The sequence below is a fragment of the Pristis pectinata genome, chromosome 14, assembly GCF_009764475.1.
Source record: "Pristis pectinata isolate sPriPec2 chromosome 14, sPriPec2.1.pri, whole genome shotgun sequence".
Classification (NCBI taxonomy): domain Eukaryota; kingdom Metazoa; phylum Chordata; class Chondrichthyes; order Rhinopristiformes; family Pristidae; genus Pristis; species Pristis pectinata.
In genome coordinates, this window is record NC_067418.1 from 1,131,792 (window position 1) to 1,203,880 (window position 72,089).

Consider the following 72,089-nt stretch of genomic DNA (forward strand, 5'->3'; position numbering starts at 1 on the left):
CTGTTAGATACGTACATGGAGCTGAGTAAAATAGAGGGCTATGGGTAAGCCTAGTAATTTCTAGGGTAGGGACATGTTCAGCACAGCTTTGTGGGCCGAAGGGCCTGAATTGTGCTGTAATTGTTCTATGTTCTATGTTCTATGAATTGGCTGAAGGTACTGCCTTTGGCTCTCTTTGAAGTAAGAGTTACACCACACACCAGTACAGGGTTAACTCCAGCAGAAGTATTGTTTGGAAAACCGCTGCGCACACCATGGGCTGCAGATAAAAACATAGATGCGTGTCTTGACCTTCATGCCCTTAATGAGAGGATGATTACTTATGTACAAAAATTAACTGATGTTCTTAAGATTCTACATTCACAGGTTCGCAACGCTCAGAGAAAGGAAGAGGACAACACCGAGGAATCGAGGATCCAGCCTGGAGATTACATCCTGATAAGAAATTGGGAGCGTAAAAAGTTGGCATCAAGGCCCCTTTCAAGTGCTACTCACTACGCCCACGGCGGTAAAGGTTGAAGGGCAACCTCGGTGGATACATCATTCCGAATGCAAAAAGATTGGTCGAGGGAAAGGACAACATGTTGGGGGGAAAATGGACACTTCGTGCATCCCTAAATATTCTAGGACTTGGTTTTGACATCCTCGTAGTAGTTAGGGCCATCTCTGATAACTCCTTTCTATCTCTCTGTCACACATATGCCTCACAGGTGGGGTTGGGAGCCTGTTGGGTCTGTGCCAAAATCCCGCAACACAGCCATACTATGTTCCCAATGTCAGTAGTTCCTCTTAACGACAGTGAAGAACTCTCCATTCGAATATTCTCGAATGCAACTCGACAGCATGACCCAATACTTTGTGGCTTGGAAACAAGTATGTTAAATAATATTAGTGACTGTGGTTGTAAGTGCTTTGATGGCTGGTATGTCAGGCTTCCATTAACCAAAACAAGGCCTGGCCCATTGCTGTATCTGCAGGTGCCTACAGATGACGAAGTGATAAAGGCCACATGTTATTGTAATTTCGAGGGAGATAGGGATGCAGTTTTCCTGGGGAACAGTACAAATACCACTATGAAGGTTGGAGAACCAGGTTCTCATTTTCTACGACCGTCCCCTCCCGCACCAGTAAATGGTACCCAGTGGATATGTGAAGATCGGGCTTATATGTGGCTCCCTGGAGAAACTGGTGATAGGTGGAGTACACAGGGTTTAGAAAAGGCATATAAAAAGTGGACTGGCTGTTGTTATATGGGATATATAATACCCCATTTGAGAGCTATGACCCAGCTGCAGAATCACTCCCATTGGACCAGACAGCTAAGGGGAATAACTGAAGCTGAGCGATTTTGGATGTTCACTTTCCCTTTTTATGGGACAGCCAGGAACTCAAGGGAACTAATAAATCTAGCTGCAGCCCTTGAGAAATTGGCCAACAATACTGCCAAAATCCTATCACAAACTCAGACCCAAGTAACTGAAATATCAACTGAGATGATGGCAATCCGGCAAACAGGCCTGCAGAATCGTGTGGCCCTTGACTTTATTCTAGCAGAAGAAGGAGGAACATGTGCTATCATAGGTAGCGAATGTTGTACTTATATCCCTGACGAGTCTGTCAATATTACGTCCCTCTCTGAGCACATTGTTAGAGAACTTAACAACATTAGACAAGCAGGGCAGGACCTGCAGTGGGTTCACTAAAGGGTCTAAATGGCAATGGCCATTTGGAGGCCTGTTTAGTAGCAATATGGGATGCGATATTGCATTATGGCTTAATAGTAGTACTTATTATTATTGTAATCATTATAGTACGCTATCTCTTTCCGTTATTAGCACAGTATTGTACTCGGTCACTTGCTTCATAGAATTGTTTATCATGGAATGATAAAGAGGAGGGAATGTGAAAAAGCTGGGAACGCAAGGGTTAACGGCTGGCAGTGTAAAGGTTAATAGTATGCTTTTTAGTATGGTTCTCACTGTGAAAGGATTTTCAGGGTAAAGATGACTTCATTATGGTGTGATTTAGTTACGTCTGGTTTAAATAGCAGGTGCAAGTGGGAAGAGGTAGTTTTTTTACCTATATCTTGTTATGTTCGAAACTTCATGTTACAATTGCCTGTGTAAGAGTAGTTTCTCACCTAGTGTTCCCACGAAAAAGGGTATAAAAATACGCTGTAGCCGAGCCTTCTTTGAGTGGGTCTCGGTAAAGAGTTAGAGTTACATGGTTACTCTGTCTCTGTATTTCCCCACTCCCGCTAATGAAAGCTAATAAAGCATTTATTGTAAGTTCTTTGGTTCTGCTGTTGTCTGATTCTGTCCAGAAGCATGGGTCGACTTTGACAACTTCGCATACACCATGTAACACACGATTACTCTGTTTTGCCTGGCCTGCTCATGGATACACGATCACTACAAGGTTGTCAGAGGTCAATTAGAGGCCTATTGCTTTACACAAATTCTGACGTCACCGTGATCAATTGGTTTCAGGACGCTGAGGTCAATAAAGGGAAAGTTTTACTGAAGCTACCAGGCACTTCCACTTATAAATATATTTTAATTCAGACACATGCACACAAGTTTTGGATGCACAGACATGAAGAAAACTCTGTTCGGAGGGGGGGATGCAGTTGGAAGATGCTGAGAGAGCACCAACAGCATGCAGCAAAAAGGAGGTTGGGTGGACTATGGACATGCCTGCTCTGGTTTGGGATGTTGAATTCACTTTGAATATTTTGACTTGAACGACAGATGTAATATCTGCTGAAGGACTGAAATCCATTTCTGTACCAGCTCTGGTACAGCACCATTTCATCTCAAATTTATTTCAATGAACAGTGAATAAAAACCTTACACCTTGTTTCTTCTTCCTTGCACGGAGAGCTGTGACAGGGTTTCCACAAAAGATGCTTCCCGTACCTGGGAACAAAACCAAGATATCACTTAACTGATGAGCTGGCAATTCTTGCATTGAAGCCTAACCCATGTCTGCTCTTTCACAGAATATATGTGATATTCTTTCTTCCAGTCTTACTTTGGGCCAGATCAGCATCCAAAGGGGCTGCAGAGGGTTGCAGACTCAGCCAGCTCCATCATGGGCACAGCCCTCCCCACCATCGAGGACATCTTCAAGAGGCGGTGCCTCAAAAGGCCGCATCCATCACTAAGGACCCTCACCACCCGGGACATGCCCTCTTCTTGTTACTACCATCGAGGAGGAGGTACAGGAGCCTGAACACCCACACTCAACGATTCAGGAACAGCTTCTTCCCATCCACCATCAGATTTCTGAACGGTCCATGAACCCATGAACACTACCTCGTTATTCCTCCTTTGCACTATTTATTTATTTTTGTAACTTATAGGAACTTTTATTTGTCTTTCTGTCTTGCACTGTACTGCTGCCGCAAAACAACACATTTCACCACATATATCAGTGATAATAAACCTGATTCTGATTCTCCCTCATCTCTGTGACTGTATATGTGGCATTTAGAGTCATAGAGCAATACAGCACAGACACAGGCCCTTCGGCCCAACCAGTCTATGCTGACCACGGTGCCCACCCAGCTAGTCCCAATTCCCTGCGTTCGGCCCATATCCCTCCAAGCCCCGCCCCTCCATGTACCTATCCAAGTGCTTCTTAAATGACACTGTTGTACCTGCCTCACCCACTTCCTCTGGCAGCTCGTTCTATACACTCACCACCCTCTGTGTGAAAAAGTTGTCCTTCAGGTCCCTTTTAAATCTTTCCCCTCTCACCCTGATCCCATGCCCCTAGTTTTGGACTCCCCTACCCTGGGGAAAAGACTGTTACCATTAACCTTATTTCTGCCTCTCATAATTTTAAACACATATAACATATTTCCAGAGCTTGTCCTGAACTTGAATATTTTTTTCAACTTTACTGCCAAGTCCCAACTATCCTTCACATGAAGCATCTCCGAACCTCCACTTACGCGATGCTCCCATCACTGTTTCTGGGCTTTAACCAGCAGCCACTACCCTATGATCCCCTGAGTTACCTTCACTCCCCCTACCCACTTGCTCTGAAGACCCCACCCCATTCTCCCAGTTCCACAGGGTCCCTATGTCTGTTCCTACTATGCCAGTGTTTCTGGGAAGGTGCTTTTATTCCCTCAAATGAGGATTCCCCTCCAATGTAACAGACCTCCAGGTGACGCCGCCACAAAACACATGTTAACCTCTTTTACTCTTCCATTACCCTGAAGGGCTCATTTTCTCTGGGACATTCTAGATTGCTCTTCCTTCATCAGAGTTGCCTCAGCCTTGTCATGTGAACTGACCATTCATGTGAGGCAACACCTGAACTTTTACCTTCTTCCTTCCAATTGCCCAGAGCCCCAACACTCCTTCCAGCTGATTTGGTGAATTCTGTGCACTTCTTTTAGTTTCAAACACAACATTCACTCCTGAAAATGCAAGCTTCTCCACAGGGACACCAAATACAGGCTAGCATGATGCTTTGTGGAACATATCTGTACAGTCCACTAACACAAACCACTTCCAATCTGACCTGTCTGTGGCCTCCCACATGGTTCCAATGAAGCTCAACGTGAGCTTCAAGAACCGCACCTCATCTTCCATCTAGGCATGTCTTCCCAACTTTGAAACTTAGCTTAACCCTTTCAGATGAAAGGTTTCTAATCAACAATTAACTCTGTCCCTCACTCCACAGATGCCCGACCTGCTGAGTTTTCTCACATTTTCTGATTTTAATTCAGAAAAATTAACATAATGGGGTTGAAAAAAAATCAGCCATGATTGAATGGAGGAGCACTTGATGGGCCGAATGACCTCCTTCTGCTCCCATATCTCATGGTCTTACACTACCTCTCCTCCTTCCACTTACACCTCAACCCATCTGTATTTCTATTCCCATTACCACCCTCCTTCACCTCGCACGAATGCTTTATCATCTAATCTTCCCTGCTATTCATCCATTGACAGACCCTTCCCTCCCCACCCTGCACTTTAATCACCTCTAGTTTCCCCACACTGTGAAACGTTAGCTTCTCTTTCTGTAAATGCTGCCAGACTTGCTGTTTGTTTCCAACATTTTGTTTTTATTTCCGATTTCCTGCATCTGCAGTATTTTGCTCAATGCATTGATAAAGCACAAGTGCCAGGTAGCGGATTAGTTATTTCTGGCTAGCATTGGCAATGGGCTGAATGGACCCTAAGGGTGCCATTAACTTTTAATACTAAATCCTTTAAGAGCCTGATGGGTAAACGAGAGATGAAAATCTGCAGATGTTGGAAATCTGAGATAAACATTACAAGTCATCCGTCTGCGATATTGGCTCAGTTTTTCTCTCTCCAGTCATACAGCCTGACTTCTGGCAATGTCCGACAGCCCTGCTGTTACCAACACATAATAGAGACAAAGAACTATCACCAGAGACACAAGAGGCTTCAGATGCTGGAATCTGGTGCGAAAAAACAAACTGCTGGAGGAACTCAGTGGGTCAGGCAGCATCTGTGGAGGCAGAGGCAGATCAATGTTTTGCATCAGGATTGACTAAGAAACATAATTGCCCCTCAGCTGCCCTATTTGACCAGGGGTCACCCATCACAGATATTCCCTTTGCTCCTTCCACCCTCCTGCCACTTTCTCTACAACTTAGAATTGGATTTTCTCTCTTTCCCAGTTCTGATGAGGGGTCTCAGACCTGAACTGTAAACTCTGCTTCACTCTCCACCCATGTTGCCTGACTTGCTGAGCATTTCCAACATTTTCTGTTGTTATTTAAAAGGTGAGAGACTGTTTCTCTTGGTTAGGAACTCTGGACAGTCTCAGAATGATGGTTTAGCCAATAAGTATTGAGATGAGTTCCTTCACAGAGGGTTTAAGACTTTAGAGTTGCCTACCTTTAACCTTAAGCTGGAGATAGGGAAACAGTAGCTACTGGGATCAGGTAGGGGAGGAGTTCACGTATAAAAAGAACCTCAGGTGAGAAAACAGGCTTTTCCTGCTTCTATTAAGGATGGACTGGACAGGCTGGGGCTGCTTTCCCTGGAGCAAAGCAGGTTGAGGAATGACCTTATAGAGGTTTATAAACTCATGAGGGACACAGATAAGGTGGATGGTCACAGTCTTTTCCCCAGGGTAGGGGAGTCTAAAATTAGAGGGCACAGACTTAAGGAGAGAGGGGAAAGATTTAAAATGGACCCGAAGGGAAACATTTAAACACAGAGAGTGGTGGGTATAGGAAACAAGCTGTCAGATGAAGCTGTAGAGGTGGGTACAATTACAATGCTTAGAAGACATTTAGACAGATACATGGAGCAACGGCTTGGAGGGGGTTTTGGGCCAAATACAGACAAATGGGAGTACCCTGGCCTTTGTTGGGACGGTGAAAGACATCTTGGGCAGAATGGACAAATTGGGCCAAAGGGCCTGTTTCTGTGTTGTATAAATCTATGGCTATTTTATTAAGACCATTAGAAATCGGAGAGGTAGGCCTCTCAATGAAATCATGGCCGATCTTTCACCTCAGTTCCAATTTCTTGCACGAATTCGATATCCCTTGATTCTCTTAATACTGTACTAAAAATCTATGTATCTCTGTCTTGAATACGGCCCAGTCTGACCTCTCTGCCTTTAGCCTCTTTCACCGTCCCAACAAAGGCCAAGGTAAGCTCGAGCAACAACGTCTCACCTCCTATCCAAGCAAGCTTTTGCCTTCAGCACTCAAGAGTGAATTGAACAGTATCCAGCTGTTCCAGTTTATGTCAGGACGCGTCAGTTCTGGTGCACGAGGAGGCACGGTGGGGATGCTCAGCAGTGTCAGAGAGTCATAGAGGGTTACAGCATGGAAAAAGGCCCTTTGGCCACTGTCTGCATGGACTACCACCCACCCACTTACACCAACCCTTCATTAATCCCATTTTATTCTCCCCACATTCCTATCAACTCCTTCAGATTCTACCCCTCACCTACACATCAGCGGCCAAATGACCTACCGATCTAAACGTCTTTGTGATGTGGGAGCAAACCGGAGCACCCAAGGGAAACCTGTGTGGTCACAGGGAGAATGTGCAAACTTCACACAGACAGCATCTGAGGTCAGGGTCGACCCAGGTGTCTGGCACTGTGAGGCAGGGGCTCTACCAGCTGCACCACCAGGTCTGTAGGGTGAGAGGTATGGGGATGGGCAAGGTTGGCATTCTGGGTGGATGAACCCTCATGATGAGGGGTCATTGGCTCCGTTTCTCTCTCTGTGGATGTTGCCTGTGTTTCCAGCATTATCTGTTTTCGTTCCAGATTTCCAGCATCTTAGTTTTTGACTTTACAAAGTCTGGCTAGTTCCTCCGACAACTGCTGCCTGACCTTCTCTCTCTCTCCGAAGGAGAATTGAGTGGTGCACAAATGCTGACTGGAACCATTTGTATTGTTTTAATATTTCATGTAATTCTGTTTATACAATTCACTTTTAGAACATAGAACAGTACAGCACAGGAACAGGCCCTTCGGCCCACTATGTTGTGATGAACTAATTAAACTAGTAATTAAATGCCCAACTAAACTAATCCCTTCTGCCTGCATATAGTCCATATCCTTCCATTCTCTGTACATTCATCTAAGAACCTCTTAAACGCCTCTATTGTATCTGCTTCCAACACCACCCCAGGCAGCACATTCCAGGCACCCACTGGTCTCTGTGTAAAAAAACTTGCCCTGCACATCTCCTTTGAACTTACCCCCTCTCACCTTAAATGCACGTCCTCTAGTATTAGACATTTCAACCCTGGGATAAAGATACTGACTGTCTACTCTATCTATGCCTCTCATAACCTTATATATTTCTATCAGGTCTCCCCTCAGCCTCCACCACTCCAGAGAAAACATTCCAAGTTTGTCCAACCTCTCCTTATAGCTCATGCCCTCTAATCCAGGCAGCATCCTGGTAAATTTATTCTGCAAACTCTCCAAAGCCTCCTATAATGAGGCGATCAGAATTGAATGGAAAGTGACCTAACTAGAGTTTTATAAAGCTGCAACATAACTTCCCAACTCTTGAACTCAATGCCTTGACTAATAAAGGCAAGCATGTCATATGCCTTTTTTACCACCCTATCAACCTATGCAGCCACTTTTGAAAGCTGCCGTTCAATATTACAAAACGCAAAACCTCACTGCATAGGAAGTGTGCATTGGCAGTACTTCCGAAGTGGTCAGCTACAGAATAAACTGCAACTCAGTACCGTGTGTTAGGTCGCTGGCACCATCTTGAAGCCTGTTGTCATGAGCTCCAGCCCTGTAGATCCCAACAGATAACCCTGTGGAGACCCTCCCAGCACTGTGGGGTCTCGGGCAGGTTGATGGCCTCGGAGATGAAGAATTTTGGTGCTGACGAGAAGCAAGCCTGCTTGAACCAACAACATCACCTGTATGCACCCAAAACAGAAGTTTTCTTTTCAATTTTGCAAAGTGATCAAATTAGGGGTTAGTTCTCTATAGTATTCCTAATAAATATATTAAATAAGACATGCTATATTTAGCAGGGTCAAGTTAAAGCATGAGATTTGGCTCATTTTGGTTAAAGTATTTTACTGATCCAGTTTCACCTCTGCACAGAGATATCAGCAGCACAAGTAAATTTTTAACAAGATACTAGAAATCATTATGACTTTCCTGTTAATGAGCACATTTCATGGCTACTTGTGGTGTTTTTAACGATCACTTGGGAGTTATTCCACAGACCTAGATTTTCAAGATCCTCAGCAGAGATGCCATCCTTAATGGCTTCCTTCACAATTAGCCAATCCTTACTGACGGTACGGTTAGACTGAGTGCAGCTCTCACTCACAGGAACGTCATCCAAATATTTCAAGTGTGGAATTAGCTTCTTGACTGCCTCCCTGTAGTTACCATTTGAATCCTGAAGTCATAGAAAAGATGACAATTACAAACATTTCCAGCGTGATTAATGAACGTTAGCAACACCCCATTAAATGTTGACATCGAACAGAATTCTCCCTCCCAACCACATTGTGGTAATGGATTCACCACAATCACTGCAACGGCACAGCACCACTTTCTCAGGGGCAATAAATGCTATCCCTGCCAGGAACTCCCTCATCCCATTAATGAATAAAAAGCAACCTGCGCCTGTGCATGGGATGTCAACGCTTCCATGAAACCGATATTCCTTTCTTTGCTAGATTATCATGAATACAAAATGATGTCTTTTTCATGACTCTCTCGCAATGACATGAAACAACTGCTTGTATTTAACATGGTAAAACGTCTCAAGAGATTAAATCCACAGAAATTCACACAGCACCCGTTGCTGTCCTCAATTTGTTGGGCTACTTTGGTGATGAATGTTGCAGAGAGAAAAAGCAAGTTACAGTGACCAGTGCATATAGAGGGTAAATGGCATGTGTATGAACACATCCATTAAATGTGTTTAATGTAAGTGACACAGAATTGCTAAATGTTTGTGAATTTACATTTAATACAACTGTGGAAAGCTCACATCCAACACATGGTTTTGCATCCAATATTTAATAAGATGAGATAAAAATCACAGACCCATTAGTTGGGATTGGTTCCAGAAATGAACCTGAACTGTGATGTGTAGAAGCTCTCCCACTAATTTTGCTGCTGAAGTGGAGACACTCACTCCCTGGGTCCTCCGGAGACATGATGCCCTTGTGTGGGCCCAGATGATCAACAACACGTGTGGTCTGCAATGATCTGGAGCAGCTGCTGCTGTAGGCAGACTTCCCTGTCAGTACCCCAATCAAGGACTCGCGTAGCGGGTTTCCATGAGGGACTGTACCTAAAGATCAATCCAATGGCATAAAACATAGAGCTGGATAAGGGATTGGTTGATAAGCAGGAAGCAGCAGCTACTGCTTTGGGGAGCGAAGTCCAGCTGGAGAAACTGTAACTCTCTACTCAGTGAAGTCATCTCCTTCTGGTCTGCAAGTGTCCTCACTGGAATCCCTGTTCTAAAGATGAAACCAATTCAGTCAAAGGTCTGGTCTTGACTGGCTTAATGGCCAGTAATCAGAATAAGTCTTCTGTCGGCATCCGATGGATTCGATCTTTCAAAATGGTTCAAGAAAATAAAACTGCTAAATCACACTGGCACATGTTCTCACGTGACCTTCCTTCTGTGAAACCTTTTTAGCAGCATCCATTAAATGATGCACAGTATTGTTTCACTCCCAAAGAACTGCCATGAATTGCACTTACCTATTTCAAGCAATGTAAAGTGCTCAACTAAAGAGGACCTATTACCCAATACATTAAGGCAGCTGTCATTAATACACTGCAGATTGCTTCAGTATTTATACACTATAATATCCCTGATCTGAAGACAATACCTTCAGCATTCACAGAACATTAAGATGACTGTGTCACGGAAAGTTGTGATCAGCGGAGAAGTGCTTCTCAGTGTTTGAGGGACGGCATTGTGGGGTTCTGCTCACTTTCATTCAGCAGCTGAGATCCTTGGGCTGAAAGGCGTTGCAGATGCTCATACAGCTAATTTAGAACTTTAGAAACCTCAGGACCACCATTCTCAATAATATCCTGGTTAAAGCTTCAGTGGTGTTCCACTGGGGGAAGTCAAATTATATGTGTTCTTCAGGAGGAGGAGAAGAAGGAGAAAGATACCTAGGTCAGAATCCTGATTCCATTTTAAAATCATGCAATCATTTATAAAATCAACGAGCTGAGTGGCCTTTATAAATCTTATTACTTCCATTAAAACCATCCAACGGTCTCTTGGCCGGCACCCCAGACACCACTGTTCATAAGCACCACAGAAGATAGAAAATTACAGCACAGTACAGGCCCTTCGGCCCACAATGTTGTGCCAACATTTTATCCTGCTCTAAGATCTATCTAACCTTTCCCTCCTACACAGCCCTCCATTTCTCTATCATTCATGTGTCTATCTAAGAGTATCTTAAATGTCCCTAATGTATCTGTCCCCACAACCTCTGCTGGCAGTGCATTCCACACACCCACCACACTCGGTGTAAAAAACTTACCCCTGACATCCTCATTATACCTTCCTCCAATCACCTTAAAATTATGTTCCCTCATGTTAGCCATTGTTGCCCTGGGAAAAAGTCTCTGATTGTCCACTCGATCTATGCCTCTTATCATCTTGTACACCTCTATCAAGTCACCTCTCATCCTCCTTCTCTCTAGCTCACTCACATGAAGATAGGACATGTTCTCCAATCCAGGCAGCATGCTGGTAAATCTCTTCTGTACCCTCCCTAAATCTTCCACATCCTTCCTATAATGAGGTGACCAGAACTGAACACAATACTTCAAGTGTGGTCTGACCAGAGTTCTACAGAGCTGCAACATCACCTCGCGGCTCTTGAACCCAATACTCTGATTAATGAAGGCCAACACTGCATACGCATTCTCAACAACCCTATCGACCTGCGCGACAACCTTGAGGGATCTATGGACATGGACCCCAAGATCCCTCTGTTCCTCCACATTGCTAAGAGTCCTGCAATTAACCTTGTATTCTGCCTTCAAATTCGATCTCTCGAAGTGTATCACTTCACACTTTTCCGGGTTGAACTCCATCTGCCGCTTCTCAGCCAAGCCCTGCACTCTATCAATGTCCTGTTGTAACCTACAGCTCAGCTAAAACTCTACTGTCCTTATCCTACAGTGCACAGTCTTGTCACTTTCTCTGATTCTGCTCAGCAATCTACACAAACTCCTGGTCACAAAATTAAAAATGCTTATATTTCAGGCTAAATCCCACCTTAGCCCTTACATAGAATGGAACAGCTTGTATACACCAGAATTTAAGATATAAGATATTTATTTATTAGTCACATGTACATTGAAACACACAGTGAAATATGTCTTTTTGTGTTGCTAAGAATGTGCTGGGGACAGCCTGGAAGTGTCGCCACTCTTCTGGCGCCAACATAGCATGCCCACAGCTCCTAACCTGTCTGTACGTCTTTGAAATGTGGGAGGAAACCAGAGCACCCGGAGGAAACCCACGCAGTCACAGGGAGAATGTACAAACTCCTTACAGGCAGCAGTGGGAATTGAACCCAGGTCACTGGCACTATCTCACCAAAACAAAATTTAGAGGAGGCTTGACAGGGTGCTGAGAAAGTGTTTCTCCTGGTGGAGAGTCCACCACTGTAGGGATCACTACCTTAGGAGAAAGGGTGGCCTTTTAGAACTGAGACGAAGAGAAATTTCTTCACTCAGAGAGTTATGAATATTTGGAATAATCTATCCCAGGGAGCCATTGATGCTTAGTCATTGAGTATTCAAATTACAGACTGGTAGATACTTCTGGATGCTATGGAAATCAAGAGACATGGAAACTGGGCATCAGAGGTCAGCTGAAGATTGGCCATAATACTTTTGAGTGGCTGAGCAGGTTTAAAGGGATCCTGGGGCCAATCTGGTTTTTCACACCACTCCCAGATCTGTTAGAAGTAGAGTGGAAATAGAGAACATGTTTTTGCATAGGGGAAATCAAAAACTAGGGTCCGTAAGTATTGTCACTAATAAATTGAATACAGAACTCGGGAGAAATACCTTTACCCAGACAGCAATTAGAATGTAGAATTCACTGACAAGTGGAGTGATTGAGGGAAATAGAAAGGCATTTCAGGAAAATCTAATACATGACACTGAAACGATTTGCTTCTGACCAGGTGTGGTGAAATGGGCTCCTGTGGAGCATGGAGCAATTTTAATTTTCAATGGTTGCAGCTTCCTCAATGGCAAGAGTCATATCATTCAAGCACATAATATCTGCCAGTGTCACCAACAGTGACCTCCAGCTTCACAATAAGTACAAAGGACCCAAGTGGAGATCATTCAGGCTTTATTCTTGTGCTTTACGATGCCTTATAATCTCTGAAGTAGTCACATGTAACATACATGTTATATGTAGTATTGGACTGTGGACGAGAATTGCTCCTTTAATGCTGTGGCTAGTTGCAGGCTAGTGTTACAGAACCTGTTACTGAGACAGCAGGTTTTGGAGAGGTTGTGAGAAGGAAAGCAACTGTAATCCTGCCTACTGGCTCTGTAAAGCTGTCATGGATAAAGTGCCTCTGTCTATAGTTTCAATTACCAATTATTTCCTCGGTCTTAGAAAGGGAATACAGAAGGTACTGAGACATGGTGAATGATGAAAATTAGAAGCAATGCCTAAATCAGAAAACTGAATACATGCACGATCTCTCCCAGAGATACACATGGACCTGTGCCTAGAGATATTGAGCAGTGTGATTCAATTGAGAGAGTACACGACAAAATGTCTCCTGAGGCCGGCTCAGACTGGTTTCAGGTGATGTGGACCGACTGTGGGTTCAAGCAGAAGAGGGTGACTTTGTGCACGTACAGGGAGGCTTTGACCTGTGTGCCCCCAGTGACTGGTATCGTTACCTCCCTTACGCCCGTGTCCTTCCTGATGGATTCTGTAAAAGGCTAGCTACAACAGACAAATGGAAGGGAGGTGTGGTGGGCAGCCAGTTTTGATGGGGAAGCTACCTGTTTCCCACTTGTTAATTTGGGTTGCACTGCTGATGTCTGTGTAGACCAGTTGTTTCAATTCCTGATTCCCTCCCCAAGCTGATTTTGGAGAGCATGTCCATCATGTGATATTCCATAAAAGTCCTTCTCCTGGTTTCAAGCTGACCAGGCATGTGTTCTGAACGCTGGTTATGGTATTCCTGGGCAGAAAAAGGCTGTCAGAGATTATCCTGCCACATATAGCAGAGGTTTGGTTCAGGCAGATAACCTGTCCCAGAACACACCTGATCTGATTCCTGATCTTCAACAGAATCTTGTAAACAACATTCAACAGTGAGATGGGTTGCCAATTCCTGATGTCCTCCCTCTCCCTTTTCTCCTTGTGGATGAGGGTGAAGATGACCTTCCTCATGGATTCTGACATGGTGCCAGCTAGAAGCATAGCACTGTACACTTCCAGCAGGTCCGAGCCCATCCAGTCCCACAGAGCCAAATATAACTTGGCCAGTAAACAGTCTCTTCCAGGAGTATTATTTTTCTCAAGGGAATGGATGAAGCCTGTCACCTCCTCCAGGGTCAGTGGCTGATCCAGACTCTATCACCTAAAACCTGTCATACAGACTGTCATAGAAGGATTTGCACATCCTCAATGTGTCTGGCTGTGAGAACCTTACCTAGAACGTTACTGAATGTGACTCTTCCTTAAGGCTGGAGATCAGAGTCCTTGTGCACCTTATGAACCTTGGAAGAAGTAATGTGAACATGACTGATTCAATGCAAGCAATTGCTTCACCCTTAAGAACTGGTATTGTCTGGATAAAGACATGCATTTAGCTGATGTGCTCAACCAAGCTTATCTCAAAGATACAAGAGATGCCAAGGATACGAAACTTGAGGCAATCAACATGACAAGACATATTTCAATCTCTTAACCACTGATGCAAGATATATCAGAGCATGCATCACTAATCCTCTGGAGTACAAGCACTCGAGCTCAACAGTAGGCTTCTGGAGAACCATATCATTAAGGACAGTCTGCCATTCCAAGTATTTCGAGGACTTCATTACATAGAACAAAGATTTATTCTTTGGAATGTAGGAGATTGAGGGGTGACCTTATAGAGGTGTATAAAATCATGAGGGGCATAGACAGGGTGAATGCACTTAAGTGTTTTTCCCAGGGAAGGGAACTAAAAACTAGAGGGTATAGGTTTGAGGTGAAAGATTTAAAAGGGGTCTGAGGGGGCAACTTCTTCACACAGAGGGTGGTGGGTATATGGAATGAGCTGCCAAAAGAAGTGGTTGAGGCGGGTACAATAACAGCATTCAAAAGACATTTGGATAAGTACATGTACAGGAGGGGTTTAGAGGGATAGAGCCAAACAGGGGCAAATGGGACTAGCTTGGTGGGCATCATGATCAGCATGGACCAGTTGGGCCAAAGGGCCTGTTTCCATGCTGTGTTACGCTATGACGCCGTGACTTTGTGTGAAAGATAAGGTAATTTGATTAGTCACATGTACATCGAAACACACAGTGAAATGCATCTTTGTGTGTAGTGTTCTGAGTGCAGCCCGCAAGTGTCGCCACGCTTCCGGTGCCAACGTAGCACGCCCACAACTTCCTAACCCGCATGTCTTTGGAATGTGGGAGGAAACCGGAGCACCCGGAGGAAACCCATGCAGGCACAGGGAGAACATACAAACTCCTTACAGACCGCGGCCGGAATTGAACCCGGGTCGCTGGTGCTGTAACAGCGTCGCGCTGACCGCTTTCGAAAGTAAAGCACATAGAGATTGGGACAGTTGTTTGTTATTTTGTTTCCTTGCTCTTTCTTCGGTCTTTTGTTATTGAAGGAGGGGTGTAGGATAATTGTGGTAAGTAATTTGTTCATTCAATGACGTCAGTGCTTTACGACTGCGTCAGGTGACTACCTGCAGGTGTCAGGAGGATCTGACTATAGGAGAGGAACTGAAACATGCCTGCGGGCTCCGTAAACTGTTTCATGAATAAAGTAGATTTGTTTATTGTTTAAATTACTGACAATTTCCTGTGCCTATGGAGTGAATAAGAAAGATATTGCCACGTAGCCCAGTCCAGAATATTGTTAAGAATGTTTGTGTTTTAGAATTAATCATTTTTATCATTAGGCCTTTCAACTCAACAGACACAGAAGAAACAAAGTCATAGGAACAAGTTATCAAAGTATCTGTATTATAAAGGACAAAACAAAACAAGCGAGCTACAGACCTATACATCTTGTACTGACAGCAGGAAAAATAATGGATTTGGTTAATGGGAACAAACTGGAGGATTACATCTGTAAACAACAGGATTTCGGAAAGGGGGAAGCTTCCTCAACAACCTCAGTGACTACTTATATAATGTAACTGTTACATGTCTAAGGTAGGGACCGTCCTAATGTGCAAGTGGAGAAGGATTTGGGTGTAAGCCAGGAAGCTGCAGACACTGATTAGGGAAGTGAAGTCATCCTGGGGAGTCACAGATATGAACAGTCTGCAGATTGTCCCAAATCCAAACTGCTTCTGTTCTCCTTAAACAGCCTAGAATCAGGAACACAATGCAAACTGACTACATCCACAGGTACTTAATCACTGAAGAATAAAGAGCATGTATGTGGCCAAGGAACTACACAAGGAGCTGGTCAACATCTGATCAAACTGCACCAATAAACGGGAAAGCATGATTTCATAGAACCTCAAAGCAATTTATTACTAATGCCATATTTTTCTAAAGTAGCCATTTTGTCATGTAGGAAGTGCAGGAACTAATTTCTATATGGCAAGATCCCATAAAAGGCAATAAAATAGCACGGTAGTGTAGCAGTTAGTGTAACGCTATTACAGCACCAGCGACCTGGGTTCAATTCCGGCCGCTGTCTATAAGGAGTTTGTACATTCTCCCCGTGTCTGCGTGGGTTTCCTCCGGGTGCTCCGGTTTCCTCCCACATTCCAAAGACATACGGGTTAGGAAGTTGTGGGCATGCTATGTTGGCGCCAGAAGCATGGTGACACTTGCCGGCTGCCCCCAGCACACTCTACGCAAAAGATGCATTTCACTGTGTGTTTCAATGTACATGTGACTAATAAAGAAATCTTATCTTAGATTATCTGTTTTAATTATGTTGCTTGAGGGATAATATTGATCAGGACATTGTGAAGAACTCACCAGCGCTTCCTTGAAATAGTGCCAGGGAAGTAGAGGTAAACAGGGCCTTGGTTCGAAGAAGATACATCAGGCATTGCTGCACCCTATCAGTACTGCACTGAATTGTCAGCCCAGATATTGTATAGAACATTACAGCACAGTACAGGCCCTTTGGCCCACAATGTTGTGCCAACATTTTATCCTTCTCTAAGATCTATCTAACCTTTCCCTCCCACACAGCCCTCCATTTCTCTATCATTCATGTGCCTTAAATGTCCCTAATGTATCTGCCCCCACAACCTCTGCCGGCAGTGCGTTCTACGCACCCACCACTCTCTGTGTAAAAAACTTACCCCTGACATCCCCCTTATACCTTCCTCCAATCACCTTAAAATTATGTCCCATCATGTTAGCCATTGTCGCCCTGGGAAAAAGTCTCCTACCGTCCACTCGATCTATGCCTCTTATCATCTTGGACACCTCTATCAAGTCACCTCTCATCCTCCTTCTCTCCAAAGAGAAAAGCCCTAGCTCGCTCAACCTATCCTCATAAGACATGCTCTCCAATCCAGGCAGCATCCTGATAAATCTCCCCTGCACCCTCTCTAAAGCTTCCACATCCTTCCTATAATGAGGCGACCAGAACTGAACACAATACTCCAAGTGTGGTCTAACCAGTTCTACAGATCTGCAACATTACCTCGCAGCTCTTGAACTCAATACCCCGACTAATGAAGGCCAACACTCAATACACCTTCTTAACAACCCTATTGACCTGCGCAGAAACCTTGAGGGATCTATGGACGTGGATCCCAAGATCCCTCTGTTCCTCCACACTGCTAAGAGTCCTGCCATTAACCTTGTATTCTGCCTTAAAATTCGATCTCCCGAAGTGTACCACTTCACACTTATCAGGGTTGTACTCCATCTGCCACTTCTCAGCCCAGCTCTGCATTCTATCAATATCTTAACCTACAGCAACCTTCTACACTATCCACAACACCTCCAACCTTTGTTTGTATCATCAGCAAACTTACTAACCCACCCTTATGATGTCACTGAATCCAGAATACTGACACACAGAGGAGAATGCAACTGTTGAATCACATCTGAAGCAACGAGCAGACCCTGGAGAGTACGGAATCGGATCTCTGGGACTATTGGATTAAAGGAGAATGAACAGCTGAAAAATCTCGGGAATTATCAGCCTTAAATAAGGGTTAATGAAAGGGCAACTTATAAAGGTATGTGAGACAGTGAGCTAATAATTCTGTCAGCCATGCTTTGGAAAGGTACAAACACTGCAGAGTCTGCAAAAGTGGGAAAGGTTAAACTGCAATTTAAAGTAATCTTCCACTAGAGGTGGTAGTGCGAAGTGGGAAAAGTTCAGATCCAAACCGACTTGTGCAAAGTGAGTGATTGATCCCATCTTGCTCTCCAAAGAGGTCACTGCAGTTACTCAAGAGCCAGCTGAAAGCTGTGACGGGAAACTGTGAATCTAAGTGGAACAGCTTACTTAATCTGTACTTACCTTTGTGATCTTTGACACTGGACTAATGAAAACTGTGCCAAGCTGCACATTTAAGAAGACACACATGTCTGCTAGAGTCCAGAGCTTGAATCTCCATCTTAATTAACATACCAGTTTGGGCTTTTAGAGAGCCAAGTGCATCAACCTAATACACTCTTGTGAGTAAGGGGACAACAGTTGACCTCCTGTATTCATCAAGGTTATTACCTTGTGGATTGGTTGGACAAACATACCAGCCAAGGAGACATCTGCATGTTATAGAACATAGAACACTACAGCACAGTACAGGCCCTTCGGCCCGCAATGTTGTGACAACATTTTATCCTGCTCTAATATCTAACTAACCCTTCCCTCCCAAACGTTAACCCTTCCCTCCCATTTCTCTATCATTCATGTGTCTATCTAAGAGTCTCTTAAATGTCCCTAATGTATCTGCCCCGCAACCTCTGCCGGCAGTGTGTTCCACACACCCACCACTCTCTGTGTAAAAAACTTACCCCTGACATTCCCCTTATACCTATCACCTTAAAATTATGTCCCCTCATGTTAGCCATTTTCATCCTGGGAAAAAGCCTCTGACTGTCCACTCGATCAATGCCTCTTATCATCTTGTACACCTCTATCAAGTCACCTCTCATCCTCCTTCTCTCCAAAGAGAAAGGCCCCAGCTCACTCAACCTATCCTCATAAGACATGCTCTCCAATCCAGGCAGCAACCTGGAAAATCTCCTCTGCACCCTCTCCAAAGCTTCCTATAATGAGGCAACCAGAACTGAACACAATACTCCAAGTGTGGTCTAACCAGAGTTCTATAGAGCTGCAATATTACCTCATGGCTCTTGAACTCAATACCCCGACTAATGAAGGTCAACACACCATACGCCTTCTTAACAACCCTATCGACCTGCACGGCAACCTTGAGGGATCTATGGACGTGGACCCCAAGACCCCAAAGGCACAACCTGCCCCTCACAAAGTCATGCTGACTGTCCCTAATCAGCCTATGTTTCTCCAAATGCCCATAAATCCCTTCTCTAAGAATCTTCTCCAGTAATTTGCTCACCACTGAAGTAATTCCCAGGGTTATCCGTACTCCGTTTCTTGAACAAAGGAACAACATTTGCCACCCTCTAATCATCTGGCACTACTCCTGTGGCCAGTGAGGATGCAAAGATCATCGCCAAAGGCACAGCAATCTCTTCCCTCGCTGCCTGTAATAACCTTGGATATATCCCGTCCGGCCCCGGTGACTTATCTATCCTAATGTTTTTGAAAAGTTCCAGCACATCCTCCTTCCTCATGTTGACATGCCCCGGCATATCAGCCTGTCATACACCATCCTCACAAACGTCAAGGTCTCTCTCACTGGTGAATACTGAAGCAAAATATTCATTAAGGACCTCCTCTACCTCTTCTGATTCAAGGCACGTTTCCTCTTTTATCCCTGATTGGTCCTACCCTCACTCTAGTCATCCTCCTATTCTTCACATATGTGTAGAACACCTTGGGGTTTTCCTTAATCCTAGAACCATAGAACAATACAGCACAATACAGGCCCTTTGGCCCACCATGTTGTGCCGACCTTCAAACCTCACCTAAGACTATCTAACCCCTTCCTCCCACATATCCATCTATCTTAAATTCCTCCATATGCTTATCTAACAATCTCTTGAACTTGACCAATGTATCAGCCTCCACCACCACCCCAAACAGCGCATTCCATGCACCAACCACTCTCTGGGTGAAAAACCTCCCTGTGATGTCTCCCTTGAACTTCCCACCCATTATCTTAAAGCCATGCCCACTTGTACTCACCAAGGACTTCTCATGCTCCCTTCTAGCTCTCCTAAGTCCATTCTTAAGCTCCCTCCTGGCTGCCTTGTAACTCTCCAGAGGCCTGTCTGATCCATGCTTCCTAAAGCCCAGATAAGCTTCTTTCTACATCTCTTCTCAACCATAGTTCCTTCACTCTACCATCCTTATCCTGCCTCAATGGGACAAACCTATCCAGAACCCCATGCAAGTATTCCTTAAACAACCTCCACATTTCTGGTGTGCACTTCCCCAAGAACATCTGTTCCCAACTTACGCTCCTGTTCCTGCCTAATAGCATCATAATTCCCCCTCCCTTTCTGAGAGAAAGCAGTATAAACACAAGGAGAGAGTTCAGGAGGAGATGGAGATGGGGTAGATGGACAGGGGGAGGCCGCTTGTTGGGGCAGGAGCAGAGGGCCAAATGGCCTGTTTATCTGTTTATTCACTCTCCAGGATCTGGGCATCATCAGCAATGCCAGCATTTATTGCCTATCCCTACCTGCCCCTGGAGAAGGTGGAGTGAGCCGTCTCCTTGACCCACTGCAGTCCCGGTGAAAGTTCCAGCACATCCTCCTTCCTCACGTCGACATGCCCTAGCGTATCAGTCTGTTGTACGCCATCCTCACACACGTCAAGGTCTCTCTCACTATGCTGTCCTCTTTTAACTGAGAAAAGTAGTTTGGATTCAATGGGGAAAACAAGCAGAAAATTATAACTATAATGTTTTGTTTACCAGTGCTCCAGTGAAGTGCCTTGAGATGCTTGCTATGTTAAAGTTGCCATTTAAATGGAAGATTTTGCAGTTAAATAAAGTGAAGAAGTCGTGGGACGTTGAAGCAGCCAAAACAGAAATGACCAAATTCATTGCCGAATTGCCACCACAACGTGCTTGAATTGAAGGAGCTGCCATCCAACGTGGTAAATGCAGGCTCACTCTTAAGTTTTAAGAATAAATTGGACAGATAAATGGATGGGAGAGGTCTGGAGGGTTATGGACCGAGTGCAGGTCAATGCAACTAGCGGAATAAAGTGTCGGAACAGACTAGAAGGGCCGATTGGCCTGTTTTCTGTGCTGTAGTGTTCTATGGTTCTATGGAATTGATGAGACCAAAGGCATTCCATAGCAGAATTTAAATGCAGTATTAGTTTTCTGCTGGATATTCCTTTAACCTTTAAAGAACAGGAAGATCACAGGTGATCGTCGTTGCTGAAAACCAGACCGCCAAGAACACTGCCACTTATTCAGACACAGTTACAGTATAAAAGCTTTGACAACAATTGAAACAAGTTGAGTCAAGGTTACTGGCAGTTCCAGCAGATAGTAACCACCAAGCCGTCACTATCACCCCCATCGTCATATCCATCCCCCCCACCTCCCCCCCCCCCGACATGCATCAGGTTACTGTCTACCAAAGCAGACTCCTCCAGAGAACTCTGCAGAAACATCATACTTGTATTCCCTAGAATAAACCTGATAGTGGTGAATGGCTGAGATTGTTTCTTGCTGTTAAAAAAAAGTATTTGGCACCTGACCAATTCAAACATGCAAACTGCTAAGAAAAAGTGTTCAGCTCATTATATCATTATATCTGTTCTGCCTCTTTGAAAGAATTCTCCAATTAGACCCACTCCCCATAGCCTTGAAATTATTTCTCTTCAAGTAATTATTAGAGAGCAAACAGCGAGCTCAGAGGGTCAGGCAATATCTGTGGAGGCATGGTCATGGTCATGGTCAGGGTCAGGGTCAGGGTCTCAACACAAAAGGTAGCCTGTCCCTTTAAATGTTTTTGAAAACTGTGTTCCCCAGAATGCCCGACCCGCTGAGTTCTTCCAGTGGTTTGTTTGTTGCTCCAGATTTCAGCATCTGCAGTCTCTGGTGTTCCCAACATGATTATAGATCAAGATTTCATTGCAAATATTGCACCAGAATTCTAACACCCTCAGAATGTTCAAACTGCATCACATCCAAAGAAGCACTTTTGAAGACCTTGCACTATTGGCAAAAATGGCAACTGCTCTGAATTGAAAGATCCCAGGTACAACACAGGGAAATGGCTTGTTAACTGTTTCATGTCATCATGGTTGGGGGAAAAATTGTGGGCAGGACTGTGGTCCTGGTCTTTTATCAACTGATGTCAGAGAATCCATTTTAACCAAATTCAAGTTCAGGCTGCACCATAGAAATAATCTACGCCTCCCCCTCCCCTCCATTTCAGAATTACTTTCCCCCCTTCACTTTACTTAATATTGAATAAACATACAGTGTCATGGTTTGAAACCTTAGTCAAAAGGCAACAACACGACACTCCTGCAGTGATCCAACAGAATATGACCAGTTATGTACTCAGTTCCTGGATTTTGGTTCAACTGAAAGATTCAGTTGATTCCAGCCAAGACTGCAAATTTGTCTTTAACTTCCATTTACAATTTAAGACAAGATAAGATAACATTTCTTTATTAGTCACATGTACATCGAAACACACAGTGAAATGCACCTTTTGTGTAGAGTGTTCTGGGGGCAGCCCGCAAGTGTCGCCACGCTTCCGGCGCCAACATAGCATGCCCACAACTTCCTAACCTGTACGTCTTTGGAATGTGGGAGGAAACTGGAGCACCCGGAGGAAACCCACGCAGACACGGGGAGAATGTACAAACTCCTTACAGACAGCGGCCGGGATTGAAGCCGGGTCGCTGGCGCTGTAATAGCGTTATGCTAACTGCTGCACTACCGTGCCTGTTCTGTAAAGCAAAAGCACAGGTTATATGCTGCACAAGGTGATTTATTTTTTGCTGCATGTTGAATATTGTGAAGAACAGTAACTCGTTGGTCCCTTGTGAACAATAAAAACCTTTCCTCATTACAGTGGGCAATAAAAGCCAAGGCTAGCAGATTGGTCAGATTAATGACTCAGAAAAGGTCAGCACAGAGTAATAATTCTGTATCTTTTCCCCCACACATTCCAAAGACGTACGGGGAGGTTAATATGGGTTTAAAATGGGCAGCGTGGACTCGTTGGGCCGGAAGGGCCTGTTACCACGTTGAAAATTTTTAAAAAATCGATTCAGTGATAAAGAAAGCAAAATTCAACAGATACTGCAAATATCTAAAGTTTGTTTTCTGTTTGTGAGCGTTTCAAACCACACTGGCCATTGTCTAAAACAGCAGATCCTGATCTCCAGCTTGTTGTCTCTTGCCTCTGCTGCATTATCAAGGGTGCCAATTTTGTTTCATCTGCAAACAATCCAACCACATTTTCACCTACATCATTAGTATACTACAAACAACCCAGCACTGATCCCTGCAGAACACCACTGGTCACAGACCTCCAGTCAGAAAAGCACCCCTCCACCACTACCCTCCGTCTTCTATGATCAAGCCAATTGGATCCAATTTACCAACTCACCGTGGATCCCATGTGCCTTAATCTTCTGGATCAGCCTACCATGAGGGACCTTGCCAAATGCTTTAGTAAAGTCCATGTAGATGACATCCACTGTTCTACCCTCAGCAATCTTCTTCATCACTTCCTCAAAAAACACAATCAAATTTGTAAGACATGATCTCCCCTGGACAAAGCCAGGCTGTCAATCCCTAATAAGTCCACACTTTTCCAAGTGCCAGTAAATCCTGTCCCTAAGAACCTTCTCCAGTAATTTCCCCACAACTGATGTAATGCTCACCGGCCTATAATTTCCTGCTTTGTCCCTGTTGCCATTAAACAGAGGAACAACACAGGCAATCCTCCAGTCTTCTGGCACCTCACCCATGGCTAAAGAGTATACAAAGATCCCTGTCAAGGGCCCAGCAAATTCCTCGCTTGCCTCCCTCAGTACTTTGGGATAGATTCCAAAAGGGTCTGGAGACTTATCCACCTTAATATTTTCCAAAACACTCAACACCTTCACCTTCTTAATGTTAACGTGCCTGAGAATACCAACAGACCTTCCCTGATCTCACCATCAGCCATGTCCTTCTCCTTGGTGAATACTGATGCACAGGACTCATTAAGGACCTCACTCACTTCCTCTGGCTCCATGTAAAAACTCCCTCCTTTGTCCTTGAGTGGACCCACCCTTTCCCGAGCTACCCTCTTGCTCCTAATTTATGTATAAAATACCTTGGGATTACCCTTAATCCTACTTGCCAAGGACATTTCATGGCCCCTTTTAGCCTTCCTAATTCCTTATTTAAATTCTTTCCTGTTTCCTTTATATTCCTGAAAAGCCCTGTCTGATTTTAGCTTCCCAAACCTTACATATGCTTCCTTTATGACTGAATTTACAATATCACCTGTCATCCAAGGTTCCTGAATTTTGGCATCCTTATCTTTCATTCTCGCAGGTACATGCTAGTCCTGAACTCTAATTCACTGGCCTTTGAAAGACTCCCACCTGTGGATTACCCTCAAACAGCTGCTCCCAATCTACACTCCCGAATTCCTGACTAATACTATTGTAATTTAAAAGGCACTTGGACAGATACATGGATAGGAAATGTCTAGAGGGATATGGGCCAAATGTGGGCAAATGAGACTACCTTAGATGGGCATCTTGGTTGGCATGGATCAGTTGGACCGAAGGGCCTGTTTCCATGCTGTATGACTCTATGACTCTATAATTAGCCTTCCCTCAATTCAGCACTTTCACCTGAGGACTGGTCTTATCTTTCTCCATAGCTTATGGAATTATGATCACTGTTTCCAAAATACTCTCCCCCTGAAACTTCACAAACCAAGTCAGGCTCATTCCCCAGTGCACTGTTGAGCACTGCCCCATTCCTAGTTGGGCTATTTACACGTTGTTTTAAGACACCGTCTTGGATGCATCTTACAAATTCTGCCCCATCTATGCCTCTGGCACTCAGGGAGTCCCAGTCAATATTGGGAAGTTAAAATCATCCACTACCTTGTTGTTTTTACATTTTTCAATGATTGTGTTCTGCTTGTTCCCACTGACTATTGGGCAGCCTATAGTACAATCCCATCATAGTGACTGCATCTGTCTAATTGCTGAGCTTTCTCCATGTGGCCTCGCTGGATGAGCCCTCCAAGATGTCCTCTCTTAGTGCAGCTGAGACTTTCTCCCAAATCAGTGATGCAACTCCCCCACCTCTGTTACATCCCTCTCTACTGCATCTGAAATATCGATATCCTGGAACACTGAACTGCCAGTCCTGCCCTTCTCTCAACAAAGTTTCTGTAATGGCTACAATATTGTAGTTTCATGTACTAATCCAGGTTTTAACTCATCTGCCTTACCCATTATACTCTGTTATTCCTAAATCTACAATTCTAAAACTGATGATATGGCCACATTGCAGCTTGTGGAAGCTGTGCACAAATCGGCCCCTCTGTTTCTGCCTTATAACAATGATGGTCCTTCAGATACCGCACAGTTTTGAAGCTCTTTGGGGTGTTCAGAAAGTGGTGTGAAATGCATTAGCCAAATTCAAATCCTCAAGAGAAATAAATGATATTATACAACAATAACCCCACTAGTCTTTAACATCGATGATAGACACATCTCGATCCTAGGTAAAAGGCAGCTTTCAATCAGCCGTTTATGTTAAGCTGTCAACATCAAATTCTTGAGAGATAAATGATGGTTGAGGTTCACGCACCCAGCAGGAAATTCAGTGCAGCCATACAGAATACTGTAAACTGTGGAATGAGGTATCTATTTGTGTCACAGAAATAACCTTTAAAGGAAGTGAAGTATGCAGATTTTGCTGTGACAAATACCTAATACTACTGGCGAAAACGATTTACATTTCCATAATGCTTTTCACAACCACTTGGCCTTCCTACTTGGTGTATAACCAATTACGTGCTTTTAAAATGTAGTGTTGTGATGTAGGATACACGGCAGCTGATTTTTGCACAGCAAGCTCCCACAAACAGCAATCTGATGACAACCAGATAATTTGTTATTTGATGTGATGTTGAGTAAGGGATAAGTATCGGACAGATCAATGGGGATAACTCCCCCTTCTTCTTTGATATAAAACCATAGGATCCTTTACACCCACCTGAGGGGTCAGTTTAATGCACCATCAGGATCTCAGCACTTCCGGCAGTGTGCTGCTCCTTCAAGACTGCACTGCAGAGTCAGCCTGGATTATTTTTCTCAAGTCTCTGCAGTGCAACTTGAATCAATGGCCTAATTATCCAGGGATAAGTGTGCTACCCACTAGACACAAGTTATAAGTTTTGTAGGACTCAAAATAACTGTTGAGATAAATGGCAGTGATTTAATGCCTGTGATTCAGTTTCAGTCAGACAGAAGACACACGCCCCCAAATCTTGTGTCTAAGACTGAAACTGAATCATGGACATATCTCCAGCTAGTGTTTGTAAACCCTGGATATACTGGCTTCAGTTAACAACTGCCAGCAGTCAACATTTCTCATGCCAGTCCGTTAACTGTGGAGCATCCACCATCAAGAAGACAATGGAACTGCTTAAGAAAAGGTAACAGTAAAGCACAGATGAGTGGCCAGTTGAATATCTTGTGTGGTCTGACAACAAGCTTTCCTTCAATCATAGCAAGACAAAAGAGTTGGTCATTGACTTCAGGAAACGGGGTGGAGAACACGCCCCTGTCTGTATCAGTGGTGCTGAGGTGGAGATGGTTGAGAGCTTCAAGTTCCTAGGTTTAAATGTCACCAACGATTTGTCCTGGTCTAGTCATGTGGACGCTATGGCCAAGAAAGCACACCAATGCCTCTACTTCCTCAGAAGACTAAGGAAATTCGGCACATCCCCAATGACTCTCACCAATTTTTACAGTTGCACCACGGAAAGCATCCTATCCGGATGCATCACAGCTTGGTACGGCAACTGCCCTGCCCAAGACTGCAAGAAACTGCAGAGTTGTGAACACAGCCCAGTCCATCACGCAAACCAGCCTCTCCCCCATTGACTCTGTCTACACTTCCCACTGCCTCAGGAAAGCAGCCAACATAATCAAGCTTCCCTCCTAACCCCGACATTCTCTCTTCTCCCCCCCTCCCATCGGGCAGAAGATAGAAAAGCTAGAGAACACATACCACCAGTCAAGGACACGTTCTATCCCACTGTTAATGACTCTTAAACAGACACTAAAGATGAACATTTGATCTCTAAGTCTACCTTGCCATCGCCCTTGCACTGCACGTTCTCTGCAACTATAATACCATATTCTGCATTGTGTTTTTCTTCCTTTTGTACTACCTCACTGTACTAATGTGCAGAATGATCTGTCTGGATGGCACGCAAACTAAAGCTTTTCACTGTATCTCCATCAGACTATAAGACATAGGAGCAGAATTAGGCCATTCGGCCCATTGATTCTGCTCTGCCATTCAATCATGACTGATATATTATTCTCTTTCAACCCCACTCAGTATGTGGCAATAATACATCTGAGGGAGAGCTCCATTGTTTAGTGCCGGGGAATGTCCCGTGTTTGCATGATGCAGCTCCGACAATCTACAAGCCCCTCCGTTGCACAGAAGCTCCCCACTTGCTTCTTCAAATCCATTACTGTTTCTGGCTCCATTGCCTGTAACAACACCTATGTGACGAATCGTGACTGAAAGCAAGATGTTCAACTCCTGAGAGAAGGGGAAAACATGAAGGACAAAAAAACAACCTGAAGTCAGCCATGGAATGCCACCTACGTTCTCTGACACTGGTTAAGGATGGCCAAGGGAGTTACCACACAAAACATTCAACCAGCCACCATCTCATTTACTGTTTGTGGGAACTTACTATATGTCGTCTTTTCTGAAGAGGCTCTAGCAGTTTCTCTATTCTTGATGGTGGATGTTCATGAGGCATGAGAAATGCCAACTGCTGGCCACTGTTAACTGAAGCCAATATTCCAGGGCCTACAAACACTGACTGGAAAGCTCCTCCAGATTTAAGCAGCAGGGAACAGGAAGTATCAGACACAAGTTGACATGCAGGTGTGACAGGCAATGTGTGATTCAGCACACAACTTCACAGAAGTGAGGAATCAATCATTCACGGCTGAAGAAAGAGCCTGGGCAGTTTTATGACAGGATGTAGCATCTAGGTTATGATTCTCCCGTTGGGACACTGCGATGACCCGTAAGCAGCAGGATGCTACTGCAAACTTGGAGCCGTCTGCCCCTGAAACCCACACTACAGGAGGCAAGTTTAAAGCTCTCTCAAAGTCAAACATGCAGCTCTTGCCACAATGTGGATGTGTGGAAACAAGGGAGGGGCTCTTTGGCAGATACACATTTCAGACATGGTCATCCACAGACTGCAACTTGGCGATGGCCCAGTCTTGCACTTCAGTACTGGATGGCAGTGTCATATGCAAAGGCTCTGTGGGGAAGGACCACAGTCTGGGCTCCTTCCGCTATGGGACACAGAGGGGCTGAGTCTGGTGGGGAAGCCCCTCAAACAATGAAAGGGTGTATCACCCCAGGGAGCCACATGAGTGGCAATGATGCCATGTGTAAAGGAAGTGTTAACAGTACGGAATGTATGGACCAAATGACACTAGAATGGAAAGAGTTTTGCACTGGTTTTGTATAAATACTTTATTATGAATCAAGTTTAGTTTTGAAATAAAAAAAGAACCTTAGAAATATACTGACATCATTCCTATGTTGACCCAAAGGGTACTGTTCATTCCAAGGTTCCTGCACTTCATTCTTCTTCAATGTGACGAGTGTTTCTGCCTTCATCACCCTTCCCAACACTCAGTTCTAGACCTCCGATTGTTAACTGCAGGCAAACCTTTCAACAATTGCTCTCTAAGCTTGTCAGGAAATATCTTAAATCTACACTTCAGTTTCACTGATCAAATACAGCCCAGCTGCAGTTACCAATGCAGACACCAAGGTTCCTATAGTTCGACAAGTGTCCAGGGAATACACGGTGATGCCAGAAGAGCAGGACCTGATTTCGATTATCTTCTTCCATTTCTCGGGTGACTACCAGGGCAGCCCACATCCGGCAACCCCGGGCAATGGCCACTGGCAATCACAAGAAGCACAAGCTGCAGGAAAAGAAACGGAGGCAGAGTGAGAGTGAGAGTGAGAGAGAGGAGTGAGAGGAGAGTGAGAGAGGGGGGAGTGAGAGGGAGGAGTGAGAGAGGAGTGAGAGAGAGGGAGAGAGTCGGGGGGAACAAGTGAACAAATTAGTCCCAGGACTAGGCCACTTGGCCCATCAAGCGTACTCTGTCATTCAGTAAGATCGGGGCTGATTTGATTGAAACCTCAGCTCTGTATTCCCACCACATCAACCTTTCACCCCTTTCTTATCAAGAATCTACCTGCCTCTGCCCTGAAAAGACTCAAAGACACTGCTTCTGCTGCCCTTTGAGGAAAGGAGTTCCAGTGACAAGGGCCCTCTGAGAGAAAAAATTCAGCTCATCTGACACAGGTGGGCAACACCCTTTTTTGAAACAGTGACCCCAATTCTAGATGTTCCCACAGGAGGGAACATCCTCTCCACATCCGCCCTGTCAAGACCCCTCAGGATGTTATATGTTTCCATCGTATCCTCACTGTTCTAAACTCCAATGGATACAAGCCCAGCCTGTCCAGCCTTTCCTCATTAGACAACACACCCAATCCATGTAAGAGTGTAATAAATGAAAAAGAAGCTGGAAATCTGAGGTAAAACCAGCAAATGCTGGGGATAGTCAAGTATATCAGGCAGAATCTGTGGAGAGGAAAACAGTTAATGTTTCTTCCAAACCATTACAGGTGGAAAGGTGAGAAAACGTAAAGTTGGAGGGAGGGGAGAGAGAAAATATCTGTGGTAGGTGGAGACCAAGAGTGCCCAGGTGACACACTTGCCCTGGGTGCCATCGAGATAATCATAACTGATCTGTGTGGAGGAGTGTGCATAGAGTGGGCTGAATTAGAGCAATTAGAGAAAGTAAAACATGCTGGAACAGTGCGCTGCAGAACACAGCAGTTGCTGAAGATCTGAATCTTTAGAATTTTCTTCCTCAACGGATGATGGAAGCAGGGTCTTTGAATATTTTGATACAGAGGTAGAGAGATTCTCAATAAGCATGGAAGTGAATGGTTACTGCAGATACACTGGAATCTGGAGTTAAGATTATAGTCAGATCCGCCACGGTCCTATTGATTGGTGGAACAGGCTCGATAGGCCGAGTGGCCTACTCCTGCTAAGTTGTATGTAATTATATCACGATGTAGCCTTTTATATCCTCTTCACAACTTACATTCCTACCCATCTTTGTGTTTGCAGCAAATTTAGCAGCTATGCTTTGGTCCCTACATCCAAATCATTAACGTACATAGAAGAGACAGAAAGAGAGGTCCAGACAAAAAGATAGAGGGAAAAAAAAGGGAGAAAAATGCAATTAAGAGAGAAAGTGTGTGAGAGAGGAGAGAAACCGAGAGAGCAAGAGAGAAAAGATGGAAAAAGAGATAGAGTGAAGGAAAGATAGAGAGAGGGAGAGTGTGAGAAAGGAAAAGAGGAGAACAAAAGAGAAAGACTGAGAGATGACGTGCAGGGTGCGCGGGCAGGGTGAACACTAATGTGCAGGGTGTGCAGGCAGGGTGAACACCGTGACGTGCAGGGTGCACGGGCAGGGTGAACACTGACGTGCAGGGTGTGCAGGCAGGGTGAACACCGTGACGTGCAGGGTGCGCGGGCAGGGTGAACACCATGACGTGCAGGGTGCGCGGGCAGGGTGAACACTGATGTTCAGGGTGCGCGGGCAGGGTGAACACCAACGTGCAGGGTACGTGGGCAGGGTGAACACCATGACGTGCAGGGTGCGCGGGCAGGGTGAACACTAATGTGCAGGGTGCGCAGGCAGGGCATCTACCAACGAGGGGCTGGAGGTCGTGGGTGCTGCTTTGTACAGATGGTTGATGCAGTGATGGGGGTGAAGTGGATGTTGATGAACAGCATGTACATAGAACATAGAACACTACAGCACAGTACAGACCCTTTGGCCCACGATGTTGTGCCTACATCTTATCCTGCTCTAAGATCTATCTAACCATTCCCTCCCACATAGACCCCCATTTCTCTATCATTCATGTGTCTATCTAAGAGTCTCTTAAATGTCCCTAATATATCTGCCCCCACAACCTCTACCGGCAGTGCGTTCCACACACCCACCACTCTGTGTTTAAAACAAAAACTTACCTCTGACATCCCCCTTATACATTCCTCCAATCACCTTAAAATTATGCCCCCTCGTGTTAGCCATTGTCGCCCTGGGAAAAAGTCTCTGACTGTCCACTCGATCTATGCCTCTTATCATCTTGTACACCTCTATCAAGTCACCTCTCATCCTCCTTCTCTCCAAAGAGAAAAGCCCTAGCTCACTCAACCTATCCTCATAAGACATGTTCTCGAATCCAGGCAACATCCTGGTAAATCTCCTCTGCACCCTCTCTAAAGCTTCCACATCCTTCCTATAATGAGGCGACCAGAATGAACACAATACTCCAAGTGTATCGGGGAGATAGTAGGAGCAGTCCTGCCTGAGGTCTGGCCCACAAGGAGTGTTGTAAAGAGCATTTACCTACTTGATCTGATAGCTCCTGCATCCCCACATGTACTAAATCTATGTAGCAGAGCCTGGTCTCCAATCATCTTTGACTTCCTTGCCATTAGACCAACACCTTGTTCTATCAAGACTACTTGGTAGCCCCATTGAAGGAATTAACACACAAGCACCATCCACTTCTCACAACTGGAGTGGAAGCATGCTTGTCTTTATTAGTTGATGCATTGAGTTCAAGAGTAGGGAAATTGTGTTGCAGCTTTATAAAACTCTGGTTAGGCCACATATGGAGTATTGCATTCAATTCTGGTTGCCTCATTGTAGGAAGGATGTGGGGGCTTTGCAGAGGGTGCAGAAGAGGTTTACCAGGATGCTGCCTGGATTAGAGGCATGTGTCAAGAGAAGACATTGGATAAACTTGGGTTATTTTTTCTGGAGCAGCAGAGGCTTAGGGGAGATCTGATGGAAGTTTATAAGATTATGAGAGGCATAGATAGTGAATCTTTTTGTCAGGGTTGAAATATCTAATACCAGAGGGCATGCATTTAAGATGAGAGGGGGCAGGTTCAAAGGAGGTGTGCAGGGGCAAGTTTTTTTTTACACAGAGACTGGTGGGTGCCTGGAATGTGCTGCCTGGGGTGGTGGTGGAGGCAGATACGATAGAGGCGGTTAAGAGGCTGTTAGATGGGCTCATGAATGTGCAGGGAATGGAGGGATATGGACATTGTGTAGGCAGAAGGGATTTGTTTTGTAGGTTTTTAATTATGGGTTTAATTAGTTTGGCACAACATCATGGGCTGAAAGGCCTGCTCCTGAGCTTATGTTCTACATAAGCCACCCTTGATGCCAGAAGACCCCATAGCCTGTTACTGAAGATGCTAACTTAGTTAGAGAAACACTTGCACTAAAGAGGCAGAGCAGAATTTCAGACACCTGTTCTGAGCTTTATGTATGAGTGTGCACAATATAAATACAAGACAATTAACAACTTTAATGCAAAAAAACAAACTGCTGGAGGAATTCAGTGGATCAGGCAGCATCTGGGGAGGGACATGGTCAGTTGATATTTCAGGTCGAGACCCCTCATCTGGACAATTTTAATGCTTTTGCGATCTATGAAACTGTTCTAAACACATGTATTGCTTAATTGAGATTAAGTAAACCAACATATATTTTGTTTCATAAAATATTGTTAAATAGGCTTCATCTGATTAATAACAACAGACTTTCTGAAAGAATCAAACTTGGATGATAAAGTACGTGGAAAACTAAGACACCGTAGCGACACCGTGTTGTAACCCAGTTTGATTTATCAGCCTATGGTTACCTGCTCATCAGAATTCACAATCCCCAAAGAGGCAGGTGAGTCACGGCCATCCCCAGAAGCCACGTCTTCTCCTTCTCACCGGTACTGGAGGGAATTCTACTCACAAGACTTATATTGGATGTGATGAAATTGAGCAAGCTGTGGTTTCTTGGTGGGATAATACTAGCCCTCTAATCGGGAGACTAGAAGCAGCTTGTGTTTTGCATTTTCCCCAAGTGGTTAAGAATAGTCGATCCGTACTCATAGGCAGCTGCTCACACAGCTACCGATGCTGCACCAGACAATGTCTTCATGCATTATGCAAACAGACACAAACAAAGCACAGGATTGATCAGCCTGTCCATTGTCCTTCCAGGTCTACTTCTCTTCTTAGGCAGGCCCGAGTCTGGCGTTGGGCAAGTGAATGATGTGGCCCGCCCAATGTAGCTGACCGAAAGTAACTGGGGCCTCAACGCTGAGGATGTCCATGTTGACACGAGAGATTCTGCAGATGCTGGAGTTTGGAACAACGCAAACAAAATGCTGGAGGAACTCAGCAGGTCAGGCAGCATCTATGGAGGGAAATAAACAGTCGACGTTTCGGGTCGAGACCCTTTATCAATGTCGAGGTTGGTTCATTTATCCTCCCAGTGCACTTGGATTTAGCACAGATACCATTAGTGATATTTTTCTAGTGGCCTCAGGTCTAGGTCTCAGAAGCAAATAGGAGGGCAGGAACAATGGCTACCGCTGATACCTTTATACTGACCACAGGCCATCGAGCGGCTGATCTTCCCTGTCTTCCTCTTCTTCTGCAGTCCCTCAGGAACAAGGATGTGGGTTCTCAGGCAGCTGTTGAGGCCACTGTGGGAACCACAGACTCTTCTGTTGATGGGGTAGGAGGGGTCTGATGGGACGGGGTGTGGGCATTTTTGTGAGATGGTGTGCTCCTTGTGCCACTGCACATCCGTGTATCCCTGGTGTAAGGTGAAGCCCACAGGCACTGCAGATTTACATGAGGGAAAGATCATTTTAAAAACTGCCGGAGGGCCCCAAGAAGGCAGGAGTTGCAGCAAATAAGAGCACAAGAGCCTGACTGGAGGAGAAGCAAGCCTCACTAAAACAAATTGCTTGACCATTACCACATCACTGTGGGAACCTGCTTTGTGTACACTGGTGCCATGATCCCTACATTATAACAGTGAGTACACTTTAAAAATGCTTCACTGGTTGTAAAGTGTTTGGGATATCTGAACAGGGCATAAAAGGTGCTACAGGTGAAGTTGGTCCTTTTTTCTAGCCCATCTTCAGAGGTACAGGTTTTGAAGTTTGTTGATTAGTACTGAGGGATGATGGTGTTGAACTTTGTAATCGATAAACAGCAGCCTGACGTACGTTTCGCTGTTGTCCAAAGCCAAGTGCAGAGCTAGTGAGATTGCATCCCCTGTAGACCTGTTGTGGCGGTAGGCAAATTGCAGCGGCTCCAGGTCCTTGCTCAGGCAGGAGTTAATTCTAGCCAGGACCAATCTCTCAAAGCACTACATCGCAGTAGATGTGAGTGCTACCGGGCGATAGTCATTGAGGTAGCTCACCCTGCTCTTCTTGGGCACCAGTGTGATTGATGTCCTTTTGAAGCAGATGGGAACTCGGACCTTCTACTTGAACCTGTTGGAGCCATCGTCACTGCTAACACACCGTTCCACCAGATTGCCCTTGCGAGCAATCGTAATGACAGTAATAACTGGAGGAGTGGGCGGTAAAGGAGTGGAGGCATTTATATCCAGCAGACAGAAAGCTGCTGTCCCAACTGTGGTCCCAATGAGGGTAGGTAACGAACGTCAGGCTGACGAAAGGAGGGGAGCCTTCTGTATCATTCTGTGTTCCCATGGCATTGCTGGGTAGAGGGATACAAAGTCTGACCCAGTAAGTCAAAATATTCAGGGGAGTTGCAGGTGAAGGGAACTATTCACTCAAACTCTGTCATCTGGCTTGTGTGATCTGCCTTGCTCCAGAATCCCAACCGTGTCACTACTAAATAAGTTACACAGCAGTGCCCAATCCATGACGATGAACATCCAAACTTTAGCTCTAGTGACTGCTGCACCATAGAGAAGTGCAGTGTCAGCGACTGGCTGGTTTCAATCCTCGGCCTCCTCCACTGCCAGGAGAAGTCCAAGCACAAACTGGAGGAACAGCACCATCTTGGAACCTTGCAGCCTAATGGCATGAATACTGAACTCTCCCACTTTAAGTAATCCCCACCCCCTTCCCCACACACCCCTCCCCCCCCACCAAGCTTCTTCTCTCCTTCCCCTTCCTAGCCTTTTTCCTTTCCCTCCCTACCTTTGACCCATCCCCCAGTGGATCTGCTCTCCCCTCCTCCCACACCTGCCCATCGCTATCTCTTACCTGCATCTACCTATCACCACCCTGTGCCCACCCCACCTCCCCTCTTTTGTCCACCTATCACTGCTCTGCTTTTCCCTCCTATATATCGGGCTTCCCCTTTTCCTATCTTCAGTCCTGAAGGAGGGTCCTGATCCGAAACGTTGACCGCCTGCTTTTCTCCACGGATGCTGCCTGGCCTGCTGAGTTCCTCCAGCATCATCGTGTTGTTCATCTGGATTCCAGCATCTGCGGTCCTTTGTTTCTCTTCATTCCCTCCTCCCCATTCCTCCTGACACCACCCCCACCCCTCCCTCCCTCCCTCCCTCCCTACAAATACACTCAATTTTAATGCTTCTACATCTGCACGATGCTTCCCAGCTACCCCAGCTACACACGAGTCGGATCAGATGATTTCTATTTCAGCTCATCTATTCTGCTGCCAGGTTCAAGAGCTTTGAATGATGTTCAGAGTTTTATCATAACCTGTGCCTCCTCTGGATAAATATAACTATCCTTTTGTACCAACCGTTCGGTTCTGGCTCGACCTTCAATGAATCCCATCAAAGACAGCCTTCACTCTGCAGCTCTTAATAGTTCATTGTCATGGCAACCTAAGTGTCAATCGTTTTATCTTCCAAAGCTTTGCTGAGGATTGTCATAGAGTCACAAATTTATACAGCACAGAAACGGGCCCTTCAGCCCAACTCGACTATGCCGACCAAGACATCTATCCAAGCCAGTCCCATTTGCCTGTGTTTGGCCCATATCCCTCTAAACCTTTCCTATTCGTGTACCTGTCCAAATATCTTTTAAACGTTGTAACTATACCCGCCTCTACCACTTCCTCTGATAGCCTGTTCCATATATCCACCACCCTGTGTGTGAAAAGCTTGCCCCTCAGGTCCCCTTTAAACCTTTCTCCTCTCACCTTATACCTATGCCTGCTAGTTTTAGACCCCCCTACCCTGGGAAAAAACTGTGACCATTCACCCTATCTACACCCCTCATCATTTTATAAACCTCTATGAGGTCACCCCTCAGCTTCATTCACTCCTTGCCTATCCAATCTTTCCTTATAACTCCAGCCCTCCAGTTCAGGCAATGTCGTTGTGAATCTTTCCTACCCCCTCTCAAGCTTAATCACATCCTTCCTGTAGCGTGGTGGCCAGAACTGCACACAGGATGGCAAGTGTGGTCTCAGCAGTGTTCTGTACAACGTAACATGACATCCCAACTCTTGTACTCATGCCCTGGCTGATGAAGGCAAGTGTGCCATATGCCCTCTTCACCACACTGTCTACCTGTGTTGCCACTTTCAGGGAACTACGTATCTGTACTCCAAGGTCTTGCTCTATAACATTCCCTAGAGCCCCACCATTCACTGTGTATGTCCTGCCCCAGTTTAACTTCCTAAAATGCATCACCTCACATTTGCCTGTGTTAAATTGCATTTATTGTTTCTCTGTCCACTGTCACACTTGATCAGTATTCTGTTGTACCCTCAGACTGCAGCCTCCTTCACTGTCCACCGTGCCATCAGTTTTGGTGTCATCCGCAAACTTACTGATCAGCATTGCCAATGCTACCCTTTGCATTCAAAGGTACTGAGCCCTGGATTGATGCTACTCTGAACCATGCGAATGATGATCTCATTGAGCTTGACAAGGTGGGTGCAGGGACGCTGCTTCACCTGACTAATGTATCTAAAACCAGAGATTACAGTTTCAAAATAAGGGGTTGGCCTTTATAACTGAGATGAACAGAAATGTCTTCACCAGAGGGTAGTGAATCAGGCAGTATCATACTGAAATGTACAATAAACACAAGATGGTTACACTGCTTCTATTTGTTCTCTATTCTAGGCAGTGACATTAGGGAAAAGTCATTTTTATAGCCTCTCAGTTATCACCTGCTCTCTCAGATCTTCTCCACACTGCTGCCTTCATCCTATTCATTGGTTAATTTGCCCCAAAGCTAAACTCGGCCAATTATGACCATCACGATCTTCAGTTAACTCACAATTCCAGAGCTCGTGCTTTCAATCTGATCTCAGATGAACCCTGCCTGCTTCCACACTCCATCTTTACCATGCAGTCTGATTCCAGGGCCTTTCTCCATCCTCAATTCCCTCCATCACTTCAGCCCATCTGGGCTTCAGTGAAGGCTCCAGACTCTGTTCCTTGGACACTGACTCCCACCTTTGGTACCACTGCCAACTCCACCTTTGGTGACATGCAAAACTCATAGGAAACCACCAACAACAGCTTGTAATTGAAATGAGAGAAACTTTCAGTAGTGCCTTGCACAAGATGTGAAACCTCTCTCCATTGACATCATGTCAGTGTTCTTGGGAGAGCTCCATAGAAACTAAGCTCCAGAGTCCATTGAAATAGCAAGATCAACCTTTCTGTCAATAGAGTTATAGAGTCATACAGCATGAAAACAGGCCATTCAGCCCACTGCATCCACACCAACTATTGGGCACCCACCTGTATTAACCCATCTCCCAGCACTTGGCCATAGCCTTCTATGCCTGGGCGACTCCAGTGCTGGTCTACACACTTCCTAACTGCTGTCAGTGACTCTACTTCTACCACTGCCTCAGGTAGTGTGTTCCAGGTACTCCCCATGGTCTGGGTGAAAAAGGTCCCCCTCAGATCCCCTCTAAGTCTCTTACCTCTTACTCTAAATCTTTGTCCCCTAGTTCATCTACCTCTGATCTGGGCAAAAGTTTCTGGCTGTCTATCCTATCTATACCCCTCATAATTTTATATACCTTAAGTCATGTCCCCTCTTAACCTCCTCCTCTCCAGGGAGAACAGTCATAGCCTCTCCAGTCTCTCCTCATAACTGAAACACTCCATCCTAGGCAACCTCCTGATGAATCTCCTCTGCACCCACTCCAGCACTATTTCATCCTTCCTGTAGTATGGGGACCAGAACTGTACACCGTACTCCAGCACTGAGGTCTGACCAATATTTGATAAAGCTGGAGCATAACTTTCCTGCCCCTGCTGTCCTTTAATGCTCCAGCTAATGAAGGCCAGTATCTCACGTTCATTATCTACCTGTGCTGCCATCTTCAAGGATCTCTAGACTTGCATGCCAAGGTCCCTCTGTTCCTCAAATTCCTTAGGACCTTACCATTCATGGTTTTTTGTCCTAGTCTCATCACTACAGCTCCTCACACTTATCAGTATTAAACTCCATCTGCCAATTCTCAGCCCATTCACTAAGTATTGCTTAAGGTTCACAGGGGAACGGATTATTTCAATCCTCAAGAAACTGCAGATGCTGGAATCTGCAGCAAAACCCAAACTGCTGGAGGAACTCAGTGGGTCAAGCAGCATCTGTGGAAGCAAGTGGATAGTCGATGTTTTGGGTCGTGATCCTGCATCAGGACTGAGTATGTAGAGGGTAGGTAGCCAGTACAAGGAGATGAGAGGGAGGGGTGAGGCACAGGCTGGTAGGAGATAGGTGGAATGAGGTGAGCGGGGGGGAGGGGGGAGCGATGGAGCCAGGTGGGGGAGAGGGAGGGGGAGTGTAGAAACAGGCTGTGGGTGATAGGGCCAAACAGATAAGGAAAAAGAAAACGGGCAGATGTTACCAGATGAGGGAGGGGACAGGGAGGGTAGGCTAGGGGAAGTAACCCAGGTGGATAGGTGTGTGGGTGATGGGGAGATGGAAATGGGAAGGGTGATCAAAGGGAGAGAGACCCTGGATGACCGGTGGGAGTGGGAAAGGAACATGGGAGGTGTGGGTTACCTGAGATTGGAAAATTTAACGTTCATATCACTGGATTGTAAGTTGCCCAAGCAGAATGGGAGGTGTTGTTCTTCCAGTTTGGGTTTGGCTTCACTGTAGCAATGGAGAAGGCCAAGGGCAGACAAGTGGGTGTGGCAGTGGGAAGGGCAGCTGAAGTGATGTGTAACCAGAAGCTCGAGATGGCCGCTGTGGAAAGAGCGCAGGTGCTCTGCAAAACAGTCGCCTCGTCTATGCTTGGTCTCACCAAACACAGATTGGAAGAACAGCATCTCATATTGTGCTTGGGTAGTTCATAACTCCTGGTGTGCTCCTCCCACACATACTCACATATCCACTTAGTTACCTCCCTCTGTTCTCCCCTCCCATGCACCTGCCCCACCATCCCCACTACCTGGTTCAATCTGTCCATCATCCCCTCCCCATCTGGTTCCACCTATCACCTACCAGCCTCTATCCCAACCCCTGGTACTTGCTATATACTGGCAACCTTCCCTCTTAGTCCTGATGTGGGGTCCCTGACCTGAAATGTTGACTTACACCCTTTGGTAAATTGGTCTATTATTGTCACATGTACAGTGAAAAACTTGTCTTGCATACCATCCATACAGATCAACTCATTACACAGTGCATTGAGGTAGTACAAGGTAAAACAATAACAGAATACAGAATGAAGTGTCACAGCTACAGAGAAAATGCAGTGCAGGCAGACAATAAGGTGCAAGGTCATAACAAAATAGATTATGAGGTCAAGAGTCCATCTTATTGCACTAGGGGACCGTTCGATAGTCTTATAACAGCGGGATAGAAGCTGTCCTTAAGCCTGATGGTATGTGCTTCAGGCTTTTGTATCTTCTACCCGATGGGAGGGGGGAGAAGAGAGAATGTCCGGGGTGGGAGGGGTCTTTGATTACGGGGGCTGCTTTACCGAAGCAGCGAGAGGTATAGACGGAGTCCATGGAGGGGAGGCTGGTTTTCGTGATGTGCTGAGCTGTGTCCACAACTCTCTGCAATTTCTTGTGGTCACGGACAGAGCAGTTGCCGTACCAAGCCGTGATGCATCCAGATAGGATGCTTTCTATGGTGCATCGGTAAAAATTGGTGAGGGTCAAAGGGGACGTGCCAAATTTCTTCAGCCTCCTGAGGAAGTAGAGGCGCTGGATGAGCTTTCTTGGCCGCGGCATTTACTTGGTTGGACCAGGACAGGCTATTGGTGATCTTCACTCCTAGGAACTTGAAGCTCTCAACCCTCTCGACCTCAGCACCACTGATATTGACAGGGGCATGTGCACCGGCCCGATGCTGCTTGACCTGTTGAGTTCTTCCAGTGTTCTGTTTTTTGTCCCAGATTCCAGCATCTGCAGTCTCTTTTACCTTAGCATTGTTCAGGTTGGTACATATCAGCAATGTGGGAATGGAAAGGACGCGTCCCATTTCATGGGATGCTGGTGCCAGCACTGGGACAGGACAGAGCTATCTTACTCAATGTCAACTGAGCTGATACTGGAGTCTTAGCGGAAAAGAGAACAAGACTATAGAAAGGTTTTTAACCCTATAAAGGTTGGCCAAAGTGTGAAAATCAAACAACCTAAGGAAGTGGAGGGATGGGTTAGTAAGTTTGCGGATGACACAAAGGTGGGATGTGTAGTGAATAGTATAGAGGGCTGTCAGAGGTTACAGTGGGACATAGATAGGATGCAAAGTTGGGCTGAGAAGTGGCAGATGCAGTTCAACCCAGATAAGTGTTTCATTTTAGTAGGTCAAATATGATGGCAGTGTATAGTATTAATGGTAGGACTCTCGGCAGTGTGGCGGATCAGAGGGATCTTGGGTCCGAGTCCATAGGACGCTCAAAGCAGCTGCACAGGTTGACTCTGTGGCTAAGAAGGCATATTGTCCTTCATATATTGTCCTTCATCAATCGGGGAATTGAATTTAGGAGCTGAGAGGTATTGTTGCAGCTATATAGGACCCTGGTCAAACCCCACTTGGAGTACTGTGCTCAGTTCTGGTCGCCTCACTACAGGAAGGATGTGGAAGCCATAGAAAGGGTGCAGAAGAGATTTACAAGGATGCTGCCTGGATTGGGGAGCATGCCTTATGAAAGCAGGTTGAGGGAACTTGGCCTTTTCTCCTTGGAGCAACGGAGGATGAGGGGGGACCTGATAGGGGTGCATAAGATGATGAGAGGCATTGATCGGGTAGATAGTCAGAGGCTTTTCCCCAGGGCTGAAATGGTTGCCACAAGAGGACATAGGTTTAAGGTGCTGGGGAGTAGGTATAGAGGAGATGTTAGGGGTAAGTTTTTTACTCAGAGAGTGGTGAGTGCGTGGAATGGGCTGCCGGCAACGGTGGTGGAGGCGGACATGATATGGTCTTTAAGAGACTTTTGGATAGGTACATGTTGCTGTGAAAAATAGAGGGCTATGGGTAAGCCTAGTAATTTCTAAGGTAGGGACATATTGGGCACAGCTTTGTGGGCCAAAGGGCCTGAATTGTGCTGTAGGTTTTCTATGTTCTATGTTCTAATAAGAAAAATCTGAGGAGATTTCTCATTGATGCTTATCATCAAGACATAGATGAAGAGTAATCACTTGTCTAAATCATTAGAAGAGAAGCTCTGCCCAAGGATTGTTCTCTCATCTGGAAATTTTGCAAGTTCCCAGTCACTGATATCTACATTGGGTCTACACCAGGGGAGGAGTTGCAGTACCCTCCCATCTCTGCAGAAAACCAGCTCTCTGTGAAATGAGCCGGAGGACTGCAGTGCTGCATAGCTCCAACACTGATACTGCCAGCAGTTGCAATTTAATGATTGATTGAATTTAATTTCATTATCTTAGTGTGCAATAACGTTAACAGAAGAATGCCGAAAATTCTTGCTCTTATTTGGTGAACTCATTGCATTAAAACATAAGCACTAACTCAATAAATGGCTTGTGACATTGCATGTTGGCAATGCTGTACTTTACAAGAGTGTACAGCCTGGTTTTCTGCTCAGCTGTAAAAGGGAGGATGAGTAGAGCTGAGTACAGACCAGTGTGGATATAATGAGAAAGGGAAAAAAAATTACTTTTATCTTTGAATAAAAATGTAAGATTAATTGGTAAAGCCTCCTTGTACAGATAAAGTATGTCCATAAGTAACTATGGTCGTATAGTTGGAATACCCTTTCTAATGAGTTTGAATTAATTAATGCATTGTGTTCTTGCAAATGCCTTTCATGTTCCTTGTTGAATTTTATTCCAGGGTTTATAGAGCTTCTGACAAATTACAGTGTATATATCCACAGCAATACGGGAGGTTGGAATCTGAAACAGGGATATCTGAAACATTCCCTCAATCACTCAAGAGTCCCAGGAGTCCATCGACTGAGCTCTTAATGCCTTTCACATTCTTCCTCAATTTGAAAAGACTTAAATATCATAAGGAAAAAAGTAAATAAATGTTTTATAAACTGCTCTCTTTCCTTTGGAGGAACATCCACCTGTGCTTTTTATTCATTAGCCAGATCCAGGCATCATTTACAAGACCAGCATTTATTGACCATCCCTAATTACTCTAAAACTGGACGATTTGTTTGGCTGTTTCCAGGACAGTTAATAGTCAATCACATTAGGTCAGAGAAAGGCAAGGACAGTGAACTTCCTTCCCCAAACCTGCAGCAATCTGTTACTTTCCGGCTCCATTAACGACACCAATGTATTCCTGAGTTTTGTTGGCTCCCTCAAGTATTTCTCCAGTTCCCCTTTACAGGTCCTCCCCAGGTCACGGCAGGGTTCCGTAACCCACACAGCTTGCAAGTTGGAAGTGCCCCCCGAACTGAGTTCCCAGGCAGCAGAAGATGCTCGCAGCCCTGCAGCAGCCGGCAAATCCATCCTGTCTGTCTCCCAAATGCTCGTTCATATGTACGGGCTGTACATAAGTCCAGCGTTCGTAGGGTGGGAGGACTGGTATTGATAAATGTTATTCAATATTTAATTAAGTGAATTTAAATTTCCCAGGGCATTGTGAGTTTGAACACATCTTCAGATCACCAGTCCAAGCCTCTGGATCACTAGTCCAGTAAGGGAATCACTACATTACCGTAATTCCTAAATTAGTTTAAATGATTGTTAATAATACTGAATGAAAACCATCATAACCACTCACAATAACAGTAATGTACTCTTTTTACCTCTGAGGCCCCTGGGTTTTGTTGAAAGCAGAAAGGGTTGCCTTCCAAAGTGAGGGTATTCAGCTTGTTGCACAGAGCTATGTAGTGGATCTGCACAATATCTTCTATGTTGTTCCCTTCCAGGTCGAGGACTTCCAGGTGCTCCAGCATGCTCACTGGGCTAACATCCGAGATGCTGTTGTATGCTAGATACAGCTCCTGCCGCAAAAACAAGAGAACATTAGGAACACAAGGAGGCCATTCAGCGGGATAATCGATAATGCTCAAGACGAGAGGTCATGGCTCTAAGGTTATGGGTGGGAGGTTCAGGGGAGATGTCAGAGGGAGGTTTTTCACCCAGAGAGTGGTTGGTGCATGGAATGCACTGCCTGGGGTGGTGGTGGAGGCAGATACATTGAACAGGTTCAAGAGCTTGTTGGATAGGCATATGGAGGAACGTGAGATAGAGGGATATGCGGGAGGAAGGGGTTAGGTAGTGTGAGGGTGGTCTGATGGACGGCACGACACGGTGGGCCGAAGGGCCTGTTTTGTGCTGTATGGTTCTATGGTTCTATGATAGTGCTATCAAGCAGCACTTGCTTAGCACAACCTGCTCACAGAAGCTCAGTTTGTGTTCCGCCAAAGTCACTCAGCTCCTGACCTTATTGCAGCCTTAGTCCAAACATGGACAAAAGAGCTGAAGTGAGAGTAACTGCTCTTGGCATCAAGGCAGCTTTTGATGGAGTCTGGCATCAAGGAGCCCTGGCTAAACTGGCCAATGGGAATCAGGGGAAAACCCTCCACTGTTTAGAATCATACCCAGCACAAAGGAAGATGGATGTGGTGGGTGGAGGCCAATCATCTCAGCCACAGGACATCTCTGCAGGAGTTCCTCAGGGCAGTGTCCTGGGCCCAACCACCCTCAGCTGCTTCATCAATGACCTTCCTTTGATCATAAAGTCAGAAGTTGGGAAGGTCACTGACAATTGTACAATGTTCAGCACCATTTGCAGCTCCTCAGATAATGAAGCAGTGCCATCCAAATGCGACAAGACCTGGACAATATCAGACCTGGACTGATAGGTGCAAGTAACATTCACACCGCACAAATGCCAGACAATGATGATATCCAACAAGAGAAACATCCAGCCATCACCCCCTGACATTCAGTGCATTACCATCACTGAATTCCCCCACTGTCAATATCCTGGGGTTACTGTTGACCAGAAACTGAACTGGAGTAGCCACATAAACAGTGTGGCTACAACAGCAGGTCAGAGGCTGGGAATCCTGCGGTGAGGAACTCACCTCCTCACTCCTCACAGCCCGCCCACCATCTCCAAGGCTCAGGTCAAGAGTGTGATGGAACACTCTCCACTTGCTTGCTGAGTGCAGATTCAACAATAGTCAAGAAGCTTGATGCCATACAGGACATGGTAGCCCATCCACAACCGTTCACTCACTCCACCACCGACACACAGTAGCAGCAGTTTGTACCATCTACAGGACGCACTGCAGCAACTCACCAAGACTCCTCAGGCAGCACCTTCCAAACCCACCACCTCTACCAGCCAGAAGGACAAAGGCTACAAATGTTGGGACACCACCTCCTCTGGAATGAGCTGCCAGAGGAGGAGGTGGAGGCAAGAACAGTAACAACATTTAAGAGACATTTGGACAGGTGCTGGAATGAGCATAAAAGGAAACAAATAATGCAGAGAAGTGGGATGAGTATAGATAGGCACAATGGTCAGCATAGATGTGGTGGGCTGAAGGGCCTGTTTCTGTGTTGCACAACTCTAGGACTCTCTGAATTTATTTTCAAGTATTTATCCAATGAATTTATTATAGTTATTTGAATTGGTTTAAGATGTTTAAAAGTAGGTAAATTACTAAGCCTGGGCAAAATATATCTTAGGCTGTCAAGAGAGGCAAACTTCTTTGGCTGCAGACTGCATTAAGAATGGGAGTTAATTAAAAGTTTCAAAACTTGATTGATAAATTTTTGTTACTCAGCATGTGGAGCCAAGGTGCCTGACTGAAGCTTGCCATAAGGATCAATCATTCTAATTGAATGACAGAATTTTTTAAATATTAATTAAAGGGATGTGGGCTTCACAGGCTGAGCCAGCATTTAATTGCCTGTTCCTGGTTGCCCATGAGAAGGTGGTGGTGAGCTGCTGCATTGAACTGGCAGAGGTGTCGGAAAACCCACAGTGCTGTAAGGGAGGGTGTTCCAGGACCCTTTGTGTGAAAAATTTACTCCTCAGATCACCTTTAAAACCCCCACTCTCACTTTAGACCTGTGCCTTCTAGTTTTAGAGCCTTCTAGTTTCCCTACCATGGGAAACAAACTGACTATCTACCCTATCAATACCTCTATCATATCACCTCTATCATATTCCCTGGAGTCTCCACCCAACCTATCCAGTCTCTCCTTATACCTCAAGCCCTCCAATCTGGACAACATCCTTGTGAGTCTTTCCTGCACCCTCTCTAGCTTAATCACACCCTTCCTGTAGTGTGGTGACCAGAACTGCACACAGTGCTCCAAGTGCGGCCTAACCAATGATTTGTACAGCTGTAACACGACATCGCAACTCCTGTACTCAATGCATTGGCTGATGAAGGCAAGCGTGTCATACACCTTCTTCACCACCCTATTGCCACTTCCGGGGAATTATGTGCTTATCCCCAGGGCTCTCTGTTCAACAACACTCCCCAGGGCCCTGCCATTCACTGTGTATGCCCTGCCCTGGTTATCTTCCCAAAGTGTATTGCTTCACACTTATCCGAGTTAAATTCCATCTGCCATGCCCTTGCCCACTCTCCCAGTTGATGTGGTTCCTGTTGTAACCTCAGACAACTTTCTTCACTGTCCAGCACACCACCAGTTTTGGTGTCATCTGCAAACTTACTGACCATGCTGCTACATACTCATCCAAATGATTAATATAGCTGACAAACTGGTCACAGGCCTCCCAATCAGAAAAACAACCCTCCACTACCACCCATTCCCTCCTAACACCAAGCCAAATTTGTATCCAATTGGCTATCTCAGCATGGATCCCAGGTGTTCTAACCTTCCTGACCAGATAAGAACCTTGTCAAAGGCCTTGCTATTCAGGTCTGTGGGAAAATGGGACTATAGGGACAGATGAAAAACACGATGATGCTGAAGGAACTCAGCAGGCCAGGCAGCATCCGTGGAGAAAAGCAGGTGGTCAACGTTTTGGGTCAGGACCCTTCTTCAGGACTGAAGATAGGAAAAAGGGAAGCCCGATATATAGGAGGGAAAAGCAGAGCAGTGATAGGTGGACAAAAGAGGGGAGGTGGGGTGGGCACAGGGTGGTGACCAGGTAGTGATAGGCAGGTGCTGGGGAGGGGAGAGCAAATCCACCAGGGGATGGGTCAAAGGTAAAGAGAGAAAGGAAAAAGAGAGATCGGCTAGGAAAGAAGCATGGTTGGGGCTGGGTGGGGGCTTACTTACAATGGGAGAATTCAATGCTCATGCCGTCAGGCTGCAAGGTTCCAAGTCGGAAAACGAGGCGCTGTCCCTCCAGTTTGCGCCTGGAATTCTCCTGGCAGTGGAGGAGGCCGAGGACTGACATATCAGTGATAGTGTGATGTAGGGACACCACTATAGGGGCAGTTCTTTCAAAATGCCAACAAGAGTATGATAGGCCAAATGGACTTCTTTATGCTGTATTGGTCTATGAATTCCCTTAAATTATTTCACTGAACACCATCTTACTTTCTAATCTTGCACCTCAGTCTATTGCTACACTAGCTTGGTAGTGGAATGCTAGTGAAACAGCCCACCCTCCTGTAAGGATTCACAGAGGGGAAAAAAAACTGTAATGGCTTGAAGGCAACTTCCCAAGAGTGGCACCTGAATACAGAGCTAGCTCTGTTGAAAATCAAGAGGAACATTTGTATTTGAACAATCAAAATCTACATTATTAAAGTGATCAGTGTTCAGGGCTAAAGTGAACGGGTTCCAGTTATTCTTGTAAAGACTGGTCTCCAACCTAAGATGTTCAGCCCTGTTTCAGCCCCTTGTAACTCTCTGCACAATGTGCTTAAGAACTCACAATATTCAGGCAGCAAAGATTCTGAAATCCCATTTAAAACACAGAGTTTTATGAACTCAAACATTATAGAATTATAAGAGTATTAAAGCTGAGTGATGGAAGTGCTCAGAGATCAGGCAGTATCTGTGAAGCAACAAATTTAATATTTCAGGTCAATTATCTTCCTTCAGACCTCAGATCAATGACCTGAAATCTTAACTCTGTTTCACTTTCCACAGGTGCTGCCTAATTCCAGTATTTTTTTACTATTTTAGATTTCTCTCATTGGCCGTATTTGGGTTTTACTGTGCAGCAGTTATTCTGGAGTGTCATTTTTTCTTGCTGTTGTACAACACAGAACAGGCCCTTCGGCCCACCAAGATAGTCAAGTCTGCACCAGTTACTTCCCAACCAGTAACTCTGTCATTCCATCTTTCCAATTGGTCCTTACTATTTGCCAATGAACCCTTGCTTCCCAATTTTTATGTCCCCAATCACAATCCAACACAAAATGTTGTCCTTGAAGCAGCAGATATCCATGAGTATCTCTGTTCCACTCTATCACATACTTTCACATATAAAGCATGAAAAATTCATAAAATGTTATTGCAAATTCAAAAACAAAGTGGCCTCAACAACACTGTGTGTTCTAGTGACATGGTAACAGAGCCTGCTGAGGGTCGAAACATCCCAGGCCCTGGGTATAAATAGCTAACCTTACATCCAGTGAATGGGCAAAGATCATTTCCTTTGATGTGAATCAGTGACAAAGAAAATTACCACCTAGGGAGAGAGGAAAAGGGTTAGCCGAATGTTTTCCACAGAGGACAGATGGAGCAGGGAATGCTTTGTGTCAGGAAACTAATGAAGCAAAGACAATTGCATTTTTAATGGAAATCTCTAAAAAGCACTTAAAGAGAAAAATACAAAAATATGAGGAGAGAACAGGAGAGCAAGATTGATTTGCAACTGATCCAGGGCTATGGAGTTAAGGCACAGGAATGATTTTGGATTGACTCATGGATAATGGAAAGCAGCCTGGGCAATAGATTAGCTTTGGACTGACACAGGGATGTGGCAAGCACACGGACAGGGGATGTTGCAGGGGACTGGGCAGCATCAGTAATACCGCAACAAAGCAACAATAAAAGGCAGGGCAGCCACTCTTTCCTCCCTGCACAATTCCATTTGCTTCCTTCCCTTAACAACAGATCTAAACAGTTTGTGGACCTGACCAGTTATAACCGCTACATTTCAGGGTGCACTTTACAAACTAATTACCTTTAAAGAACAGAAAGAAGAAATTCCATCCAAGTCAGTTAGTCCACAGCGAGCCATCCAGAGCACCTGGAGGTTAGTTAATGATGTTCCAAGGTCCCTAAACATTTATACGGAAAGTGGAAAATCAATTACTTTTATTTGACGATTTTCAAGCCGTTGTAACTTAAGTATAATTATGTTAACTTGCAGAAAAACTCTCCATAGTCATTCTGGAGGAGTAATTACTGGAAACTATCCAGGAGAGTTCATACCAGTGTTCTCATTGCTTTACTGAGAGCCAATAAAGACCAAACGAGTGGGCTTTTATAGAAAGCTGCTGATGGTTCAGGATGTCCCAAAGTGTTTTACGGTCAATTCATTAGCTTTGAAGTGTAGGGAACAGTAATAGTACTAACAACATTCAATCACACAACTTCTTTAACCCAAGGGAGACAGACTGAGGTGATTCCACTGTTTACAGAGCTGTCCGGTTAATAGATTAATGAGGGGAGTTAGAAAAAAAGACAAGGCAAACAAAAGGAGATGTAAAAGCTGTGAAATGCAGATCAGAGCTGTGGCTGAGACCTGAAACCAAAAGCAGAGAGCTGGAGGTACCCAGCAGATCTGTCAGTCAGTGTGGAGAGACAGAAAACACACACAGCAGAACCAGTCAGTTTGGATACAAAGAGAAGAACCAAGTTATCTGTAATTATTGAATGCCTAACACTGCAACATGTTCAGATGGAAGCCGAGGTGTTATTGGATCTTGTTGGAACATTGGAGAAGGCTCCAGATGAGTGGAAGTGGGGTGCAGAATTAAAGTGATAGGCATTTGGAAGTTCAGGGACTGAGCTCATGGAGATCGAAGGATTGGGTGTCGAGACTGGGTGATTTTGTGGAGCACCTTTGTTCAGGTTTCACGTGTCCCTTTGTTTTCTCTCTCTCTAACTTCCCTCATTAACTCCACAATTTGTAGACAGCATATAACCATGGCAAGCAGTGCCTCACCTTTACAGAGATAACCCCCCTGTCCTATCCATCCCTCCCCACCCTCTCTGCAATTTAAAGCTAACGTTTTCTTATTTTCCCAGTCCAGATAAAGGTCTTTGACGTGAAATGTTAACACTTTCATAGAGTCATAGAACAATACAGGCCCTTCGGCCCAACCAGTCCATGCCAGCCATGGTGCCCACCCAGCCAGTCCCAATTCCCTGCATCCGGCCTATATCCCTCTATGCCTGCCCCTCCATGTACCTATCCAAGTGCTTCTTCCATGATACCATTGTACCTGCCTCAGCCACTTCCCTCAGATGCTGCTGCTCTGCTGAGTATTTCCAGCACGTTCTGTCTTTACTCTACAAACAGTGAATGACTCGGTTTTCATGATAAATAGTGGTGAGTCCCAGAACCTACTGCTCTTCAAAGAGTCTCACAAGATTGTTCAACTTAACAAATAGATGGTGCTCCAGGACAACTACGAAAAGGTGCTACCTTTGCCGATGAGCATCCCCCAACATTGCAAAGGAAATTTTATGCTCAAGTCTCTGGAGTGGGGTTTAAATCCATAGCACTTGGAATTAATAGTTGACTCACAGGGATGTCAATGTGCTGCATGAAGATAATAAAAAACTAGCTGAACCCATCAATATCACTGAAATCTAGCAGAACGTTAAAGACTTGAGTGCAGTGATAACAGCACTCAGCTTCGCACTGCTGATGTATAGATTATTGTTTTATTAGTTACAATACAAAAAGACAGCCAATCAACATAGAGAAGTTAATTATGGTCTTGTTCTCCCTTCCAACTCACAAGTCACACGTACGTGAAGATAATGGAAAATCAATGGCAACACCAAAAACAATTCCCACGTTGCAATGGAAACTGGAATTAAATAAACACACAGTAACAGTGCACAACAGGACTGCAGCAAGGGGTAACAGGGCTGTCACTGTCTCAGGGTGTTCAAACGATGCAACAATATTTAAGCAGTTTCTCAAAAACCTTTGTCACATGAGAAACTCGCTCTAACGTAACTTAGGTGTCTCAGAATATATGGTGGAACTAGTTTATCTACATGCAGAACTGGTCACTGTGGTGTAAAGCTTGCTGTCTGAAGTACCCAGCAGATCTGTCAAAGCTTGCTGTGTGGCAATCAGACTGCACCATGACAAGTCTATTCAGCAAGTACCAGGGGATCTACACTGACTCAGCACCAAAGGAGGCTCGGCAGCACACCAGCCAGAAATGGACTATATGTCAGTTCTGCTTTCTACCTTTTGGCCAACAACCCTGGAGATTCAGCTGTACAAATACACTCCCTGGTACTTCTTAAATGTGGTGAAGGCTCCTGCCTCCTCTACCCAGATCAGATTCTGACCACCTTCTTTTCTTACCTCTCTCTAATAACTCTATCAATTAACTTAGAACTATGCCTTTTTATAAAGTGATCATATGGGGGTAAGGGAAATAGCTTCTCTGTTCATCCTGTCTAGGCTTCTCGTAATTTGATACATTCAACTTATATGGAAAGATTAGAGAGGAGATCAAGCAAACACTTTTCACCCAGCAAGAAGGGGAAGTGTGCAACTCAATGCCTGAAAGGGTGGTACAGGCAGTGCTGGAAGATGGGATTAGTCTTGACGGGCATGGACATGATGGGTTGAATGGCCTCCTTATTGGCATAATTTTCTATGATTCTAATTAAATTGCTTCTCGTTCTCCCTTGTTCCAAAGAAAACAACCCCAGCACAGAAAATCTCTCCCTCAGAACTATAATTCTCCAGCCCTCCTCTAACTAGTGCCACCATATTTTTCCTGTATTGAGGCGACCAGAACCGTACACAGCTCTTGCTCTAGCTTAACTAACGCCAAATACAGTTCTAGAGTCATAGAATTACACAGCATGGAAGCAGGCCCCCCCACCCCAGTTGATTAAGATCCCATTGTAATCTTAGATAACCTTCATCACTACTATACAACTGATTTTAGTGTCACCTGCAAATGTACTAACCATGTCACCTACGTTCTCATCCAAGTTGTTAATGCAAATGATGGACAACAATGGACCAGTACCAATCCCTTTGGCACACCACTGGTCACAAGACTCCAGTATGGAAAAACAACCCTCCACCACAACTCTCTGTCTCCACTGTTGAGCCAATTTTGTACCCAAATGACTAGCTTGGCTTGGATCCCATGTGATCTAACTTTCCGGACTAGCCTACCATGCAGAACCTTATCATAGGCCTTGCCGACGTCCATGTAGACAATGGCTACCACTACCCTCATCTATCTTCTTGGTCACCTCTTCAAAAACTGAATGAAATTTGTGAGACACAATTCCCCACACACAAAGCCACACTAACTCTCCCCAATCAGTTCTTGCCTTTCCAAATGAGGTAGATCCTGTCCCTCAGAATGCCCTCCAGTAACTGACATTAGGGTTACTGGTCTGTAATTCCTCAAACATGACCTTCCTCTTGCATTTATGCCACAGCCTTTAAAAACAAGAATTCTGTATGCTTTCTTAACCACCTTATCCATTTGTCCTACAACCTTCAGGGATCTGTGGAAGTGCACTCTGAAATCCCTTTGTACCTTTACACTTAAAATATCCCATCATTTATTGAGTCTTCCTTTGCCTCATTCATCCTCCCCAAATGTATCAGAATCACAGAAAATTTATCATAGAATCATAGAACAGTACAGCACAATACAAGCCCTTCGGCCCACAATGTTGTGCTGACCTTTAAAACCTCTCCTAAGACTATCTAACCCCTTCCTCCCACATATCCCTCTGTTTTAAATTCCTTCATATACTTATCTAACAATCTCTTGAACTTGACCAATGTACCTGTCTCCACCACCGCCCCAGGCTGTGCATTCCATGCCCCAACCACTCTCTGGGTGTAAAACTTCCCTCTGATATCTCCCTTGAACTTCCCACCCATTACTTTAAAGCCATGCCCTCTTGTATTGAGCATTGGTGCCCTGGGAAAGAGGCGCTGGCTGTCCACTCTATCTATTCCTCTTAATATTTTGTATACCTCTATCATGTCTCCTCTCATCCTCCTTCTCTCCAAAGAGTAAAGCCTTAGTCTCTACTCATAATGCATACTCTCTAAACCAGGAAGCATCCTGGTAAATCTCCTCTGCACCCTCTCCAATGCCTCCACATCCTTCCTATAATGAGGCGACCAGAACTGGACACAGTACTCTAAGTGTGGTCTAACCAGAGTTTTGTAGAGATGACACAGAAAGGGATGACATGGGCCATCATGTTCACTCCAGTTGAAACAGGGCATTAATATCCGGCCTAATCTCAACCTCCAACGCTAGTTTGCAGCTCTGAAGGTTGTGGCTCTTCAAGTACACCTTGAAGTACTGTGTGGTTATGATGGTTTCTGCCACTACAACACTGTTAGACACTGAGTTTGCAGGATTTAATTCTATTTGACACTTTCGTGTCTACTGATCATCCAATTTTAAATTTTCCTGCCAAATTGGACAATTAGACGTTTTTCACATTATGCTTCTTTTGTCAGAACTATGCTCAGTCACTGCGATTTTTGTCAGAACTATGCTCAGTCACCACGACTTGCTGTTTCTCACTGTGCGATCTGTTTTCTGAATTGTTGTAAATTGCATTGCACAATCACCAGCAAACATCCCTACTCCAGTTTTCATGACATCTGTTCATGGGATGTTTCCAGCAACACCAGTATTTACCAAACATCTCTAATTGTCTCTGAACTGAAGAGGTAATTAGAGTAAACCACTTCACGGGTCTGGAGCCCCACAAGGTCCAGATTGGGTAAGGATGGCAGATTTACTTCAGTGAAGATGGATTTTTACGAATGTTTGATAGTTTTGTGGTTACCTTATTGGAACTAGCTTTAACTCCAGATGACTTTAGTACTTGAGTTTAAATTCTTGCGCTTCCACACATGAAAACACAATAAACAGGAGTTTATTCTCAACCTCAAGACCATTTTCCTACCCTACTCCCCAGATCGTTTGATTCTTTGAATATCCAAGAAAATATGGATCTCTGTTTTGAATGTAAAGATAATGTTCCCAGCTTTAATTATTCCCTTGTGGGAATGTACCTAGGTTGTAACTCCTTAAGGGTCTACCATTGTGCAATTACAATTCTGCCTGCGAATCTTTGATTTCTGCGAACATCTGCCTGCGAATGTTTGATTTCCATCTACCTAGAACAGAGAGGCCTAAGGGTCCAAATCCATAGTTCCCTGAAAGTGGCAGCACAGGATGATAGGGTGGTGAAGAAGGCATGCAGTATGCTTGCCTCCATCTTCCAGGGCACAGAATATAAGAGGTGGGACGTTACGTTGCAAATTACAGAACAGTGGTTAGGCCACACTTGCAGTTCTGCTCTTCACAATATAGGAAGGATGTGACTTCACTGGAGAGGGTGCAGAGGAGCTTCACCAGGATGTTGCCTGGGATGGAGTATTTCAGTTATAGAGAAGCTGTCTGTTCTCCCTGGAGTGGAGGAGGTTAAGAGGGGGCATGACTGAGGTATATGAGATATGAGGGGTACAGATAGGGTAGTCTGGAGGAAACTTTTCACTTTATCAAAGGTGAATAAAACTAGAGGACACAGATTTAGTGTAAGGGGGAAGAGACTTAGAGAGGATCTCAGGGGGACCTTTTTCACCCAGAGAGTGGTGAGTACCTGGAATACAGTGCCAGAGAGAGTGGTGGAAGTATAACTGCTGACAGCATTTATCTAAAGGAGCACTTGAATTGTGTAGGCATAGAAGGCTACGGGCCAGGTGCTCGAAGATGGGTCTAATATAGGTGGGTGCCCACTGGTCAGTGTGGATGAGTTGGGCCGAACGGCCTGTTCCAGTGCTGTATGACGCCATGATTTGTTTTATGAGGTCTTTGTCACTGCCACATCATCATAGCTCTGCGGGGATAACTGCACCTGCTGCTCTCCAACCTTGCTAAATATTCTTTATGTATTTAAGTACATGCACAAGGCCCTCCTGGGTCCAACATTAGGGTAGTCTTATCTACACCTCCAGCACCCTCTCCTCTTTGTTGGGCTGCCCATGTACTGACTCAAAAAGTTCTCCTTGCTGCATTTCAAGAACTCTGCTCTTTCTATACCATGCCTCTGCTCTTTCTATACCATGCCTCTGATACCATGCCTCTGCTCTTTCTATACCATGCTTCTGATACCATGCCTCTGCTCTTTCTATACCATGCCTCTGATACCATGCCTCTGCTCTTTCTATGCCATGCCTCTGATACTTTCCCATCAATGTTAGGGCAATTGAACTCCACAAATATCGTTACCTGGTTATTTTTATTCTCCTGCCTCCCTCTGACAGTTAGCAGATCTACAGTACATTCTAATTAATCTGATTGTTCCCTTTTGTCTTTCAATTCAATGCATATGGCTTTATTTGTTGATCTTTCTACATCATCCCTCATGGCAGATTCAGTATTTTCCTTAACCAATTCTGCTCCAATTTCTCCTGCTTTACCTCTATCACATCGCTAAGTCCTATAAGCAGGAATGTTAATGTGCCATATTTCACTAATCGACTCAGTGTTACGCTCCCCCATCCGCCTGTGTCCTAGTTCATCACCTTCATTCCCTACAACCTGTATTCTGAAGTATAAACAGTTACCTGATTCCTCTGCCTTTTAAAGTCTCTGAGCTTTTTTACTGAATCGCTACTATGTCCAATTTTAGCTCCCTCCTCTCGGAAACTGTTTTATGGTTCCCTTTCTCCTACTCCCAGTGTAAACCACAAATGCCTCCTACCCTCACCTCAAAGGCTCCAACTTGGAAGGCAATTGCCTTTGGCCCTGTTAAGGTACTTTTTATTTATTCATTTTCAGGATCTGGCAGCCAGTAACAAGCTCTCACTTGCGGCCTATCCATAATTACCCTCAGGAAGGTGGTGAGATGTCTTTTTGAACTACTGCAATTCTTCTGGTGAATGCACTCCCAAGGAGCGGTAGGGGAGAACATTCCAGGATGAAATCACAGCAGTACAAAGGATCAGCAATCCCTTTGCAAGGCAGAATGGTGTGTGACCTGGAGGGGAGCCTGCAGGGCATGGGGGCATGGGTCCCCATACACCTGCTGCCATTACCTCCTTGGTGGTATAGGTCCTGGGCTGGAAGGTGTTGATCGTGTAGCCTGGGAGAGTAAGTTCAGTGCATTTCATAGATGGTGAACACTTCAGCCATGGCCAAGGGAATGAAGGTTTAGAGGGGATGATTGATTTCCAAAGAAGTGGGCTGCTTTGACTTGGATAATATTGAACTTCTTGAGGGCTTTTGGAGCTGTATTCATCCAAGGCAAGTAGATAGCTTTCCATTTCATGCCAGACTGTGCCTTGTATGTGCTGAAAGGCTTTAGGGGAGTCACTCAGCACAGATACCAAGCCCCTGACTTGCATATAGTACAATTATGTTTTTGGTCAATGGTGAGCCCCAGAATGGTGATGGTGGGAACACAGTGTTGTAAACACTGTGATCATCAAGGGTAAGTGGTTAGGAGCTCTCATTTTAGAGAGAGTCATTGGCTTGCATGACTGAGGCACAAATGTAACTTGCCGCTGATCAGCCCATGCCTGAATATTGTCTCGGTCATTCTACATGCAGGCATGAACTGATTCATCTGCGAGGAGTTTACTAACACTGACTTCCTTCACATTCTCTCTCTATATCTCCAACATTTCTGGGAGGTTATTTGACTCCTTCTTTGTGAAGACAGAACAGTGTATGTAATTCTTCTATCATTTCCTTGTTCCCAATTGTAAAACCCCTCCATTTCCAACTGCAGCTGACCTAGATTTGTTTCACTAAGTTTTCCCTCTTCACATATTTATAGAAGCTTTTACAGCCAGTTTTTATATTCCCTGCAAACATAGCTCATTCTCCATCTGTGCCTCTTAATCAATCTTTTTTGTACTCTTCTGCTGAATTCTAAACGCAGGCCAGCTGCTTTTCCTGGCAATTTTGTGTCTCCTCTTTGGATCAAATACTGTCCCTAATTTCCTCCGTAAGCCACAGTTGAGCCCTCTTTCCAGACTTATTTTTATGCCAAACCGGAATGAACAATTGTTATAATTCATGTAGACATTCTTTAAATATTATCCATGACCTATTCACCATCAACCTGCTTAGAAAAGTTCCCCAATCTATCATCGTCAATTCAACCTCACACTCTCAGCTTCCTTTGTTCAGATTCAGGACTCGAGTTTATAATTCTACTACTTCATTCCCCTTAAAGAAGAATTCTGCCACATTATGGTCACTCTTCCCTAACACACTATGAAAAACAAGATTGGTAATTATTCTTGGAAAACAAATAAAGCTGCCGATGGTGAAATGTGAAACAAAAGAGAAAAGAAACTGGAAGAACTCAATCATTCAAGCAGCATATGTGGAAAGAGAAACCAGTTAACGTTTCTGGTCAGTGATCTTTCTTCAGAAGTGGCAGAAGAGCAGAGGGGTTATAGGGCAGAGCTGGAAGGAGGAGTGAGGCAAAAGACTATATAGAGATTGTTTAAGACAGATCAGGTGATAAGGTTTAGGAAATCATTCGATAGAAATGAGGTGAGATAGGGATGTCAGCAAGATAATGGGATAGTGAACAGTTCACCTTACGTTGAAGAATTCAGTGTTCGTTGCAGAAAGTTGCAAAGTACCCAGACAGAAGATAAGATGTTGTTCCTCTAGCTTACATTGGGCTTCACTATGGCAGTGGAGGAGACTGCAGACAGACAGATTAGAATGGGAGTGGATTGAGAACTACAGTGACCTGTAACTGGAATCTCAGGATCACCCTTGTGGACCGAGAGCAGGTTCTTTACAAAGCGATCCCTCAGTTGGTGTTTGGTCCCTCCAGTGTAGAGGAGGCCACATTGTGTACACTGAATGCAGTACACTGGATTGGAAGAGGTGCAAGTGAATCGCTGCTCCACCTGGAAGGACTGTTTGGGTTCCTGGATGGTGGGAAGGGAAGAGGTAAGTGGACGGGTGTTGCAGCTCCCCAGCTGTGGTGGGTGGGGACAGAAGAGCAAATGAGGGAGTCACAAAGTGAGCAGAACTGTGAAATACAGAAAGGGGAGGAGAGGGGAAGATGTGACTGGTGGTGGAGTCATGTTGCGGCGGACGGAAATCGTGAAGGATAATTCGTTGAATGTGAAGGTTGATGGGGTGGAAGATGAGTACTGGGGAAACCCGATCCTTGTTCCGGCCCAGGGGAGGGGGGGATGTGAGCAGATGTGCAGGAAATAGAGGAAGTGTCGTTGAGAGCTCCATCCGCTGTGGCAGTGTTTCAGGGCGGAAGCCTCATGATTGGAACTAATGCAGAGGAAACTGGGAAAAGGAATGATGCCCTTACAGGAGGCTGGGTGAGATAATGTGTAGTCAAGGTAGCTGTGGGAATCTGTGTGCTTGTAAAAGATGTTGGTGGGTAATGTTAATTAGTTCTTTTGTTGTTGTTGGATGGCCTGTTCTCCAGTTGGTTCCTCAGGTACTCGTCTGAAGGAAGTCAACACGTATATACTCCTGAAGTCCTCCTCCACAATACTATCACTATTTGGCCTGACCATTCTGCACACAGATCACTCACTGATGATTACAGTTGTATCCTTCTTGCATGAGTGCCCAATTTCCTCTTTAATTCCTTAACCCACATCACCAGTACTATCTGGGAGCCTAAAGACACCTCCCACCCACATCTTCTGCTCTTTGCAGTGATGTGCTGGGGCAGAAATGATTGACCTCCAAAAATCACAAGCATTTTCCTTTGTTCAAGGCATGACACCAACCACTGGAGCAGTACAGCACGGATACAGGCCCTTCGGCCCAACCAGTCCATGCCAACCACGGTGCCCACCCAGCTAGTCCCAATTCCCTACGTTCGGCCCATATCCCTCCAAGCCCCGCCCCTCCATGTACCTATCCAAGTGCTTCTTAAATGACACTGTTGTACCTGCCTCACCCACTTCCTCTGGCAGCTCGTTCCATACACTCACCACCCTGCGTGAAAAAGTTGCCCCTCAGGTCCCTTTTAAATCTTTCCCCTCTCACCCTAAACCTATGCCCCCTAGTTTTGGACTCCCCTACCCTGGGGAAAAGACTGTTACCTTTCACCTTCTCTATGCCTCAAAATGTTAAGCACCTCTATAAGGTCGCCCTTCATTCTCCAACGTTCCAAGAAATAAAGACCCAGCCTGGCCAACGTCTCCCTATAACTCAGGCCCTCTAGTCCTGGCAACATCCTCATAAATCTATTCTGCACTCTTTCTAGTTTAACCACATCTTTCCTATAACAGGGTGACCAAAACTGTACACAGTGCTCCAAGTGCAGCCTCACCAACGACTTGTACAACTGCAATATAACGTCCCAACTCCTACACTCAATGCCCTGATGTTCTCCTCTTGATGCCCATTGACTTCAGTTTTACCAGGGTACCTTGATGCCACAATTAAAATTCTGTTTGATGTCAAGCATAGTCCCCTGATCTCTGGAATTCACCTCCTTGGTCCATGTTTGAGCCAAGCCTGTGATAAAATCTGGAGCCAAATGGTCCTGGTGAAACCCAAACTGGGGGATGGTGTGCAATTTACTGGTAAGTGCCATTTGATAGGATCGCTGATGATCCTAGCTCCTGGGATGCAGTATGCATTCCTTCAACCAATTATGTGGGCACAAGATGCATTTCACTGTGTGTTTCAATGTACATGTGACTAATAAATAAATAACTAATATCCATATTGTCCCCCTGCTCCTAACTACCAAATCCCCTATCACTGTAGCACTCTTATCCTTTGTACCCCATGTATACAATGGAGTGAAGGACCTGACCCTGTAGGAGCCATTATTTCTCCACTCCAATGCCAGTTCGATAGTTTGGTATTGGTATTGGTGTCAGTATTGGTTTATTATTGTCACTTGTACCAAGGTACAGTGAAAAGCTTGTCTTACAAACTGATCGTACAGGTCAATTCATTACACAGTGCAGTTACATTGGGTTAGTACAGAGTGCATTGAGGTAGTACAGGTAAAAACAATAACAGTACAGAGTAAAGTGTCACAGCTACAGAGAAAGTGCAGTGCAATAAGGTGCAAGGTCACAACAAGGTAGATCGTGAGGTCAGAGTCCATCTCATTGTATAAGGGAACCGTTCAATAGTCTTATCACAGTGGGGTAGAATCTGTCCTTAAGTCTGGTGGTACGTGCCCTCAGGCTCCTGTATCTTCTACCTGATGGAAGAGGAGAGAAGAGAGAATGTCTCGGGTGGGTGGGGTCTTTGCTTATGCTGGCTGCTACACCAAGACAACGAGAGGTAAAGACAAGAGTCCAAGGAGGGGAGGCTGGTGTCTGTGATGAGCTGGGTTGTGTCCACAACTCTCTGCAGTTTCTTGCGGTCCTGGGCAGAGCAGTTGCCGTACCAAGCCGTGATGCATCCAGATAGGATGCTTTCTATGGTGCATCGGTAAAAGTTGGTGAGAGTCGAAGGGGACAAACCTAATTTCTTTAGCCTCCTGAGGAAGTAGAGGCGCTGGTGAGCTTTCTTGGCCGTGGCGTCTACGTGATTTGACCAGGACAGGCTGTTGGTGATGTTCACTGCCAGTATGGGATAGTTTGATCCACTACGGGACTACCTCACTGGTCTTCCTGCTCTGTCTAACAGTCACCACCCTGTTTCTGCTTGCAGGGAGTTAGCCGTGGGTGACCAGCTGCTTGAATGTGATATGCATGTAACACTTATTGACATCAGCCAGAGCTCTTGGTCCAAAATCAAGATCTTGGGCTTTTCCAGTTGTGACTCTTACCCCACATATGGTTGTCCAGGATGTGAAAAGCTTCCCGATATCCCACAAGGCACAGCATGTTCCTTCTGTGGACAGAAGTCCTGTCACGCCTCCGTTTACTTAAGAAATAAAATTCAAGCCCTCACCCACGCCAAGACTATCCCCAAAATAGTTTACTGGTTGAATGGAATAAATGATTGTTAATTCCTTATTCGTTCTATTTTGTTTGTGAACAGTACCAAGCTGCACCTCTTCCCACTTTGCCAAATTCCAATTCCGTGCACTCGGTGGAAGCTGCGTTGTGAGATTCTGCACTCTCCTTTACACTGTACGAGGACAAGATAGAGTTATCACCTGGAAGGTGACAGCACGTGTGAAGCAGGAAAGGCAAGTCTCCTGTCTAACGTGCACCAGTCTTGTCTCAGTGTGTTGTGTCCACATACCTGACTCTCGTGTCAGTGTCACGTGTTCATGTGTGTGACAATCATGTCAGTGTCACGTCCACATGCACAACTTTCATGTCAGTGTCACGTGTCCACAACATGATATTTGGACTCACTTCCATGGTACCATCACTGAAGTACCAACCTAAACATTTAGAATGGAAATATGTGCACGTGTGCCCATGTAGCTCACAAGAGAAAAACTGCACCTCATCTAGCTTTAGGCAATATGACCATAAGCTAACACACACAAAGCTGATACAAATATTCAAAATGCCACAAGATATTATAGATCAAGCTACTAAGCAGACAGATGCCTGACTGTAGCAGCAGAATCTAACTAACGGTTTTCAGGGCAGCAGAAAAAATGTGCTTTTATTAAATAAAAGACTCTCTGTTTATGACTGAGCCACAAGCCACCTGCATTATATTCAAGGTCACAAAACATCAAGAATGTTACAGTTAGGTCTTCTGCTGAAGGATTTCATAATTCAGTCACAAAAGTCTGGTGTCTCAGAAAGTTGCTGAGTGAAGTTATTAAATGTCAAAAGAAATGACACAAAAACTGTACAAGGCAGATGAGCAAGGCCGTCGAGATTAAAAAAGGAAAAGATTAAAACTAGCAGACATTGTGCAGAGAAAACATTTTGTTCTGCTTTAAGCAAGAGCTTGGAAAATAACAGTTATCATCCTCTCAGAGGGTCCTTCGAGGATGACGTGCTTCCATTCACGTTCTGTAACATCTTAGGTGGCTGCTGATGGGACCTGCCACTTGTCTAGTAATGCCTGATGGGGCAGGCTGATGTACTACTTGCATGGTATGGCAAAATGGAAAATGGAAAATGGAAGGTGATGCACTACTTACAGTGCCCTTCGGATACTACTTCACCATAAATGGTCATATCCTGGGATTCCCAGGACTCAGTGAGGATGTGACAAGTAATTTTACAGGTGGATGACCTTGCATCAGAGCTTTGATGCAAATGGCAAAAGCCAGCTATCTGAAATTGTTGATTTCAACATCAAGTCCCCAGGGCTGCAATGTGCCCAGACAGAAGCTGACTCAAGCACACGCATCCTTGGCACTGTGAAGGAGGCCCAAGATGGAGAGGTCAGAGTGCGAATGGGAACTGGAAGCTCAGGATCACTTGTGTGAATGAAAGTGTCCTGCAAAGCAATCACTCAGTCTGTGTTCTGTTTTCCCAGAGCAGAGGAGATCACATCCTGAGCACCTGGGGGGGGGGGGGGGGGGGGGGTGTAATGTAATACACTGAATTGGAAGTGCAAGGAATCATCGCTTCCCGTGGAAGGAGTGCATTGCTCCTTAGATGAGGGGAAGTAGGCATGGTTGCATGGGAAAGCACTTTATGAAGGTGAGCGACTGGTGGAGAAGGAAGAGACAACCAGGGAGTGGCAGGAAAGGAAAAGGTCCCTTCGCAATACTGGAAGAGAATGAAAGATGTGCCTGGTGGTAGAACTGGGTTTAAAGTGTGGAAGTTATAGAGGCTGGTGGGTTGGGAAGGTGAGGGCAAGGGGAACTCTATCCTTGTTCTGCTGAGAAGAGAGTGATTAAGAGCAGAAGTCTGGGAAATAGAGGAGATGCAGTTGACAACCCTGCATACTATGGCAGAGAGGACATCGTGGTTAAGGAGAAAGGAAGGCAGCTTAAAAGCACTCATGTGGAAAGTCTCATCATCAGAACGGATGCAACAGAAGCAGCAAAACAGGGAGAGTGGAATGGGGTTCTTATGGAAAGCAGGACGGGGGGAGGTGGAATCAAGATGAACGATCCCAACACATTCTTTTGTTTCTATTCTCTCTCAAACTGCAGGGTCACCACCCGATCACAGACATTACCTGTTCTCTCCACCGCTCCCCATGACTGCAACTTAAAAGATGGTTGTTTTCTCATTTTTTCCAGCTGTAATGAAGGATTATTGACTCTGCTTAACATAGAGCATCACAGCACAGTACAGGCCCTTCGGCCCACAATGTTGTGCTGACATCTATCCTGCTCTATCTAACCCTCCCACATAGCCCCCTATTTTTCTATCATTCACGTGCCTATTTAAGAGTCTCTTAATTGTCCCGAATGTATCTGCCCCCACAACCTCTGCTGGCAGTGTGTTCCACGTACCCACCACTCTCTGTGTAAACAACTTACCCCTGACATTCCCCCCCCCCCCCACACACCCCATACCTTCCTCCAATCACCTTAAAATTATGCCCGCTCATGTGAGCCATTTTCGCCCTGGGAAAAAGTCTCTGACTGTCCACTCGATCTATGCCTCTCATCATCTTGTACACCTCTATCAAGTCACCTCTCATCCTCCTCCTCTCCAAAGAGAAAAGCCCTAGCTCACTCAACCTACCCTCATAAGACATGCTCTCCAATCCAGGCAACATCCTGGTAAATCTCCTCTGCACCCTCTCTAAAGCTTCCACATCCTTCCTATAATGAGGCGACCAGAACCGAACACAATACTCCAAGTGTGGTCTAACCAGAGTTTTATAGAGCTGCAACATTACCTCGCAGCTCTTGAACTCAATACCCTGACTAATGAAGGCCAACATTCCATACGCCTTCTTAACAACCCTGTCAACCTGTGCGGCAACCTTGAGGGATCTGTGGACGTGCACCCCAAGATCCCTCTGTTCCTTCACACTGCTAAGAGTCCTGCCATTAACCTTGTATTCTGCCTTCAAATTTGATCTTCCAAAGTGTATCACTTTACGCTTTTCCAGGTTGAACTCCATCTGCCACTTCTTAGCCCAGCTCTGCATCCTATCAATATCCTGAATGAAAACATAGATGGGTAGATTAGTAAGTTCACAGACGATACAAAGATTGGTGGTGTTGTGGATAGTGTAGAAGATTGCCAAAAGGTACAGTGGGATATAAATCAGTGGCAGATATGGGCGGAAAAATGGCAGATGGAGTTTAACCCGGCCAAATGTGAAGTATAGCACTTTAGAAGATCAAATGTAAAGGGACAGTACACAGTTCATGGCAAGACCCTTAACAGTGTTGATGTATAGAGGGATCTTGGGGTCCAAGTCCATAGCTCCCTGAAAGTGGCTGCACAGGTTGATAGGGTGGTAAAGGCAGCATACGGCATGCTTGCCTTCATTAGTCAAGGCGTTGAGTTCAAGAGTCAGGAAGTTATGTTGCAGCTTCATAAAACTGTATTTAGGCTGCATCTGGAGTATCCCATTCAATTCTGGTCACCCCATTATAGGAATGGTGTGGAGGCTTTGGAGAGAGTGCAGAAGAGGTTTACCAGGATGTTGGACAAACTTGGGTTGCTCTCCCTGGAGCGGCGGAGGCTGAGGGAAGGCCTGATGGAGGCTTATAAGATTATGAGAGGCATAGATAGGATAGATAGCCGGTATCTTTATCCCAGGGGCAAAATGTCTAATATTAGAGGGCATGCATTTAAGGTGACAGGGGGTAAATTCAAAGGAGGTATGCGGGGCAAGCTTTTTTATATACAGAGAGTGGTGGATGCCTGGAATATTCTACCAGGGGTGGTGGTGGAAGGTGTTTAAGAGACTTTTAGATAGGCACATGGATGTGCAGAGGATGAAGGGATACGGACATTGTGCAGGCAGAAGGGATTAGTTTAGTTAGGCGTTTAATCATGTTTAATTAGTTTGGCACAGCATCATGGGCCGAAGGGCCTGTTCCTGGGCTGTACTGTTCCATGCAATTTTACATTCTGTACAACACACAATCTGAATGTGAACAAGCACAATGCAGCTTGAAAAAGTAGAGGCAAACATCTGTCCTAAAACAGTTTGTTTTACATCTTCATGTTGAAAATTCCACAGAACTGGTCGAGGGAAAGTAAACTGCATATCAACAGCATCTTTTACAGCCACTCAAATACTGTTGATATATACAAAATACAGCAGTCAATTTGCCTGTAGAAAGATCCCACAAACAGCTTAATTCACCAGGAAATCTTTATGAGGGATACATGTGGCCAGTGCATCTCGGAACCTTTTTTCCCCAAAATGGCAAGGCATCTTTACCATCCACTCCTGAAAACAAACAGGATATTGGTTTTATGTTTCTATGGCTTATGTAGTAACATAGCAATTGTTACTGGATAAGTATCCAGGGGCTTGAAGTATTGATCCAGACACACAAGCTTGAATCCCAGCACAGCAGCTGGGGAATTTAAATTCCAGTAATTAAGTAAGTCTGTAATGAAAAGCTAGCATCAGTAACAGGGACCATGAAACTACAGGACTATTGTGAAAAAAAATCATTTGGTTCACTACCATCCTTATCTGGTTTAGCCTGTCTGTGACTCCATCACTAGGACCCTCACCATCCGGGATATGCCCTCTTCTCATTACTACCATCGGGGAGGAGGTACCGGAGCCTGAAGACCCACACTCAGCAATTCAGGAACAGCTTCTTCCCCTCCGCCATCAGACTCCTGAATGGTCCATGAACACTGTCTCATTATTTCCTTTTTTTTGCACCGTTTAGTTTTTTAATACACAGATTTTTCTCTTTGCCTTACTGTTGCCACAAAACAAATTTCACGTCGTATGTCAGTAATAATAAATCTGATTCTGACTCCAGATCCACAGCAATGTGGCTGACTGAAATGGCCCAGAAAGACAACCTGTTCTGGGGCAATTAGAGATGGTCAATAAATGATGGCCTTGCCAATGATGCCCAAATAAAAATCATTCTAAAACACGGTACCTCCATCCCTCCTTACTAAGTGACGGCTGAGATTATTTACCCACCGCTGTGCAGCAGAGACACTTCAGGACTAGGTATTCCAGCTGCTGAGTTTGGCCTATATCCCTCGAAACTCATCCGTTCATATATCTGTGCAAATGTCTTTTAAATGTTGTAACTATCCCACCATTACTACGTCCTCTGACAGCTTGTTCCATATACCCACCACTCTCTCAGCTCCCCTTAAAAATCCTTCCCCTCTCACAAACCTCTGCCCTCTAGTTTTAGATTCCTTTACCCTGGGAAAAAAAGATACGACTATCCACTTTATTCACACCCCTCATGATTTTATAAACTTCTATAAGGTCACCCCTCAGCCTCCTACACACGAGGGAAAACAGCCCCAGCTTATCCAGTCCCTCCTTATAACACAAACCCTCCAGTCCAGGCAACATCCTTCTGAAGCTTGTCTATACCCTCTCCTATAGCTGGGTGAGCAGAAGTGCACACAATACTCCAAGTATATTAGAACAATATACAATAATTGCCAGAAGTTTGGTGGAAGTGGCTAGAACCAGCTGCTCATGTTGCTTCCTATGAAAAGAGGGAGGAAAATTATCACGGGGTACAGTTGGCAGCCCAACAGAACATCAGCATCTCAAAGTTCAGACAAGTTGCTCCTAGCTGAAGTAAAAACAAAAAATGCTGAAAATAGTCAGGTCAGGCAACATCTGTGGAGGGAGAAACAGGTAATGTTTCACATCAACGACTTTACATTAGAACAGTATAGAAGCCTGAAGTCCCACATCACCATCAGGTTCAAGAACAGCTACTTCCCTTCAACCATTCAGTTCTTGAACCAACCAGAAAAACCCTAATCACTAGTTTAGCAACACTACGATTATTTTGCACTAGGATGGAATTCATTTGTCCTAATTGTGCTCTTTCTCGTAAAAATTATGAATAATTTATGTTTTTTTTGTGAATGCTGATGTGCCTGTGATGGTGCTGCAAGTTGTTTTCGTTGCACCTGTGCATACATGGACGTGCATAAACTCTATAACTTGTGTTTTTATTTCAGATTTCCAGCATCTTAAATATTTTTGCCCCCAAAACGCTACGCAAAAGATGCATTTCACCATGTGTTTCGAATGTACATGTGACTAATAAAGATTTTTTTTGCCTAGTGCATCAGGCTGGAGTTGAGTTAAGGTGGAACGATATCATTTCCACGATGATTTCAATTTGGAGCATTATGAACCATGGAAGGATGTACTATTATAGCTACAACAGATGGGAGAGGCCTGGAAGTGTATGATACCCGGTTATAGCTTTTTCAGCAGAAATACAGAAGGAAATAAGGGCGTGGGGTGACTTTGTTAGTACAGGATTGGTTTCCAGTGTTGGAAAGCAAGGTTGCCCTGAGGGGTTGCAAACGACAATTCATATGGAGAGTTAAGAAACAGAAAGGAAATTATGTTAACAGCACTACAGTGATGAAAAATATAGAGAGGGGAGGACAGGAAATTTGGAAAAGGCAGGAGACAATTGATCAAAAAGCTAACAGTAAATAAAATATTAGTAGAGGTTTTGTCAAGATAAACTGTCAGAACAGGTAAAGAAAGGGTAGAATGTTTAGGAACAAAGAGATAATATATTTACGCCTGGACACAATAATCCAAGTCAAAACTATTGGTATTGGTTTATTATTGTCACTTGTACCGAGGTACAGTGAAAAGCTTTTCTTGCACACCGATCGTACAGGTCAATTCATTACACAGTGCAGTTACATTGAGTTAGTACAGAGTGCATTGATGTAGTACAGGTAAAAACAATAACAGTACAGAGTAAAGTGTCACAGCTACAGAGAAAGTGCAGTGCAATAAGGTGCAAGGTCACAACAAGGTAGATCGTGAGGTCATAGTCCATCTCCGTATAAGGGAACCGTTCAATAGTCTTATCACAGTGGGGTAGAATCTGTCCTTAAGTCTGGTGGTACATGTCCTCAGAATCCTGTATCTTCTACCCAATGGAAGAGAAGAGAAGAGAGAATGTCCCGGGTGGGTGGGGTCTTTGATTATGCTGGCTGTTTCACCAAGGCAATGAGACGTAAAGATGGAGTCCAAGGAGGGGAGGCAGGGGAGGCTGGTTTCCGTGATGCGCTGGGCTGTGTCCACAACTCTCTGCAGTTTCTTGCGGTCTTGGGCAGAGCAGTTGCCGTACCAAGCCATGATACATCCAGATAGGATGCTTTCAGTGGTACATTGATTGGAAATGTAAGGGGCAATAAATGAATCACAGAATAAAAGGATTACAGCACACGTTCATCCCATCTCCCTGCAAGAGTATTCCAGCTGGTCCCACTCTCTGTCCTCTCCCAGGACCCTTGTAATTTCTTTCCTTTCAGGGGTCATTGTATATGTGGCTCAGGGTAAGGGACCTTGAGGCTTTGGCTCAAGAGGCTTCCGCGTGAAGAGGCGGAGTAAGTGAGTGGAGGCTAAGATGAGGTTCAGGTAAGGTTTCTTTTCTTATTGCACTGGGAATGGCAGGCAGGGCAGGAGTTTGCTCCTCTTGCAGGATATTGGAAATCAGGGAGACCTCCAGTGTCCCTGATGACGACACCTACGAGGTGCATCCAGCTGCAGCTCCTGACAGACTGTGTTAGGGAACTGGATCTGGAGCTGAATGAACTCTGGATCATTCTGGAAACTGAGATGATAGACAGGAATTACTGGGAGGCTATTACACTTAGGTTGCAGGGTGCAGGTAGGTGGGACACCACCAGGGGAGGGAAAGGGAACAGGCAGTCAGTGCAGGGTACCCCTGCGGCCATTCCCCTCAATAACATCATTTTGGATTCTGGGGGGGGGGGGGGGGGGACCTACCATGGGAAAGCCACAGCAACCAGGTCTCTGGCACTGTGTCTGAGTCTGTAGCACAGAAGGGAAGGGGGGAGAAGAGGACTAAGGTAGTGATAAGGGATTCATTGGTTAGGAGAACAGATAGGAGAATCTGTGGATGAGAATGAGACTCGCAGATGGTGTGTTGCTTCCCAGAGCCAGGGTGAGGGACGTCTCAGATTGAGTCCAGAGCATTCTTAAGAGGGAGGGAGAGCAGCCAGAAATCGTGATACACATTGGTACCAACGACGTAGATAGGACAAGGGATGAGGTCCTGAAGAGAGAATATGGGGAGTTAGGAAGGAAGCTAAAAAGCAGGACCTCAAGGGCAGTAATCTCTGGATTGCTGCCTGTGCCACGTGCTAGTGAGGGTAAGAATACGAAGACATGGCAAATGAATGCGTGGCTGAGGAGTTGGTGCAGGGGGCAGGGTGTCAGATTTGTGGATCATTGGGGATCTCTTCTGGGGAAAGTATGACCTGTACAAAAGGGACAGGTTACACCTAAACTCGAGAGGGATCAATCCTTGCGGGCAGGTTTGCTAGAGCTGTTGGGGAGGGTTTAAACTAGGCTGGCAGGGGGATGGGAACCAGGGTGTTAGGTCAGATGATGGAGCAGTTGATGTAAAGGTAGATGCATTATGTGGAGAGACTGTGAGGAAGGACAGACAGTGGATAGGGCATAAACACAGTCAGTTGGATGGGTTGAAATGTCTTTAATGCAAGAAGTATTAAGAATAAGGGTGATGAACTTAGAGCATGGATCAGTACGTGGAATTACGATGTTGTGGCCATTACAGAGACTAGGCTGTTGCGAGGGCAGGACTGGCTGCTTGATGTTCTAGGGTTTAGTTGTTTCCAAAAGGTAAAAGGGATAGGGATGGAGGTTAAGGGGGGGGGGGGGGGAGCCGGAGTAATATTGCTACTCAGGGACAGTATCACAAGCTGCAGAAAAGGAGGACGTCATGGATGGATTGTCTCCTGAGTCAGTGTGGGAGGAAGTCAGAAACAGGAAGGGAGCAATCACTCTATTGGGAGTATTCTATAGGAGCAATGAGGAGCACATTTTGGAAAGGTGCAAAAATAACAGGGTTGATGTCATGGGAGATTTCAACTTCCCTAATATCGATGGCACCTCATTAGTGCAAAAGGTTTAGATGGGGGCAGAATTTGTTAGGTGTCCAGGAAGGATTCCAGACACAGTATGTGGGCAGGCCGACTGGAGGAGAGGCCATTCTGGATCTAGTACTAGGCAATGAACCTGGTCAGGTGACAGACCTCTCAGTGGGCGAGCATTTTGTAGATAGTGACCACAACTCCCTGACGTTTAGCATGGCCATGGACAGGGATAGGAGCTGACGATATGGAAAGTTTTTAATTGGGGGAGGGTTAATTACAATGGTATTAGGCAGGATCTTGGGAGCATAAATTGGGAACAGATGTTCTCAGGGAAATGCACTGCAGAAATGTGAAGGCTGTTTAGGGATCACTTGCATGGGGTTCTGGACAGGTTCATCCCACTGAGACAGGGAAAGGCTGGCAGGGTAAAGGAACCATGGTTGACCAGAGAGGCGAAATATTTAGTCAAGAGGAAGAAGGAGGCATACTTATGGTTTAGTAAGCAAAAATCAGGCAGGGCTCTTGAGAATTATAAGGTAGCCATGAAGGGACTTAGAAGAGTTACAAGGGGACATGAGAAAGCCTTGGCGAGTAGAATAAAGGAAAACCCAAGGCATTCTACACGTATGTGCAGAACAAGAGGATGACAAGAGTGAGGGTAGGACCACTCAGAGATAAAGGGGGAAACATGTGCCAAGAGGCGGAGGAGGTAGGGGAGGTCCTTAATGAATACTTTGCTTCAGTGTTCACTAGGGAGAGGGACTTTGACAAATGTGAGGTCAGCGTAGAACAGGCTAATGCGCTGGAGCATGTCGAGGTTAAGTAAGAGTTAGTGTTGGAGCTTCTGAAAAATATTAGGATAGATGTTGCCGGGACCAGACGGGATATACCCCAAGTTAAATACAGGAGGCGAAGGAAGAGATTGCTGGGGTGTTGACGATGATATTTGCATCCTCCCTGGCCACAGGAGTGGCACCAGAGGATCGGAGGATGGCAAATGTTCCATTGTTCAAGAAAGGTAATAGGGATAATCCTGGGAATCATACACCAGTGAGTCACGTCAGTGGTGGGCAAGTTATTGGAGAGGGTTCTTAGGAACAGGATTTATGAGCATTTGGAGAAGCATAGTCTTATTAGGGATGGTCAGTATGGTTTTGTGAGGGGCAGGTTGTGCCTCACGAGCCTGATTGAGTTTTTCAAGAAGGTGACAAAACAAATTGATGAAGGTAGAGCGGTGGATGTGGACTTTCATAAAGTGTTTGACAAGGTTCCCCGTGGTAGGCTCATCAAGAGTCAGGAGGCATGGGGTTAATGGAGACGGCTGCGTGGATTTGGAATTGCCTTGCCCCACAGACGGCAGAGAGTGGTGGTAGATGGAGAATATTCTGCCTAGAGGTCGGTGACTATAGTGTGTGTTCCGCAGTGATCTGTTCTGGGACCCCTGCTCTTGGTGATTTTTATGAATGACTTGGATAAGGAAGTGGGGGGATGGGTTAGTAAGTTTATGGATGACACAAAGGTTGGGGGGGGGGTTGTGGATGGTGTAGGAGGTTGTCATAGGTTACAACCAGATATAGACAGGATGCAGAGCTAGGCAGAGAAGTGGCAGATGGAATTGAATCCAGAAAAATGTGAAGTGATACACTTTGGAAGAACGAACATGAAGTACAAGGTTAACGGCAGAATTCTGAGCAGTGTGGAGGAACAGAGGGATCTTGAGGTCTGTCCATAAATTCCTCAAAGTTGCTGCGCAAGTTGATAGGGGGTTAAGAAGGCGTATAGTGTGCTGGCCTTCATTAGTCGGGGGATTGAGCTCAAGAGCCACGAGGTAATGTTGCAGCTCCATAAAACTCTGGTTAGACCACACTTGGAGTATTGTGTTCAGTTCTGGTCGCCTCATTATAGGAAGGATATGGAAGCTTTAGAGAGGGTGCAGAGGAGATTTACCAGGATGTTGCCTGGATTGGAGAGCATGTCTTATGAGGATAGGTTGAGTGAGCTAGGGCTTTACTCTTTGGAGAGGAGGAGGAATGAAAGGTAACTTGATAGAGGTGTATAAGACGATAAGAGGCATAGATCAAGTGGACAGTCAGAGACTTTTTCCCAGGGCGACAATGGCTAACACGAGGGGGCATAATTTTAAGGTGATTGGAGGAATGTATAAGGGGGATGTCAGAGGTAAGTTTTTTTTAAACACAGAGTGGTGGGTGTGTGGAACACACTGCCGGCAGAGGTTGTGGGGGCAGATATATTAGGGACATTTAAGAGACTCTTAGATAGCCACATGAATGATAGAAAAGTGGAGGGCTTTTGCCTCTGGAGAGTTTGATTAAGGAGAGAAAAGCTGCTGTGGGTCAAGCAACATTTCAACAGAGGAGACACTGGTCCATGTGGAGAAGATGCAGGGTTCGAGCCCACCCTTCCATGAAGCTGACCTTATAGGCAGGATCTGTGTAGGATCTTGGAGCTGGTCTGTGCAAACTTTTTGGTAGAACAGCGGTCAAGTTACTGGACTAGCGTTCAGAGGCCAAGACCAGTAACTTTCAGACACTAGTCAAACCTCACCCTGGCTGCAGGAGAATTTACATTCAATAACTAAATAAAGCTGGA

General features: G+C 45.1%; 1 protein-coding gene across 1 annotated transcript; it reads right to left on the reverse strand.

Annotated features, from left to right (window-relative positions):
• Nucleotides 1–360: 360 nt before the first annotated feature.
• Nucleotides 361–48,623, reverse strand: lrrc56 (leucine rich repeat containing 56). Its single transcript, XM_052029656.1, has 6 exons — nt 48,519–48,623; nt 43,186–43,383; nt 8,728–8,905; nt 8,229–8,411; nt 2,854–2,918; nt 361–435 (listed from the first exon to the last, which is right to left on the reverse strand). The coding sequence occupies exons 1-6, from the start codon at nt 48,621–48,623 to the stop codon at nt 361–363; spliced, it is 804 nt and encodes a 267-aa protein (XP_051885616.1).
• Between the last annotated feature and the right edge of the window lie 23,466 nt (nt 48,624–72,089).

Bases quoted from the DNA above. Each gene is read 5' to 3' on its own strand.
- lrrc56 (XM_052029656.1), bottom strand. From the start codon at position 48,623: ATGTTTAGGGACCTTGGAACATCATTAACTAACCTCCAGGTGCTCTGG. The intron at 43,384-48,518 runs GTAATTAGTTTG...TTTTTGCGGCAG, and splicing joins CTTCTTTCTGTTCTTTAAAG to GAGCTGTATCTAGCATACAA. The intron at 2,919-8,228 runs GTACTGAGTTGC...TTTTGTTCCCAG, and splicing joins TGCCAGCGACCTAACACACG to GTACGGGAAGCATCTTTTGT.